This window comes from Triticum aestivum, chromosome 6D (assembly GCF_018294505.1).
Source record: "Triticum aestivum cultivar Chinese Spring chromosome 6D, IWGSC CS RefSeq v2.1, whole genome shotgun sequence".
In the NCBI taxonomy this organism is placed as follows: Eukaryota; Viridiplantae; Streptophyta; class Magnoliopsida; order Poales; family Poaceae; genus Triticum; species Triticum aestivum.
In genome coordinates, this window is record NC_057811.1 from 460225164 (window position 1) to 460295226 (window position 70063).

At 45.1% G+C, this 70063-nt stretch overlaps 4 protein-coding genes and 1 pseudogene across 9 annotated transcripts; 3 read left to right on the forward strand and 2 right to left on the reverse strand.

The window, feature by feature from the left end:
• Positions 1-3916: 3916 nt before the first annotated feature.
• On the forward strand, positions 3917-6346 carry LOC123141998 (purple acid phosphatase 2). Its single transcript, XM_044561036.1, has 3 exons — positions 3917-4337; positions 5209-5544; positions 5660-6346. The coding sequence occupies exons 1-3, from the start codon at positions 3954-3956 to the stop codon at positions 6329-6331; spliced, it is 1392 nt and encodes a 463-aa protein (XP_044416971.1). The 5' UTR covers positions 3917-3953; the 3' UTR covers positions 6332-6346.
• A 5628-nt stretch (positions 6347-11974) lies between these two features.
• LOC123145898 (formin-like protein 7) lies at positions 11975-29079 on the reverse strand (annotated as a pseudogene). The gene is made up of 28 exons (XR_006472526.1): positions 28619-29079; positions 27506-28206; positions 26716-26934; positions 25325-26638; positions 25156-25194; positions 24379-25069; positions 24166-24286; positions 24004-24075; positions 23625-23723; positions 23464-23505; positions 20610-20690; positions 20460-20510; positions 20288-20369; positions 19588-19682; positions 18693-18764; positions 18503-18619; positions 18248-18316; positions 18089-18162; positions 16559-16681; positions 14821-15238; positions 14522-14716; positions 14174-14399; positions 13899-14025; positions 13727-13822; positions 13521-13598; positions 13064-13124; positions 12780-12967; positions 11975-12349 (listed from the first exon to the last, which is right to left on the reverse strand). The product of XR_006472526.1 is annotated as a formin-like protein 7 (transcript).
• Positions 29080-33394: 4315 nt separating this feature from the next.
• On the forward strand, positions 33395-44072 carry LOC123145901 (BAG-associated GRAM protein 1). Of its 5 annotated transcripts, none has more exons than XM_044565411.1 (18): positions 33395-33695; positions 33845-33880; positions 33985-34082; positions 34441-34516; positions 34722-34850; positions 34932-34978; positions 35162-35285; positions 35476-35592; positions 36017-36046; positions 36126-36225; positions 41581-41687; positions 41929-42069; positions 42146-42250; positions 42322-42468; positions 42628-42681; positions 43067-43130; positions 43269-43330; positions 43707-44072. In XM_044565411.1, the coding sequence occupies exons 1-18, from the start codon at positions 33510-33512 to the stop codon at positions 43845-43847; spliced, it is 1764 nt and encodes a 587-aa protein (XP_044421346.1). In that variant the 5' UTR covers positions 33395-33509; the 3' UTR covers positions 43848-44072. The 5 variants fall into 5 exon arrangements, with proteins under 5 accessions (XP_044421346.1, XP_044421347.1, XP_044421351.1 ...); XM_044565412.1 differs by having other exon boundaries at positions 33991-34082; XM_044565413.1 differs by having other exon boundaries at positions 33443-33695; positions 33985-34140.
• A 5059-nt stretch (positions 44073-49131) lies between these two features.
• Positions 49132-55332, forward strand: LOC123145900 (ubiquitin carboxyl-terminal hydrolase 23). Its single transcript, XM_044565410.1, has 12 exons — positions 49132-49458; positions 50214-50331; positions 51220-51330; positions 51458-51630; positions 51732-52058; positions 52164-52289; positions 52441-53154; positions 53246-53410; positions 53520-53615; positions 53745-54621; positions 54744-54837; positions 54921-55332. The coding sequence occupies exons 1-12, from the start codon at positions 49234-49236 to the stop codon at positions 55081-55083; spliced, it is 3189 nt and encodes a 1062-aa protein (XP_044421345.1). The 5' UTR covers positions 49132-49233; the 3' UTR covers positions 55084-55332.
• Positions 55333-62413: 7081 nt separating this feature from the next.
• Positions 62414-66617, reverse strand: LOC123145902 (heat shock 70 kDa protein 18). Its single transcript, XM_044565417.1, has 7 exons — positions 66387-66617; positions 65628-65770; positions 65282-65546; positions 64977-65211; positions 64740-64881; positions 64264-64642; positions 62414-64129 (listed from the first exon to the last, which is right to left on the reverse strand). The coding sequence occupies exons 2-7, from the start codon at positions 65766-65768 to the stop codon at positions 62505-62507; spliced, it is 2787 nt and encodes a 928-aa protein (XP_044421352.1). The 5' UTR covers positions 65769-65770; positions 66387-66617; the 3' UTR covers positions 62414-62504.
• Positions 66618-70063: the final 3446 nt, after the last annotated feature.

Below are 70063 nucleotides of genomic sequence, written 5' to 3' on the forward strand. Positions count from 1 at the left end.
TCCGGCGGAGCACCGGAAAAGGCCCCAAGATGGGATCTCACGGGTACAGAAGGTTGCGGCGGTGGAAATAGGGTTTTGGCTCCGCATATGATGTTTCCAGGGTACATGGGTATATATAGGAGGAAGAAGTACGTCGGTGGAGCAACGAGGGGCCCACGAGGGTGGAGGGCGCGCCTGGGGGGTAGGCGCGCCCCCTGCCTCGTGCCTTCCTTGTTGATTACTTTACGTAGTCCTCTGGATCACGTTTGTTCCGAAAATCACGTTCCCGAAGGTTTCATTACGTTTGGACTCCGTTTGATATCCTTTTCCTTCGAAACACTGAAATAGGCAAAAAACAGCAATTTGGGCTGGGCCTCCGGTTAATAGGTTAGTCCCAAAAATAATATAAAAGTGTATAATAAATCCCAATAAACATCTAAAACAGAATATAATATAGCATGGAACAATCAAAAATTATAGATACGTTGGAGACGTATCACCGAGGTGTGTAACCGTGGAGGGGGGCACCGCACACGGCTAAGAGAAACTTTGATGTGCCTTTAGGGTGCCCCCCTCCCACGTATATAAAGGGGGGAGGGAGGAGGCCGGCCGGCCCTAGGGGGCGCGCCCAAGGAGGGGAGTCCTACTAGGACTCCAAGTCCTAGTAGGATTCCACCAAGAGGGAGAGAGGGGGAAGGAAGGAGAGGGAGAGGGAGTAGGAAAGGGGAGCGCCGCCCCCTTTCCTTGTCCTATTCGGACTCCAAGGGGGGGAGCGTGCGGCCTGCCCTGGCTACCCTCCTCTCTCTCCAATAGGGCCCATGGTGGCCCATTAGTTCCTCCGGGGGGTTCCGGTAACCCCTCCGGCACTCCGGTTTTACCCGAAACTATCCGGAAAACTTCCGGTGTCCGAATAACATGGTCCAATATATCAATCTTTATGTCTCGACCATTTCGAGACTCCTTGCCATGTCTGTGATCTCATCCGGGACTCCGAACAACCTTCGGTATATCAAATCACATAACTCATAATACAAATCGTCATTAAACGTTAAGCGTGCGGACCCTACGGGTTCGAGAACTATGTAGACATGACCGAGACACATCTCCGGCCAATAACCAATAGCGGAAGCTGGATGCTCATATTGGCTCCTACATATTCTACAAAGATCTTTATCGGTCAAACCGCATAACAACATACATTGTTCCCTTTGTCATTGGTATGTTACTTGCCCAAGATTCGATTGTCGGTATCATCATACCTAGTTCAATCTCGTTTACTGGCAAGTCTCTTTACAAGTTCCGTAATGCATCATCTCGTGACTAACTCATTAGTCACATTGCTTGCAAGGCTTATAGTGATGAGCATTACCGAGAGGGCCCAGAGATACCTCTCCGAAACACGGAGTGACAAATCCTAATATTGATCTATGCCAACTCAACAAACACCATCGGAGACACCTGTAGACCATCTTTACAATCACCCAGTTACGTTGTGACGTTTGATAGCACACTAAGTGTTCCTCCGGTATTCGGGAGTTGCATAATCTCATAGTCATAGGAACATGTATAAGTCATGAAGAAAGCAATAGCAATAAACTAAATGATCATAGTGCTAAGCTAACGAATGGGTCTTGTCCATCACATCATTCTCTAATGATGTGATCCCGTTCATCAAATGACAACTCATGTCTATGGCTAGGAAACTTAACCATCTTTGATTAACGAGCTAGTCAAGTAGAGGCATACTAGGGACACTTTGTTTTGTCTATGTATTCACACATGTATCAAGTTTCCGGTTAATACAATTCTAGCATGAATAATAAATATATATCATGATATAAGGAAATAAAATAATAACTTTATTTTTGCCTCTAGGGCATATTTCCTTCACTTAGCACGGACCACATCTTGCCAAAGACCTTGTTGCTTTTCAAGTTTCCACTCCCACTTGGTGAGTAAGCTAATATTCTGTTTATGGAGATTTTTCACTCCTAGGCCTCCTTTATTTTTGGATCTACATATCCTGGTCCATTTCACCAGGTGGTATCTCTTACGACCATTGTTCTCTTGCCAAAAGAACCTTTTTTATGCTTATCCAGTTGTTCAATGACCATTTTAGGAAGCAGAAACATAGACATGTAGTAGTATATAATGCTAGTAAGGGATGAGTTGAGAAGGGTCGGCCTCTCCCCTGAGGATGCCACATTACCAATCCAGGATTCGCAACATTTGAGAAATTTATCATCTACAAAGATCCGGTCAAGGGCACGAAGAGTGGAGTAGCTCACAGGCACCCCGAGGTATTTCATAGGGAAATGTCCAATCTGGCAATTGAATAGGTCCGAGTAGAAGGTTAGCAGATCACCCCCCCCCCCACACACACACACACACACATAACACTTCACTCTTAAGGAAGTTTATTTTTAGCCCAGAGATGAGCTCGAAGACATATATGACAAGTTTTAGATTGATCGCCGCATCCTTATCATGCTCAAAGCAGATCGCCGTGTCATCGGCATATTGAAGTATGGCTACCCCTCCATCAATCAGATCTGGGCAAGGCCAGTTAGCAATCCTTCTTTTTGTGAATTAAGGACCATTTTAGATAGAGCTTCTACTGCCAAGTTAAAAAGGAAAGGAGAGTGTGGGTCGCTTTGACGGGCCCCTTTGTGGCTTTGAAAATAGGGACCAGTTTCATTATTAGGTTTGATGCTAACTGTCCCATTATTTAGGACCTTTTGAGCCCAACCACACCACTTAGAACAGAATCCCCTGTTTTTGTGGCATTCAAGAAGGAAATCCGAATTGATTTTATCATAAGCTTTTTCAAAATCTAGCTTAAGCACCACTCCAACTTTTTCCTTGCGATGGGTGTGGTGAAGAACCTCATGTAAGGTGAGGATGCCATCCATGATGTTTCTAGGCTTAATAAATGCATTTTGATGCTTGCTAATGAGCTTATCCAAGAAAACAACCACTCTATTATCCAAAACTTTGGTGAGTAGTTTGTAGGGACATCGCAGGAGGCAGATGGGTCTGTATTGCTAAATATTTTTAGCTCCACTCATTTTAGGAATAAGAGTGATTACCCCGTAGTTGAGATGGACAACGTCCAAGGTGTTGTTTTGAAAGGCATAAAAAATATAAGAGGTCCACTTTAACAAAATCCCAGCTGTGTTTATAGAATTCATCTGTTAAAATAAGTGTCGTGGTTTTAGTTCAAAATAGATAGATAGATAGATAGATAGCTTTAGAGCTGCTGTTAGGCTATCTAGGATTCATCTGTATGTGTTTCATATTCAATTTCCCCACGTGACAAAATATAGGGGGGGAAATCAGCTGGTTAAAATCACTCACTCTCTCCATCCACGTCGACCTCCTAGTGTTGTTATCCGATAAGTGCTACAACATGGATAGATTTTCTACATATACGATATCTGTTGTTATCCACTCGCCAGTATAAATGCAATAATGCTACATATACAATATTTTTTTTACAGATTAAAATCTACGGAGGTGACGTGGGGCACCCCATGGCCGGTTTTCAATCAAGGACCAATAAAAATAGGACATATCAGCCTGTAGATTAACTCTGTAAGAAAATCTAGCATTTTTGGGATAAATGAGCCTCAGACTTCTGGGCACGGTACGATGGTGTGACGGGTATTCCAACATGCTCCATTCGCTCTCAAAGTTGGCCTCCATCTATCTTTCTTACCGTTTCTCGGCGTGACAAATTTAAATTTGCACGAGAAATGGGTACCCATCAAAGAGAGATGCCGGGCGTGAGATTGACATTTGAGGCTGGAATCGCAAGCTCGATCCATCCCCGTCGTCGTCATGCCATCATTGCAAATCGTTAACCCAGCACGTGCTGCATTGTTCACCATGATATAATGGGCCCGGGAGGAGGCGATTTCTGTGCAGCAGACAACACAGTGCCACAACGTGCGTGCTCTCGTCGACCTCTGGCCATGGGTGCTCTTCGGCGTCACCAGTGCCTCATTGCCGCATTCGTGCTCGCCGGGCTACTCCTCGTCCAGGCCGAGGCGCGCGGGGTGACGAGCGCGTACCGGCGGAGGCTGGAGGCGGCGGAGGACATGCCGCTGGACGCCGATGTCTTCGCCGTGCCGCCCGGGCACAACGCGCCCCAGCAGGTGCACGTCACGCTGGGCGACCAGGCCGGCACGGCCATGACGGTGTCGTGGGTGACGGTCGACGAGGTCGGCAACAGCACCGTCATGTACGGCCGCGCCATGGGCAGGCTCGACATGGCGGCCGAGGGCACGCACACGCGCTACAAGTACCACAACTATACCTCCGGGTTCATCCACCACTGCACGCTCACCAGCCTCGAGGTGAATTCACTCACAGACATACACACTGCAACTCACTAGTCACAGCTGAATTGCGCTTAAATAAAATAACCTTTTTTACACATGATAGAGAATACCTCGAGCGTAGGATTGGTTGATGAAATTTTGGGTTGATAACATGAAAACCAGAATAAAAATATGTATAACTTATTATGTTTAATTATTTATAATTGCGATAATGTTAATTACTGAATATAAGTAGAATAATTGAATGAAAATATTTTTTCGTGCGTGGTTCAATGTTTTTTTTTGTGGGGAGCATGGTTGAATGTTGTGGTGGGTATTTTTTTCATATATAATTGCTTGTTAAGGTGTGCTTTATCTCTTTCATAGTTGTATGAAGAGGTTACATGTTAAGTGTGGCATTTCTGCTCCCGAGCTCATCTGCACCCCCTCTGACGAAAAAAATCAAAATAGATACTAAAAAATAAAAAAATCCATTTTTTTGTGTGTGGTAGATAAGTTTATGCGTGAGGTGCGCTCCAGGTTTCAACTCATTTGGACATCTGAGCAACTCTCAGCAAAAAAGACAAATTCAGGGTCTGTAAAAAAATTTACTGTTCACATACTGTTCTGACCCAATTTGTTTTTTTTTCTGAGAGCTGCTCAGCTGTCCAAATAAGTTGAAATTTGGAGCGAACCTCACGCACAAAATTTTCTATCACACAAAAAAATTAGATTTTTTTTGAATTTTTCTGACCGGGTGCAGAGAAGCCTGAGCATCGAATTGGGTTTTCGTTACATGTTTGCATATTGAGATAAGTAAGTCAGTGGGGTGACTCTATTAGATATATAGAATTCAAGTGGCCTTTACGAGTTTTTTTTATAGAAACTTGCGTTAATTAATTTGCAGCATGGCACCAAGTACTACTACGCCATGGGCTTCGGCCACACAGTGCGGACCTTCTGGTTCACCACCCCTCCCAAGCCCGGCCCGGACGTACCCTTCCGGCTGGGCCTCATCGGCGACCTGGGCCAGACGTCCGATTCCAACAGCACACTGACGCACTACGAGGCTACCGGCGGCGACGCCGTGCTCTTCATGGGCGACCTCTCCTACGCCGACAAGCACCCCCTCCACGACAACAATCGTTGGGACACGTGGGGCCGCTTCTCTGAGCGCAGTGTCGCCTACCAGCCATGGATCTGGGTCACCGGCAACCACGAGGTCGACTACGCCCCGGAGCTCGTAAGTTAATCCATTGATTCAATTACATCGACCATCTGTATGTTCTTGTTGATTGATATGTGGATTATAATTCACACAGTCTTGACATGGTCGTTGTATGCGTGCATGGTTGAAGGGCGAGACGACGCCGTTCAAGCCATTCACCCATCGGTACCCGACGCCGCACCGGTCGAGCGGCTCGCCGGAGCCCTATTGGTACTCGGTGAAGCTCGCGTCCGCGCACATCATCATACTGTCCTCCTACTCCGCGTTCGGCAAGTACACGCCGCAGTACAAGTGGCTGGAGGCGGAGCTGAAGCGCGTGAACCGGAGCGAGACGCCATGGCTGATCCTGGCGTCGCACTCGCCGTGGTACAACAGCTACAACTTCCACTACATGGAGGGCGAGCCGATGCGTGTGCAGTTCGAGCAGTGGGCCGTCGACGCCAGGGTCGACCTCGTCTTCGCCGGGCACGTGCACGCGTATGAGCGCAGCCACCGGGTGTCCAACATCAAGTACAACATCACAGACGGGAGGTGCAAGCCGGTGCGGGACCGCCGCGCGCCTGTGTACATGACCATCGGCGACGGCGGCAACATCGAGGGGCTTGCCGACAGCATGACGGAGCCACAACCGAGCTACTCGGCGTTCCGGGAGGCCAGCTTTGGGCATGCCGTGCTGGACATCAAGAACCGCACGCACGCCTACTACGCCTGGTACCGCAACGCCGATGGTGCCAAGGTCCCCGCCGACACCGTGTGGTTCACCAACCGTTACTACATGCCCAACCACGACGACTCTCGTTGATTCGTTCTCAAGTAATCAAGCATATTATTACTTACTGATAATAAGGCTGATGAATTGTTGCCATATATGTATGTGTGTATTTACTTTCAAAAAAATGATGTATAAACAACTCCTAATTCATATGGTTGAATAAAGCTATGAGTTTCTTGTGAAAGAAGTTTTAAGGTGCTACTCCCAAATAATGTGACCTACTTGTTTTCGGCAATCTAATTGCTAGTATCCGCTATTATGTCTTAGAAGGTAAGAGGATGTCAACAACTTTATGAGGTTAATACGGGCTTTTCTCTCATTGCAAATGGTGTGTGCATTTTGCATCGCTATTTTGTAAGATAATTTGCTCTTTAATCATACATATTCAATCGCCGGCCTGCATCATGTCTTCATTGCAAACCCTAATAACTGGCGTCAATTTGCACCCACATTCAGCCGCATCAAATCCTTCATTGGAAACCCTAATTCCGCATGACCCCTAAAATTCCAAAGTGGAATCAAAAACAAGAAATACAGCAAGAAAATCGAGGAAAGAACATACCTTCATCGCTTTTTTGGAGCCAAAACTAAGCTCTGATGTGACTCTCCACTCGCCATCCATGTCGCATTTGGTGCCAGAGCCGCCGCCGCCTTGGTTGACAGAGCCGCCGTCAGTTTGGTCGAAGCCGCCGTTGACAGAGCCGCCGGCTTGGTTGAAGCCGCTGTTCCCAACGCCTCTCCATGGCGCACGACCGCGTCGTCTCTCCATGGTGCACGACGGCCGGCCGGCCGCGTCGCCTTCGCAGCTAGGGATTTGAAGAAGGGGATTGGGATACAGAGAGAACGGCCACGGGTTAAATCTCGGTAAACTGAGGGGGGTAACTGTAAAGATACAAATGCATACACGGCCGACCCCATTGCGTGCGTGGCAGCCCATCTGTCCACTTTGCATGCGTTTTGTAGCTAAACGAATCCGCATCAAAGTTAATGTATGACTTTTATGATTTTTTTTTGTTTGTGTATGGATCTGTTACCGCCGCGAAAGTTTATGTACCCTAGGTGTAATTAACTCTTCCCTATACTTATAGATTACCAGAGGGGAAGCTAAAAACCTGCTAGAATTAGGAGAAGATTCAATGAAAAGGACATTTTCAAATAGACTGAAAAAATCAAAAAAAAATACTACAAAGAAATGCAAGTAAAAATGAGCTATTAACAAGAAGGCCGCATCTATGGGAGGCCGAGGGAGCCAGACGACCAGGCTAGGCACCCCATGGGCACTTGAAGTAACTGCCTAGGGCCCACCAGGGTGCCTTGGGACGCCATATTTTTCCATGATTTTACTATGCGGTGGTGGCCTCTAGAGCACCCTAGATTCTCTCCCAAAGGGTATGACCCCGCTGGATCTGGCGCCTCTGACCAGGGAAATTCAAAGGCATCGCCACTCATTGTGATCATCTGCATCCGCTCCATCATCACCATCCCCATCTACAACACCAACTCGATATTCATCTCCATCACCTCATATGCATGGGGAATTGTTATAGATCGGTTGCCGTGATCACTTCTTGATGTTAATTGATATCTAGTTGTTGATGTTTTGTGTTTTATTGGTGAAAGATTTATATGTTCATATTTTTTTCATCATATTTATATCCACTCGTTATGTTCATTATGATTTCTTAGAAGTAGTCTATAACATCATTTAGGATATGTAGAAAAACCTTTGTTGGTGGTCATATTAATTTACAGTAAAGATTTGATATTTGATTATATGTTGTGGTCTAATTCCCTAGTGGTGATTGCTACTCATATCCCCAACTAGTTTTTTATGCCTAGTAAACATCACACGTTGAGCCCTACAGAGCAAGGGTTTGCAGTATGTAACAAGTTTTTCCTCAGTTGAGAACCAAGATATCAATCCATAGGGATCTCATACAGCCAATGATCAATACCTGCACACAATTGAGAACTTATTATTCATCCCCAACACTTCTAGAGGTTGTCAATCTCACTAAATTTACTACTTACAAAGATTAACGAACCGTGTTGTTTGAATTGGTGATTGTAGGCAAGTGAATGTAATGGTTCAGATTGTAGGACGGAAAACAAGTTGAACAAGGTTGTGATTATGAGGAATATAAAGGACCGGGATCCATAATTTCATTAGTGACGAAATCGATTTTGACAGATCTTGGGTAGGGTGTCCTAAGCTAGTAGCCTAGATGCGGTGGTAAAAGAGACAAGGGATTTTACACGGGTTCGGGCTCTCCGAGGAGATAAAACCCTACGTCATGTTTGTGTTGTATTGATTTGGCATGGAGTACAAAGTACATGTTGATCTACCGTGAGATCGTTGTTGTCTATGAGCCCTACCCTCTAGTCTTAAGAGTTACAATTAGGTCGGCTACGATAGAAGGTAGTCGTATTGTAGGCAACCTCTAAGCTTTAGAGTATGCGCAAGTCTTCAGGAGTATTCCTTCCACGTGCCCATGGGCCGCCTTGACGTGGCCGGCGGGTGAACCGACATGCGGGTCCTCCATACGGCCTACCTGGCCAGGAGATGATGTGGTGAGTGACCCCTAATCCGGGACACCATCAACTGGTGGCATCTCTCCAAAAAACGTAGCATAGCTATGGTGAACAAATTATAATTACGCATCAATTAAATTGCAATGTTTGTGATGTGATCATATATGTCATGATTGCATATATGCACAACGTCCTTGTATGTATAAACCATTATCCAACTGCTTCTATAGCTAATACTCCACTCGAGACCGCTATGAGCATGTATCTCTAAGTATTAAGTAAAAAAACAAAGCAGTGCATTAAGCAAAGTGACATAATGTCATTAGTATATTATGCTTACATCAAATCCATAACCAAGACAACCAATCGACTACCTTTTTATCCTTAGTGGCAATAACACAATACGAACATTTTTCCTTATCTATCACTTGGATAGATTTCTTGCAATATTGAACCCAACTAACACACACAACTCCCGTTTGTAGATCATCACTCTAAATATGGTCAGTGAAATACGAAAGATTGGAGAACATATATGCATTTAAATCATACAGCAAAGAAACTCAAGAATCCAAAAGAAATTCATAGATAATCTGATCATGAACTGACAATTCATCATGCCATAACAATCAAACTGACAATTACATCAGATGGATCATGATCATGTAGGGCGGCTGATGTGATATTTGTATTGAGAAGTAAGGGATAGAGGCCGTCATCTTGCTATTGTTATGGACCCATAGTCCAGAGAGGACTACTCACACATGAATATGGTAATATGGTGACATAAATGTTAATGTATATAGCTCCGTCAGTGAAACCAAAAGAACACCAAAATAAGGCCTTCAAATTGGATCGCCATTGAGCGCATGGTGGCGGCAGGGAAAAATTCCTCGATAAAAATGGGTTTTGGGCAAATATAAAGGTGTCGGGACCAAGAGGCATTGCTGAGGCGTCCTCGTGATGCCACCCATGTGGTATAGGCTTGGGCTACATGGGGCCCTCAGGACGCCCTCCACTGACCAATGTGCCCTCTAGCTCCGTCCTGACTTGAAACCTTACGACGTATTTTTTTTTTCTGATTTTGTTGTCTCTAGAAAATATATTTTTTGTTAATTGCAAAACATACGGAAAATAGCAACTAACATTGAGCACTCTATTAATGGGGTAGTCTAATAAATCAATACAAAATTGGGCCAAAATGATGCAATAATTGTATAAAAGTGGCATGAGTATAACGAAGTTTGAGGTTTATCATTGATGTGGGCACGTCAACTACATGTTCCTTTGTACGAGAGTTATACTACCTCCTTTCCGGTTTACACGACTTGCGCGTATCCCTAAATCCATAATTTAACCAACATTAGATGAGTTGTATAGTCTAAAAATTATATCATAAGAAAGGAGACGATTTGAAGTTTCTAATGATATATTTATTTGTGATATATAACTTGTATTATGTTGGTTTATTTGTCAACCTAGGGATACACTTAGCCTAATAAACCGAAAAGGAGGTATTAGTAAGCATTGTGTTATAATAAGTTTAGTACGGGAAGCCGGAGTGACATAATACGGAACCTCAAATTTATGAGTTATAGCATGAGAGTTGAATAGGGATCTCCGCTCCGCCGGCAGTGGCCGGCCTAAATATGGATACAAAGATCATTTTCCCTTGTTCCTGCAGGCCGACGTAAGTGGTAGGCGGTGGCGTTGGTAGTCGCCGCCGGCGGTGGTGGTGCTCCGCGGCATGCTTCTGAAACAGCGGGAGCGGCGACGCTATTGCTCTATTGAGGCCAGCAGCGACGCGCTCGGCGCAGGCAACGGCACCGGTGTTTCTGCACATTTTTCAGTTTTATTTTTTCTGCAACATTACCTATGTTGCAAAAGTTCTCCCACCACATCACCGTTGTTGCAAAAAAAAAGTGATGACCGAAAAAAATCTGCAACATGCCCTATGTTGCAAAAAAAAGTCCCGCAACACAATCTATGTTGCAAAATAAATTCCGACATAACCTTAGTTGTAAATGTTTCCACAACAAGATATCTGTTGCAAAGTAAAGTAAGATGTTCGGCCACTTGATTGTGTCTGATCCCACGGCTTGCGAGGCGGCGGATCTTTTAGAAGATCCGCCGACCGACCCCCATACCCGACATAAGTGTCCCTATTTTTTCTTTTACTTTGGGCCGGATTAATATTTATTAGTCAATTTCATGTTTCTTCTTTTCCAGGGAATTACATGTTTCATCTCATCTCAATCATATAAAAGTCTTGGTTGTATATTCCTGTAAAGGCTAAAGTACTGCAAAATTCCATTCACGTTTAAACCATTAGATCAAGATCAAAGTAAATACTCACCTAATGTGCAAAGAATTTGTGGTATATTTTTCTTAAAAAATAGGCCCAAAGAGTTTTTTCCTTACAAAATTCTAGATTTTTTGGTATATTCTTCGAGGTGTAAATACCAGAATTATTCGGCCACTTCTAGACATCAGCCGTAGATGGATCGAAAGTGAAGTCTTGCAGCAACCCATTTAAAGTCAACCATCAATTGTGAGCTTTTTTGTGCTAACCTTTGACAAATGTTTTCTACGCTTCAAGATTTTCATCACGAAATGACATTTGTATAAGTCATGGCGAAAAAAAAAATCAATACTACAAAATGCTTTCAAAAATAGCATTTTTGGAGTATCGATTTTGTTTTTTCTACCAGGACTCAGGAATGTTCGTTCATGATAAATAAATGCAAGCACATAGAACATTTGTCAAAGGTTACCACAAAAACAATTTTGATTTTTTTTTACTGTTTTCCCCGATTTTACCGTTCACCAAGAGCGTTTGAGCTCGGATGCAAATACTCCACATCCATATTGATCCATCCGTCTTTCCAAAACAGGGTTTTAACTCCATCTCCAATTTTCCACATGTGGATCCCTAACCATTCGGAACAGAATCTAAACGCTTGTGCAGACGATACTACCAACTACCAACTGAACCGAGCATCAAAACTACTGGTCCAACAAATCTAAATCTACTCGGGTTCTTCTCAGTGGTGCTTAAAAGCACCAATCGCATAGCATATTCAACACGAGCCAAAACGACACGACATAATTCGACAACACGAGCCAGTCACAGGCACAACATGAAAACGATGAAACACCATTTAATCTGACAAGGGAAGTGTTCAACGACATTCTGATTCTGTTTTATTTTCCTCCATGAAACCCTTCCTTATTCTATCGCTCCCCTCCATAGTCCATACGCCAGCCAAAAGCAAATAAAATCCATTCATTTTCCCTGGTACAATCATGAATGAACAGCACTCTGTTTTTCTTCCTTCTCTGGCGTTGTTATCAGAACCAATGGAAATCAGGGGGGATGTCCATTCAGGATGATGAGTTCTTGAGCACCCACTCCACCAGGGTGGACACGCCGAATCCGGTGGCGGCACGCTTCTTGTCGTTCCACACCGGCCCCGCCATGTCGATGTGCATCCACTGAACCTTCTCGTCGACAAACTGCAAGGCAAGCATATTAGAGTTCTGTCAGATCTGCCAGAGGAAGACTGGACCTAGTAGAAGTACCATGCAACTCTCTTTTTCAATGCACAAATGTGGATGCTTTTGTTTATTAGTACTTGTGAGCTCGACAGTTTTTAAGGGACTGAGAATGCCAAAGAGATGCTATATATTCCCTCTGTTTTTATTTACTCCGCATATTAGAGTTGACTGAAGTCAAACTTCCTAAAGTTTGACCAAGTTTATAGAACAGAATATAAATATTTACCATAACAAATCTATATGATGTGGAAGTACATTCAACAATGAATCTAATGGTATTGATTTGTTATTGTATTTGCCAATATTTTTGTCTATAAATTTGGTCAAAATTTGTAAAGCTTGACTTTGACCAAAGCTAATACGCGATAAATAAAAACGGAGGGCGTACCTGTTTAAGGAACAGGGCAGCGGTGATGGAGCCTCCCTGTCGACCACCGGTGTTGACCATGTCGGCCACACCAGACTTCATCTGCTCCCAGTAGCTTTCCTCCATGGGCAATCTCCAGAACTTCTCCCCCGATAACTCAGATGCAGCGGCGACTTCCTGGGCTAGTTCATCACTTGGTGTGAAGATTCCTGAAGAGACATGTCCATTAGTATGCAAGACTACAGAATACTCCACTATTTCCATCTTGGAAGTTGGCTGAGAAGAGAATATTTGTTTGAGCTTACCAGCAATGCTAGGCCCAAGTGCAACAACGCAGGCACCAGTTAGTGTTGCCAGATCAATAATCTGCAAGTCATAATTATAGCAAGTCATAAGGCCAAGGAGTAAAAAGTTCAAAGCAAACTAATGAACATCACTTCTCTATTCTAAATTATCTTTCAACAGATATGATAAGCATAATTGATTTTGTTTATGTCATGTAGTGCAATGCATGAATCTTTATATATGGCAAGCTAAAATGGAATAAGATAAATCATGCTTCTCTAAGTAGACCGAGCAAATAAAGTAATATCCATGATGCTAAACAAGGATGTGAATTTTACCAGCACTACAGCATCATATCAGCACTACAACTACAATAACAAGATCTGATTGATATTCCGCTTAAAGTTTTCTACAGCAATTGTCAATGCAGCAAAATTCTATGAACAGAATATGATGTCTAAAGAAGCAATTCATTACCTTGTCAACACCTTGATTACAAGCATAGACCAAAGCATCAGCAAGTGTAAGCCTCCCTTCAGCGTCAGTGTTATTTACCTACAGGAACATAATAATGTGCAAATGAATAATGTGTTGTATGCAAACCAGTGGGCAAACTGGACCATGAAAACAAGGATAGGCATCATGCATATTCTTGTATTTTAGGATGATTACAAGAAACATACCTCAATTGTCATCCCGTTAGAAGCAGTCAAAATGTCACCAGGTCTCATTCCTGTGCCACTAATCATATTCTCACAGGCGGCAACAATAAAGTGAACCTGTGAGAAAGAAAATCATTAGCAAATACACTAAAACAGAGAGGTTGCTCGTGTAAGTAACTGAAAACTGAAGTACCTCTACTCCAGGAGGTTTGATTTGGGCCAAAGCTTTTGCTGCACCAAATACTGCTGCGGAGCCTCCCATGTCAAACTTCATCAGTTCAATACTGCAACCTGGTCCAGTCTTAATGTTGTAGCCTCCACTGCAGAGAAATTGGTGAATCGAGCGTTAAGTTTAGCAGTCATCAATTATTAATATCACTGCATTCTACCAGCATGACAAGGCATATTGAAGATGAAATATCTACGCAGTACTGTAATAACTCACAAAATATGCACAGCTGTACAAACCTGTCAAAAGTTAGACCCTTCCCAACAATAGCCAGCTTTCTCTTGACATTGCCACCAACGGGTTTGTAGCACAAGTGGATGAAGTGAGGAGGATTTGCAGAAGCTGCGGCAACTCCCAAGTAGGAGCCCATCTTTAGCTCCTGGCATTTCTCTACATCTAATATTGTGGCAGTGAATACATCACTGTGTTCAGAAGCAATCTTTGATGCCTCCTCCGCAAGCACAGCTGAAAGGACAGCATGTCAGGATTGCAATGATAAATTAAACATCTTAACGGTATCTATGTCAGGATTGCAATGATAAATTATGGTATCTATGAACTCTGTGATTGACTAAAGAGCTACTGACCAGGGGTAAGGACATTTGCAGGTGCGTTGACAAGCTCTTTCCCGAAAATCACGCCCGAGGAAAGATCATTCACATACTTAAGCTTCTGGTCCAGCTCTGAACCAGAACCCAGTCCAATAAGATCTACTTGTTTAAGATGCACCTTCTTTGACTCAGCCTTGAATCTGCTGTCCTCATGCAAGCCAAGCACGGTTCCTGCAATTCAAATAAACAGAAGACAATCCAGCATCAAGTCAATGCCTTCCATAACTATGGTATCGAAAGAAAATAATATAAGCCCAATGAGTATAGTGTAGTACCAGAAGCGATTGCCGCTGCAGCGTTGAGCTTGAACCCTTCCTGGACCCCAGTAGGGGAGGCAAGGACAACAGCAACGCTGCTAGCCTGAGCAGACTTGGCAACCGATGCAACAGATTCACCAATACCCCGGCAAGCCGCGGCGGTGGATGGGGTGCTCTGGCCGAGGCCAACCAGGGCCACCCTCTTGAAGCCCTGCCCGGAGAGGCGGAGAACCACCGACTGCCCGGCCTTCCCGGTGAAATCCTCCTCGGCTGAGGCCTCAGAGAGCAGACCGCTGAGCTGAGCGTCGAGCTTCTTTAGCACAGCATTCTCGAATTTGGAGTCTGATCCTTTGGACAGATCCTTCTCCGTGACCGCGACGGCGAGGATGTCGCCCTTCCAGTCGGAGAATTCGATGTCCTTACCAGTGAAAGCAATCTACAGGACATGGAAGATACACAGTTGAGCTCACTGGCAGTGAAAACAGTAACTCTGCATCGCCAGAGCAGATACTCAAATCTGAACGGGGACGTTATTTTCCATGGGAGAACACTAAGCTGATCCCGATCTAGCAGTTCATCAGCGTTTATTCGACTAAAAAAAGAAGTTAAGATCAACGGATTCGCGACAACTGTAAGGACTACTCCTACTACTACTGATGTTAGCGTATAACAGCGTCCAAGTGATTTTCCATGGGGGCACACTAACTCGATCTCGATCTAGCAGCTCGTCAGCGTTCGTACTAGCCAAAGTCTAGACCAGATCAATCGACTCGCGGCAACTGAAAGGACTACCTCTACAGTCCTACTACTGTCCACTGAAGCAAGCGTCCTGATCAAACTCGCTCGCACGAAAACAGGGACGCAGCACGCACGCACGGACCTGGGGGAGCTCGACGGCGTTGGCCTTGGTGAGCCCGAGCGCGGGGACGGCGGACGCCGCGGCGGAGGTGTGGCCCATCCTGGCGCGGTGCCCGAGCGGGCGGCGGAGAGCGGCGGCGGCGCCGAACGACGACGACGACGACGGATGAGACGACGAGGCCGCGGGGCGCGCGCGGGGGAGGCGGCGCAGCAGGTGCGGCGCGCGGCGCAGGAGCAGGCGGGAGGCGACGGCGACGGCGGCGGAGGCGGAGGTGGATGCGGCGGACGCCATTGGAGTGGGGCGCGGGGCGAGGTATATATCGGGCGCGGTCGCGTTGCCAGCCGTCCGATCGGGTCGGGTCGGTCTCCAGTCTCCGCCCCCCTCCCTTGTAGCGTGCGTCATCCTCCCCCGGGACGGCTCCTGCAGCCCGCTACGCGCACGCGAAGGTCTACCCGTGCAGCCGTCTAACTGAGGCTGGCAGGTGGGGTCATGGTGGTGCGGGGCCACTGGTCGGTGAGACGTGTTGCTTGCGTGCGGGCTGGGTTGAGAGGGCGGGCAGCGTTGTTTGTCGCCGGACTAGCGCTAAGGATGGATAGCGTGGAGGTCGAGGAGTCTGGAATGGATGGAGCGTCTTTTCATTGGCTCCGTTCTTTTTTGTTTTACGGGAAAGAGCGAGCGATCCGTGGACCACGATATCGAAATCGTTTGTTTTCGCCCACGTAGCAGATTATTTTTAGACCTGGCGTAAGTGAGAGTACCGTGTGACTCTCGCTCTCTCCATTTCTATAAAAAAAAACTATGAGCGCATTTTAAAAACAGCCTGCATAAATATTTATGGAAGTCAATCTTTGCAAATTTGACCAAGTTTAGAGAGGAAATTATATGCATCCACAGTACCAGACATACGCAATATGAAAATATGCTTCATGATGTATCTGGACGTAGATATTTTTCTCTATGATCATCTTGGTCAAAGTTTGCAAAGATTGACATATACCACGAAAGAGCTGAGAGGTGTTGTTTAAACTTCACCGCGTAATACGAGAGTCAACTCAATAGAGCCGCTGGTCCTAGATGCTCCTACGAAAGAAAATGTGCATGACCAAGGAACGGAATTACTAGGCTGATTCGACGGATCAGGAGATTTGATCCAAGTTGCACATGGAATGTAATATAATAATCGTGTAAATATGGACTGTTTCTGACTGCTTAGTTTAGTAGCACTAACAATGTTACATCACATCGTACAACAGCGACACATGGAAAATGTACATAGTTGTAAACGTACGGAAGGAACCATTTACAAAATTTGTTTGTCGCCAGGGGGGGAAAAACCCCAAAATATACAACATATGTATGTACGAACTTCTTTCCCTATGGACAGTGAGCAGCGGTACAAAACTTTATCTATGGACAGTGAGCAGCAGTGCGCTATACGTCTATGTGCTAAATGCGTCGCTATATCAAGTCTACCTATCAATCACATTTGCCACATTGGTATGCACTACTGCCTGTGACTTTTCTTTTTACACGGAGCTTTGTCTTCCTGGCCTCCACTTTCACACGGTAAGAAATTAGTGGAAATATGTCGTGTCTAGCTTCGACGACGGGTCAGTCATCGGTCGGAAACTCCTGGCTCCGGCGACCCCGCCTTCTTGTGAGCGGCGGCTGCCTTCGCCTTCTCTCGTTCAGCTTCCATCTGGGCTTTCTTCTTCTCCGCCTCCGCCTGCCTGAGGTTCTCGGCATGGGCCCGCTCGAAGGTTTTCACGAAGCTTAGCAGAGTAGAGACAACTGTCCACAAAAAAAGGGGGAAACCATGCTGCTGTGAATAATTCAACCAGTATTGTATTGGTCTGAAGATTGGTGGACACGATAATTCTACTACAGTATTTATCTTTTTTTTCCATAAAAGGGGGAAACAGCATAAGCTGTTAGGGACATTTAATGTCGACCAGTGTTGGTCCAATGATTTGGTTGATGCAATTATTACAGTCTCAGCCAAAAGTGGTTCTCAAGGCTGGACCAGACTGAGGACTGCAGGAACTCATGATGATTTTCTGTCAAACCAGACTTCTACAAGTGTAAATGAGTTTGGTGAGATTCACACAACCAGGGACGGGTGATTAATACTCCCTCCGGTCCATAATTATTGTCGTGGTTTTAGTTCAAATTTGAAATTAAAACCACGACAATAATTATGGAACGGAGGGATTCAAACTGCGACAAGTAATAAATTGTTTGGGAATAAAGTGCGTCTTAGTTGAAACATGATGAGTGCAATGGGAATAACTTTTGAAGCCCATGCCACATGGAACTTTTTCTCACATGTCTTGCATATAAATGAACAGTTCTTATCTTCCTTTTGTTCGGACCCATTAAGATATGCTTTGTACATTTTCATGATAAACAAGCCGTTCAGCTTGAAAGGAAATACCTTGCTCAAACGGGCACCGCACAGGATCTTCACCAAAATAATGTGCTAGAGAGTCCGCGCTTTTCCCCTAAAAGCAAAATAAATAAAAATTAGCACGAAACACAGCATGATGCATGCAGCAGGATATTGACAGCTTGCCAGCCCAGGCATACCGCTGTACTGTAAAGCGAAGCTAATGACCTCCCTTCAGCTTGGGCATCAGCCAGAAATTCCTTCAGTTTCTGAAACAAAAACTCTTGTTGAGTAGTGCAATTGATATGCTAATGGTAGTTAACTGAATGGATAGTTGGTGCCGTAGTTAGTAAGGGTGTCTCCATGCTTTTCCTATACGCATTATTATACGATTAGCGAACAATGAACAAATATATCTAAACTCCGGCCTATGTAGGGATGAATGGCGCACTGACCTTGTAAAACGTCTCAGACACTGGACCATCTTTTTCAGATGTTGCCAGTTCCTGCTCGACCTTTTCCAGTCCCTTAGTTATCGCTTGCATTTCCTCCGCCAAGTCTTTCAATTGGATCTGTTTGTCCACGATGTGGTAAGAAAGAAGACATAAATTACTAGAATGGATCTAGCATTAAGATATGAGCTACCTTTGTGGCGGGTTCTAAATGCGCAAGATCCTTAACAAAATCAAGAACTTCAGGAAGCTTGCCTGCAAGAACCTGTGGAAGCAACAAATCTCGATGAAAGTTCATTGATAAAGTGCCCATTCTCAGAGGCTAGCACAACGGTATCAGTTTCATGGTAAGAACTTCACATGGACATACTGAAAGCAAGGCAATCTGTCCACACTTTCTTTTGAAGAAACAGATGTACTTTTTTTTATCGAATAAGCAAAAGCCCAAGAAAGACCATGGTTACAACCGAAAGAAAAGAAAAACACCACCCCACGCCATCGAGCATGGATTGATGTCTGTCTTTTATTGGAAGGGGCCCACAATAGGTGGAACACCTTATAGGGGCAGAACTGTCCAGCCCACTAATCAGTGCAGTTGATCAACAGATTGTCATTGCTGTAGGAGAAACAGCAGTCTTTTTCTTTTGAGAAACTACAAACAGCAGTCTTTGTCACTGCTGTAGGAGAAGCAGCAAAAAGTCCCTGAACACTGATCAACTAGAGCACACAGTCGTTGCAAATAAAGAACTGATCATCCCACTAATGAATGCAGTTGACCAAAATACTGCTTCTGAGGAAGAGGACTTTAATATTAGCTACCCTTTCTCTTCCTTAAAAAATGATCAATAACTCATAATGTGATTGGAATGACATCACTAAGCAGTAAGCACAACATTGGTAGACCGGATCTATAAGGGCTCAAATCTTGGGAATACAGACATGCACGTGTGCGAAATTTGTAGTACTATGCACCAATTCGCCTCCCAAACAGAAAGAGCAAATAAAAAGAAGAGACGGTATCCAAAACTTTGAATCTTATGATAAGAGAACATGATAAAGGAGAAAATAGCTGAAATTAAGTACCATACCTTGCACAAATAATGCATGAGAGTCATCTTATTGTTTCGTGCCCGTATATCAATGAGCTTAAGAAGACTATCTAATCTAAATCCAACGGCTGAACCTGAAAAGGCACACTTGTTAGAAGAAAAATACTGAAAAACAGGATCATGGATCAACAGTTCACTACTGATTTTACGAGCTTCCTTTTTTTTTGACCTGTTTTACAAGCTTCCTCATAAACAAATTCTCAAGATTGTGCCTTTTCGGCTTTACACTACTGTTGACTATCCAGTTAACGCCTGAATACAACTTAAAGTCTTGTCCCAAATGGTAACAAAAATTTCAGTTGGACTGATTTCTGTCGCATGATATTCCGGATTTTCTGGCTTTTTTTCTCCAAATGAGTTGAGTTTAGATAAGATGGCAGAGCAACATATAGTAGCTATAGTAAAGTTGGCTATCTTATTTGGAAATCAGTATGTCATAGTTGCAGTTGTGTAGTGCAATATTGTTCCAGTTCTTAACCCCTAGCTATATTTCCACCAGTAAATGATCCAAAATTATTTTAAATGACATTTTCTTCTGGCATGCTATGTAGATAAAATTCAAATAAGACATCGATTGACATAAAAAAAAACATGTGCACTAGATGTATCCATCTTAGGTCATTCATTTGGAAAATCATATGGTAAATATAACAATCTTACACTGGGTTTGCTGACTCACCCCTTGCAGTTCCTTGGTTTAATGCATTCCCCAAGGAAAGAATTGTTTGCATCACTCGCTTAAGCTTGTCAGAGTTCCTAACCTGGCCAAGTAACAACATGCATGAACAATGTATACATAACATGTCAAAGAAGAAGAGTCAAAGACTCCAGATAAACTGACTGCTATGTACCTCTTCAGCAACATCATTAATGGTATTCAGGTTATTTTTCACGTCTGCAACCTGAAACAACATATATATGGATTCAGCAATGGCTTAAATAGAACAGTCAGGATAGTCCATAGAGATAAGGACTTTACAAGGATGTGATGTTATTCTGACCTGTGTAAGAAACTTTATCTTAAAGGATAAGATTCTCAGTTTTGACTCCACCCTTGGCACTTTCATCATTTCCAAGAAGAACTAGAAACACAGAAGAAAGTCAACAATGAAGTTATTGCTTTAGTGTTTTCAAAACGAACAATGTCTCATTCCACGATTAATTGATGATGGACCTGTTAAGCTTCATGCACTAGCCAACGCAACCAAAAGTCCGAACTGATGGAAAGGGCTAGTGCAATCCACATATACTGTAACACCCCCCCCCCCCCCCTCTCACGTGTGACGGGGAAGACAAGTCAACACGTGCAACCGGAAGAGAGCGACGGCGCGCGAAACTCACGTATGACTCAAGAGGCCTATACGTGGACACAAAGGAGGGCTACGAGCAATTTTTGAATAAATTGCGAAAGCCAGGACTTGAACTCAAGACCTTGGACCCTGATACCATGTTGAGCTTCATGCACTAGCCAACACAACCAAAAGTCCGAACTGATGGAAAGGGCTAGTGCAATCCACATATACTGTAACAGGACCATCTATTTTGGAAGTATGGTGACGACATGATCCCTTATATGGACCACGATTTGGACAAAGCTGTCAATATGAAGCTAATTTTGAGTGTGTTTGAACAATTATCGGGTTTGAAGATAAATTTCCATAAGAGCGAACCTTTTACTGTTTCGGGAAGGCTAAGGAGAACGAGCTTACGCGCAGCTTTTTGGCTGTGGTTTGGGCTCATTGCCCTTTAAGTGCCTTGGCATTCCCATCCATTCATCACAAACTTCGTAACCAAGATTGGAAAGTTACCGCAGACCATCCTGAAAAGTGCCTTAGTGGTTGGCAGTCTAAAAACTTATCCTATGGAGGCCACCTGGTCCTTATTAATTCCATGCTGTGTAGTCTACCGGTCTTTATGATGTCCTTATTAGAGATCCCTAAAGGGGTCCAAAAGAGACTTGACTTTTACCAGTCTCACTTTTTCTGGCAACTGGATCAGCACAGGAGAAAATACCGATTAGTGAGTTGAGGAATTTTATGTACCCAGAAGGACCAAAGTGGTCTCGGTATTCAAGATTTAGATACTAAAAATAACAGATGACGGGGTTTGGCATCCGCTTTTGGAGTTCATAATATTTGGGGAAAAATACTTTCGTTGGTGAAAGCTAGACCAATGGACTCCCACTTCTAGAAGGGCCTCAGGAGGGTTAAAGAAGCCTTTCTTTAATTTGGCTCATGATCAGTGAGATTTGAGGAAGATAAATGGCCAGGGCATACTTCTTTTTCTACTATGTACCCCCTGGCTATTCAACATCGTGTGTCATAAGGATGCCACAGTTGCCTCTGTTCTTGGGGTAGGAAACACACTTGTGGACTTCCGTCGGGCGCTCATTGGTCAGCATTTTGGCTGAGCAGAATGCCCTTGTCCAGTGGCAGAGCTACAATTTAAGAGCTGGACGGGCCACTCTAAAGAAGTCCCAAGAATGTTGTTTCCAGGTCAATTTTACTTCCACTCCTCGCTGGTTTTCACTGGGCTTGGGCGGGCCATAGCATTGGTTTGCTACCACGTAGCTCCCCTTGTGCCCTTGTCCTGAAGGTGGCAGAGGTGCAACTATCTCAAGAACAGGACTCATTTAGGTGGGATTTGCATACCACCGGAGTTTTTTCTGTGCAGTCCATGTATTCAGCTTCAAGAGAAATGTGTGTACGTTTCAGGTCGAAGAACGGTTATGGCGACTCAGCTTACTATTAAAATCAAGGTGTTCCTCTGGTTTCTATGCCAGGGAATTATCCTTGCAAAAGACAAATTTCTTTTTCGAGAAAACGCAGAGGACCCTTGCATTTCATTTCTTGAAAAGAGAGAGTTTAAAGTTACATTCCTCCTAACAGGTGGTTTACAATCATCGTACAGATGCTAGTGTACATCCCAGGTGACAGGGAGCACAACTTAATTAAACAGAATGGCAGGGGACACACGATGCAGTTTTTGCTTTCAGCAGGAAACCAACCAACCTCTATGTTTTGATTGTGGGTTAGCACGCATAGCATGATGTGCTGTCAATTTAGCATTCAATATTAAACCAGCCCTCAGTATTTCACATGTTTTGGGGTCGGGGCTGCAGTGGTTTTTTGCTCCATTTGGCTATGTAGAAATGATGCTGTGTTTGACAAAAAAAAAAGGTCAATCTAGTATGCAGTCGGCTGCGGTCCTGGGGGTGGTTACAGAAGGTGCGGCACAAATACCTGATGGAACTTGGCACAAAGAAGCTTGAGTGATTTACCAGGGAGTTTATGTCACGGTTTGGATAACCTGTCAGTGATAGGCTTCTTAGTCTCTACTGAGGATATGGTCAAGTGTGACATGTCACACTTTTTTGTTAGGCCTGTGATGGTGTTATCTGTGGTCTATCTCACAATTTGATTAGGCTACCTGTTGGTGAGTTGTAATAAGTGGTGCAGTAACAGAGGCTTTATGCATCTATGATGCAGAGGCCGGGGGTAATAAAGCTTTCATTTTCCAAAAAAAAATGTTGAAACTAGGCCTGTTAGTACATTAGCTATATTTGACAATGGCAAAGAGATTGCAGAAATGACTGTTTCAGCATGCAATTTCCCAAGAAACGGCCAGCAGAGATATGCATCTTAATGGTGCGTGCATCTTAATTTTTGACAATGCATGGTGCAACCTGGCATATCACCTAAATGTGAAACAGCTAGCTCTATGACCTACCTCCCACTAAGATCATGCAGATCTCCCCTGAAGTGAAGTATGCAGTTCAGTTTTTAAATGCTTACCAAACAGAATTCGTCACCAAAGGAAATAAAATAAAATAAAATAGCACAGCAAAACACTGACCTGCTCACATTTTCCTAGATTCTCTTTGCTGCCTGTATAACTCTGAAAAGGTGGGAGAAAAACTCAGTCACTATAGAGAACCGATGGAAAGAAATTCTGACAACATGAATAATGAGTGCCTAATGACATTTCCAACAGAAATACAGTTAGTAGAGCTGTACTTTGAGCAGTTCCATTTCTTCCTTAGTTGGGCAGAACTTTATCAGATAATCTACTTGATCACCATCAACGATGGAATCATCAAGGGTAAGCACTGAAGCCTGGAAAAAAAATTATGATCAGCATAACCATTACGTACTTAAATTGTCAAACACCATTAAAGACAGTAAGACTTTATCTCCAGTAAAATTTATGGCTATACGTTTTAAGATGTGACAATACACCCCTAACCAGATTTGTCAAATGACTTGTAAGTTATTCTGTTCTTTCAGCGAGACCATCAACAATGCCAACATTCTTCCACTTGTCAAGAACTCCTGATAACTCTCACAAAGTTTCTATGTTGAGACAACATCTTCAATTAAACATGAAGTTAGTTACCATCAAATCAGGCAATGGCATCTTAATGTTCCGCAGCATAATTTCACAATTCTTTGAACGCTGGAGGTCAATCTGCAGAAGAAAAGTGCAACATTATTTATTCAACATTCGAGTTTTCATCTCATTGTTTAATAGTGAAGAGTTGCTTGGGGATATAAGTACCAAGTGAACTTTTTCTTGTTTTGATGCAACAGGAGGACGTTGGCGTGTCCGTTTTGCATCCGTACTTGGCATGGATACTGAGAAAAGACTTTCAAGCTCAGACAGATCAATCTCCGGAGTCCTGTTAAACATATGTGTGGACTAACATATCAAAGTGCCCGGCCCATTGCTATTTTAACTAACAAAGAATGTCGCAACAAAATATTTTGATACCTAGATGCTTCATCAGACTTCTGTGTATCTGCCCATAAGCTTCCCTGTGTTGCTCTTGACACTTTTACCCAGTGTAATGGCTTCAGAGGTGTCCTCTTGGATGGCTGGTTGGCACGCAAACCTCTAGGGCTTTTTGACCGGACTGCGCTGCGGCCCTTTGCACCAAATGATAATGTAGGAGGCGGGGGAGGGGCAGCACTGGCAACGGTTCCTTTGCTTGGCAAAGAGTTTGAGGAATTCTTAGGAGGTGGGCCTGGTGGAGGTGGCGGTGGTCGGGTTACTGATGGTTTTTGTGAAGCATTGCTGGCCCCAGCTAGCTTCGGAGGAGGCAATGGGGGTACAGGTGGTGCTGACCCACGAGATGACATGGTATGCAATGGCGGGGGAGGTGGGGGAGGATGAGGGGCAGCAACGAGTAACGGGGGTGCAGGTGGCGCCGATACATGAGATGCCATGGTATGCAATCGTGGGGGAGGTGGGGGAGGATGAGGGGCAGCCATGAAATGTCTACCACTTGTGGATGGAGATGAACAAACCAACGAGCTACTTCGAGGTGGAGGAGGAGGTGGTGGTGGAATGGTTGGTGCTTGCAGCCTTGGAACTGTTTGTGAAAAGTTGGGGCTCAAAGGTGATGGAACCGCATATTTTGATGCTGAACTGACCTTTTTGTCAGCAAACTGCAGATGAGATGATGAAACTAAATGGTTATTAGGTAGTGGAGGAGGTGGGGGTGGTGGCGGCGGTGCACGTGGAGGAGAAAATGATGATTTTACCAATGAGGGGGTGGTGGCGGTGGTGGTGGTGGTGAAGATCGAACTTTCTTTGGCGGGGAAGAAATTTCATATGCAGTAAACGACTGTGTAGAATTTGCAAAAGGTGCTCGTGGCAGTGCTGGTGGAGGTGGCGGAGGAGGCTGAGGTGGTGTAACCGTTTCTTTTCTGCTTACCACTGAGGGAGGTGGTGGCGGGGGCGGGGGTGGTGGTGAAGATCGAACTGGTGGGGAAGAAATTTCATACGTAGTAAACGACTGTGTAGCATTTTCAAAAGGTGCTCGTGGCAGTGCTGGTGGAGGTGGCGGGGGTGGAGGCTGAGGTGGTGCAACCTTTTCTTTCCTGCTTGTCTCCTGTTCATACACAGTGGCTGCTTTTATAGGAGGAGGGGGAGGTGGTGGTGGTGGGAGCGGCGATGCTGGGTTAGGATCTGATCTTGTGACTGGAGTTACTAAGGGCCCTGAGTCTGAAGTCAGAGGAATTGCAGGCAACGTCACCGGTGAAGATGCTTTAGGGGTACTAGATTCCTTTACTATACAAACTGAAGAAGCTGAAGCTGTAGAACTATCAGACAGTGACTTGAGAATCTCGTAAGAAGATTCTTGTGATTTAACCAGTTGTTCAGTTGCAAAAGCTTGTGCAAAGGCTGATGGCTCTGGAGGAGGTGAAGGGGAGGGCATGGTTGATTTAAGGGAAACACTGATCAGACTTGTACTAGTATTTATGGGTAAGGTAGGGGAAACAGGGGCTAATGAAACAGTGGCCGGTCGGGGAGGAAGCGGAGGAGGTGCACATGATGGTATCCAAGATGTTGATGATCCTGATTTAGTTACCATAAGAGGCGAAGGTTCATGCTGTATTGGAGTTTGTGAACCAGGCTTCCCTGCAGATTTTGTCGCTGATGCCTCTGATGAAATTTGCACAGCAGAATCAGATGGCAGTGGCTGCGGTTGAACTGGTGAAAATACAGGCTGGGGTGTAACTGTAACTGAAGATGGTGCTACTGATGAAGCACTAGCCTTTGGCTTTGTAACCTCTGATGGTGAAAACAACACCGAAGGAGGCTCTGTTCGTGAAGGATCCAAATCTATTCTATGTGGTTTGGATGGAACTTCCGTTGGACTTGAATGTGGGGGGCCTTGTTTAAGTTCAGTGCTGCCAAGCATACCAAAGTGATTTTGAAGCTTCAGCACATGAGCAGAAGAGTTGATTTCACCAGAGAAATTATCAAAGCCAAGTTCTTCTTGAGTATCAAAAAAGGTTTCAGGCTCATCAGGAGGAGACGCATTAATATTTCCTTGGGAAGTAACCTGGAACCTTTTCTGGGGTCTGTCCAGTGCAGTATCCGTATCCCCATCCAACCAGTCCAAATGGTTGAAGATATCTAGCACTTTAGCAAACTCTTCAACACCAAGTCCTTGTTTATCTTGATGACTCAAAGGCTCTGTCGTAACAAGCGAAGTAGTTGCATCCATGTCAGAAAAGATAACCTAGCATCAACACAAGTTGCAAGTAAAAAATCATGTATAAAAAGTAGGCTAGTTCTCAAGTTAATTTAAACACTTGCCTCAGCACGAAAATCTTTAGGGAATTGATCTTTTGCATTCCATAACATGTCTATTTCATCGCGGCTGAGCATCAAGATGTTTGACCTGATGAAAGCGGTGTTGAACATGATCCGGAACACCATCTCCTCGCGATCTAGATCATCATACAAGTTGCTACACTCTATGACAACGTCACCTTGGACATGACATTGAAGGTTTATGTTCACCCGTTCATCTGCCTACGTACATTAATGGTCAGTTTAAGAGTATTAAAAACTATATATACTTCAGAAGGTCATCAACATGATAGCCTATTAATGTGACAGAGCAGTAACAAGGTTTTACGCAACTTTCACAGCTTAGCTGCAAGGTCCCTAAAAAGCTATTGAAAGCTATCAACAATAGAATTTTAATACACAGTATAAATAATAAAATGCATTAATAGATGTCGAATTGAATAACCATAACAAAAAATGCATCACATCAAGTACTTTTTGACTAAGAAATATATGGATGTTGGAGTATTGAAAAAGGCATAGTTGAAGTTGATATTTTTCTTTCAGCTTAACCTTATAAGTGATGTTTTTGCCTTTTAGTGAAGTCGTATTAAAAATTACCGTAATAGATTATGATAAATGTATCTATATGGAGTAGCGGAGCTATCGAGCGGAGGTAATTGAAGCTATCCCGCTAGACGCTAGTAAATGCAGTTATAGGTAGCTATTTAAATTCTTAGTCCAGCACTAAGCCATTAACAATTAAGGACATGCAGATTCACTTCAAATAGATTATCAGAAAATGAACAATTACCTGTGAATTAAAACGGACAAGATTACTAGTTTTGGGGGTTGAAAAAAGAACTTTGGGAGTCTGATCATGGGGCATGAGTGGATCTGGACCATATATCCTGAATATTGGACAAAAACCACCTTGACTTTGGAAATCAGGAAGCATCCTCAAAGTCAGACAATCCAGTGTGAGGGCTCTATCAGCGGGCGGCCACTCAGGCATGACATTCCTCATCGAAATATACCGCAAGTACCTAATTTGAGATGGCATGGGATTTAGAGGTGAGAACATCTCCAAGAACTCCGAAGATGATTGTTTGTAGAGCATATCGAGTGTTTTCTGCTCATCTGAATACTGCCCCAGGTACAACAAGAGAGCAGCTAGCATGAAAGCCAGGATAGGCCAGCAACCTTGCTCGCAGTGCATTATGAGTAAGTTATGCTGGCCCAGAGAGAGCCAGCTTTCGCTGGACTTCAAGATGCAGTGCACCATTTCGATGGTGAGAAGTGGACACCCCTCGTAGTGGCCCGGGTAGTCCAAAACAGTCATGCCATACTCGGATAAAATGTGGTATAAGCGGCTTTCCTCTGCCCGAGTCCCGAAGTTTGCCACCATGAATGAGTGATCATGAAAATCCTCTAGAAGATGCGCTGCGATGCCTCTGGTGTGTGCCTCGAACTGGTCCTCTTCCGGTGCATTCAAGGAGAAGCAATGATCGAAAACTGAAACAAATACAAGTGACATGTGTCAGGTATGCTAATGCTCAAACTCAGTTCTGCATTGAAATGGCTATTTAGCCACTGAAAACAAAGCTAGGCATGTTCTGAAAGGCGACAGAAATCTGACTGGATTTTCTCATTTGGAACGTGGTAACTAATAAGCTAAACTGGAGGAAATTTTCCGGTTAATTTCCTTCTGTAAACCAGCTAGTGCTTGCTCACCGCAGCTCCAATCAGCATTTGAACTAGGCTCAGTTGCGTATACTACTTGGGAGTTGGGATCAGCAACAGATCAACCAAACTGAAACCTATTTCTTGTGCTAAAACGGCTAGGGTGTAAAAATGCAGTCGTAAGCTGCACGCAACCAGAGGAGGCGAACGGCAACGCGGAGGAAACAGCTCCATCCCCATTTACCGTAGATGTTGTCCGTGATGAGGAGCACCCCGTCGGGCGGCTTCTTGAAGAAGAACTTGCGGAACAGCGCCATGGCCGGGCCCTACCCAGCGAGCCCCACCAATCCCCGGACCGATCTTATCCGGAAGCGTGAGCTCCAGCAGCCGCCGGGCTCCCTCCAGCAGCGGATTCGGTCCAGCGACTAGCGGAGCGGTAGAGGGGGGCGCTGTCGACGCCGCGGGCTGGTCGGCCTCGAGATTCGGGCCGCGGCGATACGGCGGGAGAACCGCAGACGTGGGAGGAGACAGCGGCCTGCTCGGCGGAATCTTCGTGCGGAGAGCTCCGGATTGCTCGAGGAGCGAGGGGGAGAGGGGTTTGCTGAGGTGGATTTGGGCGGCGGTGATTCGGGGAGGAAATGGCGAGAGGAGAAGGTCGGCGAGGAGGAGGAGGAGAGGGAGAGGGAGGCAGGAAGACGACCAGAAGCGATGGGCGTTTGACTAAATTGATTGATGATTAATTGTTTTCCGGCGCAGCTGTTAATCTCTCCTCAGTTTTATATGTTTCTTTCGTACCACCCCCTCGCTTTTGAGAGTTTTCCACTTTTTTGCATTTCTCTCTTGAAATCTGTTTATTTTAATAAAACTGATTATTTTTAACAGAAAAAAAATTGTGTAATAGGTCAACTTCATGTAATCATTTGCAATTAAGCCCCGTGTGCATGCGCAAGAGCTGTCTTTTAATGAATGGATCAGTTAGTCAAAATGGTCCAGAAATGCTAGGCAACAAAGAAAATCGGAACTAGTAGTAAAAGGGTAGTTTTTTTTTAAATAAAAAGGGTAGTATTTGCAGCTGTTTTCGTTTTTTTTTTCCGTTGATGTTGCGTTAAGAACACAATGTGTCGGTTTACTTACCATGGAGGAGGAGGAGCCGTCAGTGGTAGCTTTCACACACAATAGTTAAAGTTAACTTGCTACTATTTTTTCTGTTTCCGGCTAATCTTTTTTGAGTGCTCTAATTTGTACGCCAGATCAAAGCGGTGACAGGAGGATTTAAAAATCATCAGGAGTAAAACAGAGGGAATGATGAGGAGCGAGTGGTGGGCGATTCGGCGCGCGGTTGGTAGTTGGCGTTTGCCGCCAACTGAGAGCTGCGTGCGTGCGTGCGTGCGTGCGTGTACGCTTGCGCGCGCTTCAGCGGTCCGGGCCGTCAGGAGGTGGGGTGGCGCGAGACGTTATTAACGACGACGTTAAAACGAAGCAGTCAGAGTAGTAATAGTAGTATAAGCTGGGAAAGGAAACGCTTACAGATTCCTTTTTGGAAGCATGTGGGCGGTAGCTTGGCATTGTAGCAGTAGTTGGTTGGTTGATTATGATGGTGGTTAACCGGTTATCCAAAGCTGGCTCATGCGCTCTGTCTTGTTTAAAAAGGTGCCCGACTCCACAAGCTTGTGCTGCGCCCGAAGGGGTCGGGAGCACGTCAAGTGTCTGCAAGGGAGTTCAGGCCTCTCCTTTTCTTTCTGGAAAGGCCAAATGCTGCATACTCCCAAGTATTGTACTCAATCCGTTTTTTTAGTCTGCATATAAGATTTTGTCAAAGTCAAACTTTGTCAAGTTTGACCAACTTTGTAAAAAAAATATCAACATCTACAATACTAAAACTATATGGTATGAAAACTAATTTCATGACGCATCTACCAATATTGATTTCATATTGTGAATTTTGATTTTTTTTTCTACAAACTTAGTCAAAGTTAATAAAGTTTGACTTTGACCAAATCTTATATGCAAACTTAAAAAAAACGGAGGAAGTATCATGGATCATTAGCAAAAGAGCCTTGCAGAAACTGCAAAATACACCCAAGTTTGTGGGGGTGTCGCGTTGAAGATTTCTTACCCCTGCATCCATCGGCATCGCGCGTGAGCAAAGCTCGTTGCCGCCTTTGAGCCTTAGTCCTAGTGATGTAAACTTGTTGAAACCCAATTTTAGCTTATGAAAGCAGCGGTCGGAAAGTCGTCGATGTAAACCAGAAGACGACGACGGCCACGGTCTGAGATCACCGCCCTGAAGAGGAAAATACGAGGAGGGAGGGAGCTTGTAGAACACCAAGATCGTGCATGGGGTGTGCGGCCGCACAGGGGCCTCAATTCGAGAGCGCTTCAGTTCTGGGCCTACTTCAGGCCAGCAGGCTCCAGCCTCCTCTAGCCAACGCGTGGTCCATTTGTCATCCTTTTTGACTTCTAGCACTTCGATCGATCGTTGCTAGCCACCGCTCCAGACGCTAGGGCAATGGTTGCATGGTGGGCATTGTGGGATGTAGCCTTCGCTTGAGAATTTCCCCACCACCGAGGCTACGAACGGTTGCGGCATACCCAGTAAGGCTGCTAGAGAACCCCGCGTCTTAAGTATCAAGGTATGTTGGTAGTTTAACTCTATAATTATACAGTCTCAACTCAAAAGTTTAATTTATACCGCACCTTTGGAGCTAGCACCCCAACACATGATGTTCAAGTCGTCGATACCTTACAGGCATTGCACATGCGGCGGATGAATCGTTCATGGGATCCGTGGGGAGTTGTATGTGGGATCAAGAGGAGTGGTGTGACTACATCAGCATCAGTGCACGATATCGACAGTCTTTCGTGTAGAGAGGTAATTTATGGCTTCACCATCGGTGACTTGTAGGAGTTCCTGGGACGAACACAGTATTTTTATTTATTTATACTAGCATAGCCTATCCTATCCGTTCCCCAACACCATACAACAACTAACACACGCAAAAGCATAGTCCCTGGTGACGCAAAAAATGGCCCGACAAAAAGAGGAAACTAACTTTTCCTTTTCTGCATGCTCTTTGAAAGAAAATATATACCGTGGCATACCACACCGCAATATCGGCACTCCTCCACACGTAGTTGCAACCATGTTGCGCATGCTCCCCTCCCCCGCACGACAATGTCGCTCCCCCCCCCCCCCCCCCCCCCCCCGTTGCAATCGTGTTGAAAGTGTGCAGTTGCAGTCGCAGCCAACACTTACAGTTGAGTATCTAGTGATAGATATACAACTGCCCATCCAAATGCCACATTCATAACCCCCACATATTTGGTGGCAAACATGCAACTAATACCCCCCCCTCCCTCCCATCAACCTCACTTCTCCAAGACCTCCACTCGACCACCCCTTATTTGCAGGCATGTTGAGGGCGTGTAGTTGCACTTGAGGGCAGTATTGCGCTTGCATATCTATTGACGGACATGCAACTAATTCATATTTTTTTAATTTATCAAATTAAAAAAGCATAAATTGTTTAAAAAAATATTAAGTAAATAAATATAATGACAAAAAATAAACAAAAAAAGGAAAAAAAGTAAATCAGTAAAAACGCTAGAGAAAACTCAGTAAAAGGGAAATAAAACAAAGAACCTTTACAAATCCTGTCCAAACCCGGAAAAAACATGTACATGACTCGGTCCGTTTGCGCGCCTCCGCTTGACCCAATATATCTCCTCCTTCTCCAAATTTTCTTCAATTTCAATAAGCGAAGCACACTGCCGGTCCGCTGACTCGTCAGTGAGAGGGCCCAACCGCAAACTTTCCAACTCGTCATTAAGCTCCTTTAGGCGTTTATGGAGTGCCTTAAGGATCTCACGATCCCAAACGTGCATCTTGGCATGCATAGCCGCTGTCCGATCCACCAAAGAAGCTCGGGGATCGGTCCTCTCCTTTCCCATGCTTCTGGCACTATCTGTGTTACCTCCTCTTTTTTTAACCAGCGTGCTTCAAACTGTTTAATCCTTGTACGAAACTGGTCGCCCACCACATCACCCTCTGTATCAAGAAAGGGAAACAAACCATGGAATTGCCCATTACAAACCACTCTATCTAATCGTTCTCGCAACCTTCGCCTATGCCAAGTGGATTGATCGCCGATGTATCCCATGTCCTCCAACTCGCATGCCACCAGAGCATCCCTAAAATTTTGCATCATACTTATTGGTCGTGGTGCACCACCTTCCTTTTCATATGAGTAGAAATTCTCGTTGAAGTCACCTCCTATCACGCACGGGAGGCACTCCTCTTGGTACAACCCTCGTATATATCCTCATGATAGATGTTTGCCCTCCCATCTCGGCTCACCATAGAACTCCGAGAACCTCCATGTTTCATCACCCGGGCCTCCAATAACAACATCAATAAAGCTTTTAGATTTATTCTTCATTAGGATTTGCACCGGGTCTCTCTAGAAAAGGACTAGTCCACCACTCGCTCCAACCCTATCAACTACCTCCATATGTTCCATGCTTATTTTCTTTCAAACCCTTTCTACTTTCACTTTGTTCAGATGTGTCTCAGACAGGAAGAACACATATGGCCCCCACTGCTTCTGGACATCCATAAGTAATATCACTGCCGCAGTGCTAGCCAAACCACGTCAATTCCAACACAGAATTTTCATGACGCCCGGCCAATCAGAGCCGCACCGGTTCAGAGAAAACTGACAACTTGCAACATCAACACATCATATCACGCAAAACCATCGAGACCCGTGCATGCAGGTTCCTCATGCACAAATAGATAGATGCATGTTATTTTCGGGTGGGACAACGAAAATAATGGACGCGTGGCCCCCGAAGGAAACGCACCCTCAATGGGCGCTTCACGTCGACGCAAGAAGACAAAACCAGGGCCGACCAGCGTCACCGAGCAGCACCAGCCGACTGGTGGGCCACGCGACCCCGACAGCTCCGGCCTTCCCCGCCCCGTCGGCCGTCGCCTCCACTGTCCACTCCCAGTCTCCCTCCCAGTCATAACCACCATCCTCCGCTTTCCTTCCCGTCCCTCTCAACTCTCAATCTCTCATGGGCATCGCGTGCTCGCCCCTCCCCATCTCCGAGAAAGAGAGCCCAACCCCCACATGACGCCGCAGGCTGCGCCGGCGGCGCTCGGGCTCCATGTCCCGACACGCTGGGCCTGGAAGATCGAGTTCACCTGCGCCGCCGCGACGGCCCTCGCCCTCGTCCTCGTCCCCGTCGCGCTCTACGCGCTCCTCCGCCCGCGCCGCGCGCCCGCGGCCGCCGACGGCCTCCAGCTCGTCGACAAGGTAAGCAAAGCAACTGCTGCCTCTTGAGTGCCTCCAGAACAGAAATTTGGGCGCGGCGACGAGCGGGCCGCATGTTCTAACGTCGCGACCGTTTTTGTTTTGGCATTCGCCTGCTCTGCTCTGCTTTGCGCGCCGGAATTGCCGCTCAGTGCCACGAGGGAGCGCCGTCGGCGTACGCGGTCAACGTGAGTGTGGCTCGCCGTTGTTGTTCATCAGCCACTCTGACGGCTCTCTGGTTCGTCGTGTGGCTTGCTGACTTGGGTGGCCGCGTGTCTTTCTGACTGTCCAGCTGCAGCTGCTCGCCGCCAAGGATCTGATCGCGGCCAACTTGAACGGGACTTCCGACCCCTATGCACTCATCACCTGCGGCCAAGACAAGCGTTTCAGGTGGGTGCATTTCTCCTCTGAATATGAGCATCACCTGCGGCCAAGACAAGCGTTTCAGGTGGGTGCATTTCTCCTCTGAATATGAGCACCACACGGTCATATACTACATGATTGGGGGCTTGAGAAGGTCTGATGTAACTGATCCACATTACAACCTGGAAATATTTCTGTGGGGAAAACGACTATGGCAGGGGTCGATAGAAACAGTTATACAAATGTAAAAATCCTTCCGATGCAAAATAATATTATTCTGCTTGATAGAATTAGGGAGGAAAGCAGCCGGTTTTGTAGTACCAGTAGTCTACTTTCCCCCTTTATTCTAGTATCTCTGACTGTCTTATACGTACCTTAATTACAGCTCCATGGTTCCTGGCTCAAGAAACCCAATGTGGGGAGAGGAATTCAATTTTGCTGTTGACTGCCTTCCTGTAAAGGTTATTATTACCACCACTTCCTCTTCTACTCCGTACCTAATTTTGAATTTCTCCTAAAACACGCAGCGTCAGTTCATAGCTGTTAGCCTGTTAATACAAGTCAGCATGACCCTCCTTAAGAACAGTCATATCAATCATAACAAGTCTTTTCCATCAGTACTTCATCAAAGGTGCACTCATGCATTTATTCTGTGCACTATTGTAGATAAAGGTGGAAATATATGATTGGGACATAGTATGGAGGAGCACAACACTTGGTTCTGTTACTGTTTCAGTCGAGTCCGAGGAGCAGAGTGGACCAGTTTGGCATACACTTGACGGCTCATCAGGCCGGGTAATTGGTTTCTACAAAACAACTTGGTTTCTCAGAATCATTTGTTTTTCAGTTATCTTATCAGTTTTCCTGTATTGTTAGGTTTGTCTCCATATCAAGGCAATCAGGGTTAATGAGAGTTCCTCCAGGTAAATATCTCATCTACTATTAATTTGCTCTGATTTTTGTAATTATGTTAGATGTGAATTCTTTTGCATTTTTTAACAGCTTGGCATGTTGCAGTCACTTGCTCCACTTTTTATTTACTGTCAAAATGTCACTTGCTGAGGCTGATAAGAATTTTCTGACATATCATTTTTTGTGTTTTATAGGGATCTAAACAACTCTGCTGAGGCTGATGCTCGTAAAAGGATGTCCTTAGACAAAGAAGGCCCTACTGTCGTTCACCAAAAGCCAGGTCATTTACAGACAATTTTTGGGCTACCTCCAGATGAGGCAAGTACCTACTGGCTACTGCTACTACTACTACATCTGTACCATAAGATAAGAAGTTTTTGCAGTTCAAATTGAACTGCAAAAACCTCTTATATTATGGTACGGAGGGAATTCTAATTAAATAAATTCATGGATAGGTCTATTACCAACTTGCAATAGTTATTGTTTCATTGCTTTGTTTATCATCCAGGTTGTTGAACACAGCTATTCATGTGCACTTGAGAGGTCATTTCTATATCACGGCCGCATTTATGTGTCTTTATGGCACATTTGCTTCTATTCCAACATCTTCTCTAAGCAGATTAAGGTTGGCTCACATACAATATTTTTCAATTGCACACTTTGATTGGTGGATTTACTTGGTTCGTTATGTTCGCCTAATTTTTTTTCGTGTTTGTCAGAAAATATTCATTTTTAGTGCTCTATTGATTTCATTGTGCGTCTAAACTTCAAAGAGGCACTTTGATGATCACACGATATTAACACATTTAGTGTTATTTTGAAGATCACATGAATCACTAAAGCTACCAATCCTGGTCAACAAGAGCATTTTTTCTCTATGTATTTCGATGCCATGTTGATTGGGTTGGATAACTTTTGTATCCTATGTGCTGTGGAAAATTTTACATTGTTAAAGCTAGCTAGAAAGCTTGTCTTAGAAATATATCCAATTTCTTACATTGGTTTTGATACATTGTGAGACTGAAAACATGTTTTTCTTATATATGAAGGTTGTGCTCCCTTTGAGAGATATTGATGAGGTGAACCTTGCCTTACTCTCCTACATCATTTCCTTGCTAAAAGTGTTACTGATCACTTCTGTCCTTTTTTTACATGTAGATAACAAAAAGCCAACTTGCAGTTATTAATCCTGCAATTACGATATTTCTTCGAACGGGTGCTGGAGGACATGGAGTTCCGTCCTTAGCATGCCCAGATGGTATGATATAAAACTCGCAATCTTGCGTAGGCATAACAACCTTTTTTGGATACTGCAAACTTAAATCCCTTTCATTGATTTTATAATACTTAGTTGTCAAGTCTTAGCATGGCCGGTCCCAAGCCTGGATAAAGGAGGAGGGTTGTGATAGGCTTGGCGACCCAACATCAAAACTCAGCCACTTTTATGGAGATAAAACCAAGAAGAACCTCGTTGGGGAATTACCCACTTACCGACATGCCATATCGGACCCCGGGTGCGGTGTTAAATGGGCAAGTGCCGGGCCTTCGCCCCCACGGTGGTGCGCCGTATCTTGATATGGATACGGTAATAAGTGAGCAAGGATCGGGTCGCCGCATCCTAAATGGTGCGCTACCTCAACGCCCGGGTGTAGTGAAAAATGAGCAAAGGTCTTTGCATTTGACTCGACGAGTTCGAAGGGTAAGGAAGCTAGCCAAGCCAAGTAGGATTCGCTTAGGTAGCTGGAAGGTAGGGTCCCTAACGGGTAAGTTACGGGAGTTAGTTGATGCAGCAGTGAGGAGACGTGTTGATACCCTATGCGTCCAAGAGACCAAATGGAAGGGACATAGGCTGACGAGGTGGAGGACATTGGCTTCAAGCTGTGGTACACGGGGACAACTACAAACATAAATGGAGGAGGCATCTTGATCAACAAGAGCCTCATGTATGGAGTTGTAGACGTCAAGAGGTAAGGGGACCGGATTATCCTAGTCAAGTTGGTCGTTGGGGACTTAGTTCTCAATGTTATCATCATGTCTACCCACAAGTAGGCCACAATGAGAGCACCAAAAGGGAGTTATGGGAAGGCTCGGAGGACTTGGTTATGAGTGTACCTATTGGCGAGAAGCTCTTCGTAGGAGGAGACCTCAAGGGCCACGTGGGTACATCTAACACAAATTTTGAAGGGGTGCATGCGGGCTTTGGCTATGTCATCATGAATCAAGAAGGAGAGAGGATGTCTTAGGCTTTGCTTTAGCAAGCCCACGACATGATCGTAGCTAACACCCTCTTGAGAAAGAATCCCATCTAGCGACTTTCTGTAGTGGTCAACACTATAGCCAGATTGATTGTGTCCTCTCTATAAGAGAAGACATGCGTGTTTGCTTAGATTGTAAGGTGATACCTAAGAGAGTGTTGTCCCTCAACGTAAGCTTGTGGTGGCTGACTTTCGCTTCCGGATTCGTGTCCAGCGGGATAAGCGCGCCAAAGTCACTAGAACGAAGTGGTGGAAGCTCAAGGGGGAGGCAGCCCAGGTTTTCAAGGAGATGGTTATTAAGGAGGGCTCTTGGGAGGACGGAGGCAATGCAAACAATATGTGGATGAAGATGGTGACCTACATTCGGAAGGTGGCTTCAAAGGAGTTTGGGGTGACCAAGGGAAGTAGAGGTGAGGCTAAAGATACTTGGTGGTGAAATGATGATGTCCTGAAGGCTATTAAGGAGAAGAAGGACGGTTTCAGACGCCTGCATCTTGATAGGAGTGCATCTTGATAGGAGTGCAGACAACATACAAAACTACAAGGTGGCAAAGAAGATCGCAAAGCGAGCTGTGAGTGAACCAAGGGGTCGGGCATATGAGGACCTCCACCAACGTTTAAACTCAAAGGATGGCGAAAGGGACATTTATAAGATGGCTAAGATCCAGGAGAGGAAGACGAGGGATGTCAACCATGTCAAATGCATCAAGGACGGAGCAGATTGGCTTCTGGTGAAGGACGAGGAGATCAAGCATAGATGGCGAGAGTACTTTTTACAAAGTGTTCAATGGAGAGAATGAGAGCTCTACCATTGGGTTGGACGACTCCTTTGATGATACCAACAGACATTTTTGTGCGGCGGATCCAGAGTCTGAGGTTAGTAGGCTTTAAGAAGGATGAAAAGAGGCAAGGCAATGGCCCCTTATTGTATCACCATTGAGGTGTGGAGAGGCCTTGGAGACATAGTGATAGTATGGCTAATTTAGCTTTTCAACCACATTTTTCGGTCAAACAAGATGCCCGAAGAATGGAAGCGATGTATATTAGTACCAATCTTCAAGAACAAGGGGGATGTTCAAAGTTACTAATTACCGTTGAATTAAGTTGATAGAGCTATGGGAGAGAGTCATTGAGCACCGCTTAAGAAGAATGACAAGCGTGGTAAAAAATCAGTTTGGCTTCATGACTGGTAGGTCATGTTGGGGAACGTAGCAATAATTCAAAATTTTCCTACGTGTCACCAAGATCAATCTAGGAGATGCTAGCAACGAGAGAGAGGGAGTGCATCTTCATACCCTTGAAGATCGCTAAGCGGAAGCGTTCAAGAGAACGGGGTTGATGGAGTCGTACTCGTCGTGATCCAAATCACCGATGATCCTAGCGCCGAACGGACGGCACCTCCGCGTTCAACACACGTACGGTTGGGAGAGACGTCTCCTCCTTCTTGATCCAGCAAGGGGGAAGGAGAGGTTGATGGAGATCCAGCAGCACGACGGCGTGGTGGTGGAAGCAGCGGGGATCTCGGCAGGGCTTCGCCAAGCTCAGCGAGAGGGAGAGGTGTTACGGGGGAAGAGGGAGGCGCCGGGGGCTTGGGTGCGGCTGCCCTCCCTCCCCCCTCTTTATATAGGGACCCTGGGGGGCGGCGGCCCTAGGAGATCCAATCTCCAAGGGGGGGGGGGGGGCGGCGGCCATGGGGGGAAACTTGCCCCCCAAGTCAGGTGGGGCGCCCCCCACCCCCAGGGTTTCCAACCCTAGGCGCAGGGGGAGGCCCATGGGGGGCGCACCAGCCCACTAGGGGCTGGTTCCCTTCCCACTTCAGCACATGGGGCCCTCCGGGACAGGTGGCCCCACCCGGTGGACCCCCGGGACCCTTCCGGTGGTCCCGGTACAATACCGGTGACCCCCGAAACTTTCCCAGTGGCCGAAACTAGACTTCCTATATACAAATCTTTACCTCTGGACCATTCCGGAACTCCTCGTGATGTCCGGGATCTCATCCGGGACTCCGAACAACTTTTGGGTTACCGCATACTAATATCTCTACAACCCTAGCGTCACCGAACCTTAAGTGTGTAGACCCTACAGGTTCGGGAGACATGCAGACATGACCGAGACGACTCTCCGGTCAATAACCAACAGCGGGATCTGGATACCCATGTTGGCTCCCACATGTTCCACGATGATCTCATCGGATGAACCACGATGTCGAGGATTCAATCAATCCCGTATACAATTCCCTTTGTCTATCGGTATGTTACTTGCCCGAGATTCGATCATCGGTATCCCAATACCTCGTTCAATCTCGTTACCGGCAAGTCTATTTACTCGTTCCGTAACGCATGATCCCGTGGCTAACTCCTTAGTCACATTGAGCTCATTATGATGATGCATTACCGAGTGGGCCCAGAGATACCTCTCCGTCATACGGAGTGACAAATCCCAGTCTCGATTCGTGCCAACCCAACAGACACTTTCGGAGATACCTGTAGTGCACCTTTATAGCCACCCAGTTACGTTGTGACGTTTGGTACACCCAAAGCATTCCTACGGTATCCGGGAGTTGCACAATCTCATGGTCTAAGGAAATGATACTTGACATTAGAAAAGCTCTTAGCAAATGAACTACATGATCTTGTGCTATGCTTAGGATTGGGTCTTGTCCATCACATCATTCTCCTAATGATGTGATCTCGTTATCAATGACATCCAATGTCCATGGTCAGGAAACCATAACCATCTATTGATCAACGAGCTAGTCAATTAGAGGCTTACTAGGGACATGTTGTGGTCTATGTATTCACACATGTATTACGGTTTCCAGTTAATACAATTATAGCATGAACAATAGACAATTATCATGAACAAGGAAATATAATAATAACTATTTTATTATTGCCTCTAGGGCATATTTCCAACAGGTCAACCATGGAAGCGATTTTGTTGGCATGACAACTCATGGAGAGATACAGAGAACAAAAGAAGGAAGTGCATACGGTGTTCATTGAGAAGGCCTACGATAAGATACCGTGGAATATCATGTGGTGGACCTTGGAGAAACACAAAGTCCCAACAAAATACATTACCCTCATCAAAGACATGTAAGATAATGTTGTGACAAGTTCTGAACAAGTGATGGCGACACCGATGACTTTCCAATTAAAATAGGACTGTATCAAGGGTCAACTTTGAGCCCTTATCTCTTTGCTTTGGTGATGGATGAGGTCACAAGGGATATCTAAGAAGATATACCATGGTGTATGCTCTTTGCGTATGATGTGGTGCTAGTCAATGGTAGCCCCGTGGGGGTTAATACAAAGTTAGAGCTGTGCAGATAGACTCTGGAATCGAAAGGGTTTTAGGTTTAGTAGAACTAAAACTGAGTACATCAGATGCGATTTTAGTACTACTAGGCACAAGGAGGAGGAGGTTAGCCTTAATGCACATGAAGTACCTCAGAAGGGCACCTTCCGATATTTGGGGTCAATGCTGCAAAAGGATAGTGATATAAATGAAGATACGAGTCATGAAATCAAAGCCGGATGGATGAAGTGGCGCCAATTCTGGCGTCCTATGACAAGAGAGCGCAACAAAAGCTAAAAGACATGTTCTATAGGACGGCGATCCGACTTGCGATGTTGTATGGCGCGGGATATTGGCCAACTAAGAGGTGACATGTCCAACCCTTAGGTGGAATAGAGATGCGCATGTTGAGATGGATATGTGGCCACACAAGAAAGGATCGGATCCGGAATGATGATATATGTGAGAGAGTTGGGTAGCACCGATCGACGAGAAGCTTGTCCAAGATTGTCTAAGATGGTTAGGGCATATAGAACTAAGGTCTCCAGATGCGTCAATGCATGGCGGATGGATAAAGCGTGCTGATAATATCAAGAGAGGTCGGGGTAGACCAAACTTGACACGGGAGGAGTCCGTTAAGAGAGATCTGAAGGACTGCAATATCCGATAAAGGGTTTCCCCCGCTTTATAGATAAAGCAAACACCCGATACATCCAGCTCGCTGGGGTCACAGCACAGAAAAGCCCAAAAGGAACCATGTTGAGATGTTTGGTTTTACTGCTTATTAGTCGATGACTTGGTGTAGATTTCCGTTCCGTGAGTGTAGGTTGCATTCCACCATTACTTGAGATACAGGTTTATTTGATGTGAAATTGGTTGCAAGCTTAAGAAGTGCGGAGGAAGCTAGTGATCATGCATTCATGCTAGAAAACAGACTAAAAGGGCATTGTTGACCAAATTTTATACTACAATATTCACACATTTTCTAGAGGCTGGCAAAAGGACTGCTTAGATATATGTCAATTGCTTTATGTCACCTTTTTATATTATTTTTGCAGGAAGAGTTAGATATATATTTGCATCGTTTTGGAACAGAAACCGCACAGTTAGAGCATTGGAACAAGCTGTGAAGAACTTCCATACCATGATAGAGGCTGAGAAACAGGTAGTGACATCTCGAGCAGCCTTTTCTCCACATATATTTTAATTAAGAATTTTAATATAGGATGCACGTTGCTGTTGCATATCTGCAGTCTTACTGTTAGTGCACTACTAGTAGTTTTGAAGCAAAGCTTTCTGCATGCTTTGCTGTTTGTGATTGGCACTGATTTACATGATTGCGTTCTCCATAATTTGCTTATCAAAATCGATAATGGCTTTTAATACGTTTGGACTTTGGATTATAGGAACATGCTCGATCTGCATTACGTGCACTCAGTGGCTCAAGAAACAATAGCATGGAGGTAGATGTTCCAGAAGAATGTGCTGATTTAACAGGGCTACTACAACCGTTTGTCAAAGAAGATGTTCTAGTCTCTGTATTTGATGTAATGATAACTAACCGTATCTTCCATGATTCTGCAATCGATAGTAAAACTGATCTTCAATCTCGTCTCATCTCAGGGAGCATTTCCGTGTACCGCAGACCAGTTTTTCAATAATCTTATAAATGATGACTCAACTTACACAACAGAATATCGGACAGCTCGTCAGGATAAAGATATCAACGTAAGTATCCAGCACGGTGCCAGGTCTCTGAGTCATGAATTATTGCTGACTAGAAATATTTCTGTATGCAGCTGGGCCAGTGGCATCTTGCTGACGAGTATGATGGTCAGGTGAGAGAACTTAAGTGTAGATCCATGTGCCACAGCCCGATGTGCCCTCCATATTCAGCAATAACAGAGTGGCAGCATGCGGTTCTTTCAGCTAACAAAACCGATCTGGTATGTTTTTAATGCAGAACTGAACATCCCATTACGACGGCTAACATTTCTTGAGTCATAGTATTACAGATATGTTACATTATGTTATATACAGTATTACAGTATATACTACTACTACAGATCATAAATAAATCTGATTTATCATTTTCTATCTTTTAGGTATTCGAGACTGTACAACAAGTACATGATGTTCCGTTTGGTTCCTATTTTGAGGTACTTCTAGCCGAGTTGGTTTCCGTGAAAGATACATTTACATATCCATTTTATTGCAATCTACTCCCTGCGTTCCTAAATATTTGTCTTTTTAGAGATTTCAAATGGACTACCACAAACGAATGCATGTAGACATATTTTAGAGCGTAGATTCACTCGTTTTGCTCCGTATGTAGTCACTTGTTAAAATCTCTAGAAAGACAAATATTTAGGAACGGAGGTAGTACAATGCTGTTCCAATTTTGAGCAAGCTACTTCCATTCTGATTCCAAAATTCTTTTATTTTATAGTGTTACAAATGCTTATTTTTAGGTTGCCCTGTTAGAAATACAACTGTGTTCAACTATGATTTGGTAATATAGTTAACTGATGTTCCACTTTTCAGATACACTGTAGATGGTCTGTGAAAACCATCGATTCTAGTTCGTGCAGTGTTGACATTAGTGCTGGTTGGTGTTTTTCTTCTGATCTCCATGTGTAGCTTGTGTTCTCTTATTTCCTTTTATCTTATGATGTCTGTTCTCAGTGCAAAACTGCAAATGGAAATTTGTAATTTGATGGACGCGGTGGGCACTCTGTCCTTTCAGGTGCACATTTCAAGAAATGGTGCATAATGCAGTCTAAGATAAAGAGCGGTGCTGTGGACGAGGTATGAATTTATCTACTGTTGGCCTCTGTTTGATGATGATCTGTGAATGTGAATTTAATCCAACTTGTCCACAAACTTAGTAATATGCTAGTGAGATTTTACGATCGATAGTGAAATTACGTGCAATCAATTTCACACATTTAAGCGATCAAAATAATCAAGGCACTAACTCCCGGTTCCAGATAAGCTGCAATCTGGATATGATCAGATTAATTTGGACATTAGAAATACAGATATCTCTGGTTGTTTGGATGCTATAGACTTGCATATCAAGATGCAAATATTACCTGAGTATTCTTTGTCTTTAGTCTCTGCATGTGGTAATTAATCCATTTAACTTTTAAGGTTGTGGTAATTATGTTTTGAAATCTTGCAGTTAAAGAAGGAAGTTGGAGAAATGTTAGGGTTTGCGGAGTCATATATGCTAAAAGTTAGCTCCCCTAACCAAGAAGACGATGGTACTGCCCAACAAGGCAGCACGGCGCCAGACGCAGATGACATACCTGGTGATCAGTAACTAGCTGAGTATGCTCTCTTCTGATGACAGGCACCGTCGCACGATGGTGTTTTATGATGATACCCGGTGGACCTGTAACTGTAACTAGTCCAAATTTGATATGATTGGCTGCCTTAAAGGTAAAAATTCTTTAGGAAATCCTATATAGTCTTATGTATGGCCTCTTGCATTGTGACACATACAAGATAGTTATTAAACGGTGAATATCAAGGTTTAGTACACAAACATCTGTATAAAAAGAAAGAAGCCACAACCAGCGAAAATAGGAATATATGCCTACACACATGCCTACTATTGAACCATCATTCAAACCGGTTGTAAGTAACCCGTGCGATCATCTCTCACCGGTTGCACCCAGTAGCTATAAGCTCATGTCCCGCCGAATGTAGTAAGGGCCATGTATGGATCCATGTTGTAGCCTTGAAATGACTTGCAAAACAGTTTGTATTTTCACTCTGGCAAAACACAGTCATTCCAGCAATTTCGTAAAGCTCAAAGCGAAGCACAAACTCCGTCATGGATATGTGGCTTAACTTCCAACCAGTTTCCAAATAAATTTGCTTATACTAGTAGGTGGAAGCAGGTTAAAAGTCACATGAATCGTACATCATAGCAAAGTGTGAAACAGACGAGAAATAAACACGTGTGAAACAAACAGGAAATAAACAAATGATGAATTGTTTCATTCTGATCACAAAAACAACATCGTCTACCGCCTTGCCATCTTCTTCTTCTTTTTCTCGAATACGCACAAGCATGCGTATCATATATTCATAGAAGAAGAGCCAAGACGGCTGATACAACGCCTTTCGGCAATGTGCCACCCCGAGAGGTTAACACCCACAATTACCGTGACAACATCGGCAACTAACACCCTTGCCCAAACTCAAGCCAAACAATGGCGAAAAGTACGGACACAGAGCACACAAGCCGCTTCCCCCGGCATCAAACACCTCACAGCACGACAAACCACCTAACCAAACTAGATCAACGCACTCTCCACCGATGGTGCCTGGAAGATCGGCCAGTGGACAGCGGGAGCTAGCCTGACTCGAAGAAGACGTCGCCGATGAGGCGTCGATGATGGAGTACATAGCGCCCCGGATGCTCATGTCCACAGCAACATCCCGCACATGACAGCCCTGCACCCCAAGCCACACCGCCGAGGCGAGCGAGGCAACCCACCAGCCGCGTCCCGGACGGCACCCCAAGCACCTAGGCAACGCCTCCAAGAAGGGGACGGCGCCGATACGCCGCCGCTGCCTGGCCCGGTGAACCGAGCCTAGAGTTTCCTCCGGTGTCAGTAGAGCGGATGGTCATGGCCATGACAACGCCTCCAGGGAGGAGACGGCGCCCACGAGCGTCGCCGTTGCCCGCAGCCGTTGCCGCGCTGGATTTCTCCTTGGCCACGCCCATCATCTCCGGAGCACAGCAAAACTGGAAGTGGGGGGGCAAAGCTGCCACCTTGGGCCATCACCGTGGAAAGGGGAACTGAATGTCGCCGCGCCATCGTCCGCAGACCACCACGCCGCCTAGCTAGTAGGTGCGTCCACCGCAGCCCCTGGTCGAGGGAGACCAGCACCTGCCTCCACCCGCCACATCCCCGCCGCCCTCACGGCCAGGGACATCAGCGCCTCTGCCGGGACGCCGCAGCACCTCCGCCGCAAGTCCCGACCAGCCACCTCGACGCGCCTCCGCTCCGGGGAGAAGAGAGCGAATCCGCCTCATCCTGGGGCCGCCGCCCCAGTGTACCAGCACCGGATCACCCGCCGACGGCAGCCCCGACGGTGCCCGCGTAGCCCAGGCGGCCAGATTTGGCCGAGCCAGACCGAGCCAGCCCGGCGGCCCCACGCAGCCTCCACGCCTTGGCCAGGCGCCAGCGGGAGCAGCAGGCCGTGCCGCTCACCCCCGCACCGCCCGCCACCGCGCCAACACGCTCCGCCCCAGCGCGCTGCCATCGCCCGATGCAGACGCCCGCGCCTGCCAACACTGCGCATGGGGAGGAGATGACCCGCCGCCGCCGACGCCGACCGGGCTTTGCCCGGCGGCGGCGAGGAGAGGGCAGGGGAAGGGGGAGCTGGCCTAGCGGCGCTAGGGTTTGCCCTCCCGGTCGCCGCGCGGGAGGGGAGGGGCGTATATACAAACTTGATGGATAGTTTAATTAATTATTATCCTCATCATCTTCGCTTTCCCAAATTATCCTTTGTGAGAGTAACCCTCTGTCCCCGCAGAAAAAAAAAGAGAGTAACCCTCTGTGAACAAACCACATAGAAAGTTTAATCTTAAGTGACTCTTGTTTTCCATATATGTTCGAACGAAATACAGGCCTTGTGTTAATATGGTCTGAGTACATATATGTAAGTGAGAAACTCCGGACGATGTCAAACGCCAATAGAAAGAATATGGCCCATCAGTTAAGTTGACCACCATCAACCTAGATACAAGATGTAGCCAAGCTCGTAATTTATCTCCAATCAGAGCTCGCCTCAACTAGATATTCAATGGAACAATCCTTAATATTGTGTCGACGAACACCTCTTTTTGTTGCATCGTATTATAGAGAAACATGTATTGTAGGCCATGGGCGCATCTTCTATCCAAGTATCCTCCAAAAAACGCGTGGTACAATCATCTTCCACCTTAAAGGCACCTTTATTAAAGAGTGCCATATTAGTCCGCATCAAGCCCTTCCAAGGGTGAGTCATACATTTGCGACGTGACTTGGGACAAAGTCTTGGAATGAATATACTTGCTAAGGAGGCATATGTTTTTAACTCGGGGTTTTCAATGCCGAGTCCCCGTTGGCCTTTAGGCCGACATAATATATCCCACCTCGCCAGCCGATATTTAGTCTTATGTTCATCCTCTTCTAGAAAAATTCAGAGCAGTAAAAATAAAGTCTTTTTCACACACCTATCAGAACCACACAAAAAGATAACATGAACATAGGAAGTCTCGTGAGCAACAAATTCACAAGGATCAACTGGCCGCCATATGACATTAGTTTACGTTTCCAACAACTAAGCTTCTTTTGTTCTCAATGCATTTCCACTCTTTATTAGTGAGTTTTCGACGGTGTGTTAGTATCCCAAGACAACTAAACGATAGCTTCATTGAATTATCCTCTTTATTCGCTCATGTATGTCATCTAGCTACGCAATGTATTCTCATAATCCGGTGTCCACTCTGTTGTGTTTCTCTGTTCATACACGCAACATATACCTGCCAGGCTGCTCACCAGAAAATTGCACAAAAACACAATAGACTATTGGTAGTAGACATGAGCAACAACATATTAAGTTACACATCGAGCAACGAGGGGCTTAAGTGCGGGCACGACATGGTGTCACGCTTCTCCTTGCTAGTATTTTAGTAAATGGAATAGGTTTTCCAAGAACACATGACCACTACATAAACCTGCAATTCAATAAATTGCACAAGTGCTAACAACGAATAATCCTCAATAAACAATTTACACAAAAAATGGGACCTTCGACAACACAGAGGAGCTGGTTGGGTGTGTCTTCAGACTCCTGGGCGAGTGGCTCGATGTCCATGCACCAAAGGGGACTGCCGAGGCTGTGCAAGAGGATGCCCGATGGGTGCCACTTGAGAAGAGTTGGACTAAATAAATGTCGATGGATCGCTGAAGAAAGATGGGTCGGGAGGCGGGGCTGGAGTGGTTCCGCGAGACCATAGAAACACATGCAAGGCTGCTGCATGTCATGCTTTTAACAACATCTATTGTGCCGAGCATGTGAAGCTACTAGCTTGCCGAAGGGGAGTGCAAATGGCGGCTGAACTTGGCATCACAAGGGATGTGCTTGAAACAGATAACCAAGGAGTCGCTCGTGCTCGCTTCTTGGAACAACTTGACCGGTCCAGGTTTGGACCTGTCATCCATGAGATAAAGAAAATGATGGTTGGCGTCGGCGAGTTTCGAGTGATCTGGACACGACGAGAAGCCAACAAAGTTGCTCATATACTAGCTAGGAAGTGTTGCCTTTTAAGTTTAATTTATGCAAGACCTGGTTTAATATTTTTCCTTCTTGTATCTGTGATGCTATTTGTGGCTGATGGAGCCATAGACAAAGTAATAATAAGGCAGCTATTTACCTAAAAATGCATTAGTGCATTATAAATGCGTTTTAAATCACATTGCATTTAACTGTGACATGCACAATTTTCATGCCAAGATTTTGCTTCGCTTACACAGAAATTCCTCACATAGCTAACAAATCGTAAGAGCTAGAACAATATTCTACGCAATATTTAGAAACTATATACGTCCAATTTCATGGTAACATGCGGGGCATCGTCTGGTTCTCTTTTTTCTTTGAACAAAGTACAGACGCAAGCGCTCATACATACGCGCATACACTTATCCCTATGAACATACACACGCACACCCTGTCTCTATGAGCACCTCTGAAAGACTGAGCCGGCATTCAATCTTAAGATTTAGGAAGTCACCGTAGGCGCCTCGTTGTCGACGGAAACATCTCTCGCTGAAAGCGCATCGCCGGAAATTCTGAAATAAATCCAAAAATAATGCGAGCAACAGGACTTAAACCCTAGTGGGCTAGAATACTACTGTCTCTCTGACCATCCAATCACAGGTTGCAACTTCTCGCGTAAAACCCTACCTCTCTGGCTTCTCCCGTAAGCTGGCTTCCACCTTCCTTTTGCTAATATATAAAAACCAGGCATTAAACTCTCATTCCTCTGTTACTGCTACTGCCAAGCACGAGGCAAACCATTTCCCCTCCGATAAAACACATCCAGACCTTGGTTGGGGGTGCAGCACATGGGTTCACCACGGGCGATCCAACTCACCGGCTCCGATCGCCAAGGAGCTCGCGCACCGCGTCGTCGGATAACCTCGCCGGCGGCTCCACGACGACGGCCACCAGGCCCCGCCCGTCCTCCCGCGGAGTGCACCCACCGGAATAAAATACCGGACGGCACGCAACCACCACGCGTCCACGCCAGCCTCTGCCTCCACCGAACGGACACGCACCCGAACCCCAGCCAGCAGCGCCAGCTCGTTCCGAACTTTCGGCTCAATCATCATCAGCTCGGCCTCGTCGCTTCCGCCGACCGGACCCGACCGCCCGCCCGCCGCGCCGTCTCCTCTGCAACCATGGGCCCGGCTAACCGACGCTCCGGATGCGCGCGCCACCCCCAGCGGACCAATCCCAGCCGTCCACCAGCCAAGGGCTACGTCGGTTACAAACCCCACCCCCGTGGCTCGCACCAGACCCGCCCCCAAGCCGATCGATCGGGGCCGCACGTTTTAAACCCCGAGCGAATTGACCCGCAATCAAGCAGGCTAATCGGCCCCTCCGATCCGCCCAGCTGGCCCGCTGCGCGGAACCCTAGACGAATGGGCGAGGCGGCGGCGGCGGCGGCCGCGCACCGGAGGATCCAGTTCCACGCGTCGGCGGGGCCGGGGGCGGCCGGAGGGGCCCCGATGCAGAGGCCGTACCCGAACCCCGACAGGCGCTTGGCCGTGGCGGCGGCGGCAAGGGAGAAGAAGGGGGAGGCGGGCGCGGGCGCGGGCGGGCTCGATCGGGAGCTCGCCGCCGCCAGGGTCTACCTGCGCAGAATCGTGAGTGCGCGCATGCCCGCAGATTTTTTTCGGGATTTTTTTTTGTTTGGATTTGGGAGTTTTCAAATTGGTCAAGTGCGGTGCGGCACTGGAACCGCAGTCTGTTGGGTTTTTAGTACTCGCACGAATTCCTGATGTTCGCTCGTGGTGGGCTGAATTTCGCAGTTCTGCACTTTGGCGAGTGTTTTTCTGGGGGTTCACTGACGGGATTTTGGGGTTGGAAATGATGGCTCTGTTTTTGGGGTCGGTTCTGATGAAAAATTGTTGAACCCACTCTGTTTTCTTCGGAATTTGGCTAGTTGTGTTATCATCACCATTTGATTTTTATCTCGGGAACTTGCGGATGCACCTAAAAAACATGAGGCTGCACGATGATACCAACGAAGTGAATTCACTGAGGTGCCTGGCGTGATTTTACCTGAGGGTTATGCCGGTGCGCCTGAAACATGAGGCTGCAAAATAATACCAGCGAAGTGAATTCGCTGAGGTGCCCTGGTGTCTGACCGATGCGACTGAAACATGATGTTATACGGTAATACCAGTGAAGTGAATCCACTGAGGTGCCTTGGTATCTGACTTTTACCTAGGGAATTTGCCGATGCGCCTGAAAGTCTGAAACATGATGCTATACTTGTCATACAAGTTAACTGAATTCACTGAGGCGCCCTCTTGTTTGTTAACTGAATTCACCGAGGCGCCCTCTTGTGTGTTAACTGAATTCAATTCACTGAGGCGCCCTCTTGTGTGTAACGCAGGGGGCTGGCTTGCGGAATCTCGGCAATACGTGCTACCTCAACTCGGTCCTGCAATGCCTGACGTACACGGAGCCCTTCGTGGCTTACTTGCAGAGCGGCAAGCACACGTCGTCGTCATGTAAGTTGCCACTTGACAACCAAACATATCAATTCCCCGCATGGGGTAGTATGATGGTGTTGACCGTGTAAGTCCCAGCCAGTGAAACAGCCTTTATTGCTGTATTTGAACACTCACACATTTTCTAGTAAAATGTTTAGTCTACGACCAAAAAAGCGCATTGGTTGATGTACACAACTGCTTGTCAGCGCCTTGCAGTTGCATCCCAATTATTGCTTTTTGAGACAGTGTTCTAAGCAGCGAAGCAGCATTTTGTTGCTGGTTGCGGATGATGCATTTTCCAGTAAAATGGTTTGTCTGCAACATGATTGGGGCAGCAGTTTTCAGCCCCCTGGTGCGATCTTTAGGTGTACATTGCTTCATATACCACTGCCTGTTAGTATGTTGCGGTTGCACGGCAATTATTGCTTCTTGAGACATTTCATTTGATCGAAAAGAATATTAGTTTAATCTCTTTGGCAGAATATTCCAATTTCATTTACTCCCTCCTGCCCCAAATAGATGAAGTATAAACTGAGTCAAAAAGTCAATGCTTTCAAGTTTGACCAGTTATATGTGTAAAAATATGAAGATGAACAATACCAACTCAATATCAATATCCACCATGAGCTATATTTTCATAATGTAGTTATTCAATATTGCAGTTTGTTGATATTTTCTTCTATATATTTGGTCAAACTTATAAATAGTTGACATTTTGACTGATTTATACACCATCTATTTGGTGACGGAGGGAGTAATTATATGTGGTACTATATCTCATCACCAGTTCTGTAGTAGCAGAGCATCTGTTATCATTTATCAAAGAAGTATGGAAAAAATATTCTTTCATTGGCAGTTGCTGCTTTTCTGACAGTACCAATACTGATTTAATTATTATTTGTTAAGGCCGAGCAGCTGGATTCTGTGCACTGTGTGCTCTCCAGAACCATGTTAGATGTGCCCTACAGTCAACTGGGAAGATATTGACACCGGTGCAGTTTGTGAAGAACTTAAAATGTATCCTTTCATGTGCTATAGCTTAACTTGACAGTATATTTTTCTTTTGAATTTAAATATTGAAACACGATAACTATCTATTTTCCAAATTCATCATTGAATTATGCTATCTTTAACTGCTAGACAGGCATTTCTCGTAGTTTTCGTTACTATAGGCAGGAAGATGCACATGAGCTAATGGTTAACTTACTTGAGTCCATGCACAAATGCTGTTTACCTTCGGGTATACCAAGTCAGTCTCAGAGTGCTTATGAGAACAGTCTAGTTCACAGAATATTTGGTGGCCGCTTAAGAAGTCAGGTAAGTTCTGTTAATTGGTCAATTACCATTATATGAGTAATATCGATGGCAAATGTATTCCTGATTTCATCACTGCGTGGCTATATTTATGGCCATTACAGGTGAGATGTGCAAGTTGCTCCCACTGTTCCAGCAAATTCGATCCTTTCCTGGATCTCAGTCTGGAAATTGCTAATGCTGCTACGTTGGTGAAAGCACTTCAAAATTTTACTGAAGAACAGGCTTTAGATGGCGGGGAGAAGCAGTACAACTGCCAGAGCTGCAAGAAAAAAGTTGTGGCCAAGAAAAGATTTACAATTGATAAGGCTCCTGATGTATTGACAATTCATCTGAAGCGTTTTAGTCCTTTTAACCCTGGTCAAAAGATCAACAAAAAAGTGGATTTTCAGTCAACTTTGAACTTGAAGCCATTTGTTAGTAATTCAGAAGTGAGTAACTAGTTGACGAAAGTATTAATCTTCCGATTCTAGTTTTGTATTTGTCTCTAGTGAACCTCTCCTTACAACTTACTGTGGTTATGTTCGTATCTGAAGGGCATGGATTTCAGATACAGTCTTTATGGTGTGTTGGTTCATGCTGGCTGGAATACACAATCAGGTCACTATTATTGCTTTGTTCGGACTTCTAGTGGGATTTGGCACAATCTTGATGATAACGAGGTAGAATTTTAGTTTTGCAATGAATTTGCACTCATGTAAACTTCTGCCAAACTTTGGTGCAAGCTTTTCGTACTGTCTTTGTATACCTGCATTTACCATGTCTTGTACTGTCTTTATTCTTCTGATGTTCATTATTTGTGGATACTTCCAGGTTTGCCAAGTTCGTGAGGCAGATGTATTGAGGCAGAAAGCCTATATGTTATTCTATGTGCGTGACAGGGTGAGGAGCTCAGTGATGTTAAAAAATAATGGTGCTGCTGGTTCGTTAGTTAAGAATGCTATTTCTGAGAAGACCGCTAATATGAATGGCACAATTCGAAACGGTTTAATGGAAGCAAAATTGAATGTTCCCTCATTTACCAATGGAGATGTTAAGTCGCAGAAGCAGAACCCAGATGATGGTCGTCCTAGCATTTTTGGCAGCAGCTCACACGGCCAGTGTTCAAAATATTCTAGCAGTACTGGAGTTATTGAAGCCGCAGCTGTCCAAAACAATGGTGTCCAAAACAATGGTATGGTTTCAGTACAGACAGCTGCTGCTACCTTGTCCATCAACACAACCAAGACAACTTCAGATAGTGAAAGGGAGATAGTTTCATCGGCACAGCCTGATGTTATTGTTCCTCATAATTCAAGCTGTGACCCGAAGGCGTATGAGAAGCCATTGCAAGAGCAGCAACCTGAGTCCGATGGTGCATTTACTGATTCAGGTAAAGGCAGTATTGCTGCCTTGCCCATATGCAATGGCGGTGATGGGATGTTGGAAGAAAATCACCAGGCTTCTGAACCTCGAACAGATCCATGTGGTGAACAAACTCTCAATACAAGTAAGCCAGCGGAAAGTGCAGAAATAAAGAAAACCAAGGTAATCATATGATGCTTGCCATTGGTCTTTGCATTACTATAATTTTATACTCAAGTGTTAACACTATTGCTTTCTGTTCCCAACATGGCAGCATATGATGCTTTCTGTTTCTAATGGAACAATGTCCAGTAGAGAAGATTTAACCTGCTGTAATGAAGCTAAAGAGTCAGCAGAGTCTGGGAAGCAACCTGATGAAATAGCTATGGAGGAGCTTTCTGCGGAGAGCACAGGTGCTATAACAAATGCAGTGGAGCAGGTATCCAATCAATCACATGTCCATTCCCTCACCCCCCCTGCATGCATGAAAAGAAGTAACAATCATACTTATGCATGTAGATTTAATTTGTGAAACATTGTTTCTGCAGACTTCAGTCCAGACTAACACAGCAGAGGTTGGCCAGGCTACGGTGGAGGAGCTTTCTGTGAAGGACGCCGACTGTATTGCAAATGCACAGGAGCAGGTACCCCCCCCCCCCCCCCCCTCTCCGTTTGGATTACATAATAGTGATGCAGATCATGGCCCGTTAATATAACACTGGCCATAGCGTGCCTTGGCTCTATTTGGATGTAACTTGATTTTCCAAATGCAGGCTTCTATGCAGAACAATGATCTGGTAGCTGGGCAGGCTCACTCTGAGACACACGTCTATTCTGAAGTTTCCGCACAGGCGATCTGCCCTGAAGTTTCTGCACAGGCGATCTGCCCTGAAGTTTGTGCACGGTCGGTCTGCCCTGAAGTTTGTGGACAGTCGGTCTGCCCTGAAGTTTCTGCACAGGCGATGTGCCCTGAAGTTTCTGCACAGGCGATCTGCCCTGAAGACCCTGCACAGGCGATCTGCCCTGAAGTGTCTGCGCAGGCGATCTGCCCTGAAGTTCCTGCACAGGTGATCTGCCCTGAAGCTTCTGCCCAGGCGATCTGTCCTGAAGACCCTGCACAAGTGTTGGACAAGGATCCATGCCATGGTAATTTCCGTACAATGAAGGATTTGAAGTCCAAGAAGCATACGGATTATTCAACTGTGCACTTGCTTTTTGTGTCCAAGCAACCTTTACTTGCTGCACTAAAACTGCACAAGAAAAGGAAACACAAAAGAGCTAAAAGGCAGTCCATTGACAATGGAATCACTGCCGATGATCAGCAGACATCAACATCAGAAACTGTTTTTACCAAGGACATATCATGTAAATCCCATAGAAGGCGCAAACGTTCCCGCGCCTCTGCAAGTTCTGATAATGGTATTGAGATATCCACGAAGAAACCACATCTCATTGAGCGCTCCAGCAGTGCTGCTGACCTTCCGGTGGACAAGAAAGACGACAAGGATGCAACACTTGCTAGTGCCGAGCTACCAGGTGCATGCGTAAGCTCTGTTCCGGACCAGACTGATTCAAGAAACAGCGCAGATGCAAACGAGAGAGTCCCCTCGCATTTTGATCTGCTCACGAGGGGTTTGAGTGAAATTACCGGTAAGCACATATAACTCTCCTCCGTTGCTAGCATATGCGCAACCTCGCAGAAATGTGTTTCTCATTTTTGTTCGCTGCCATCAGCATTAAATATTTACAGCCTCGTTGATTTCGTTTCGCAGTTCCACTGTGGGATGACATTGACATGTCACGCAGAAAGTCAGAGTTTCAATATCCGAGAAGGACCGAGAGTATTGGTTATGTGCTAGATGAATGGTAAGTTTGCAAACAACGGTTAATTTCTTTGTGATGCCAGGTTCTTTACTTTAGGGTATCACTCATCTCATGTTTGTTCCCAGGGACGAGGAATATGACCGTGGGAAAAGGAAGAAGGTGAGGAAGCCACGGGAGGAGTCAAATGGACCGAACCCGTTCCAAGAGGCGGCCGATGTCAGAGCACGACCAAGGAAGAGACTGAGATCCGACCAGGCCAGATGGGGAAACCAGCCTCGCAGGATATGACAAATCGAAGCAGCAGACGATGTTGTTGTATCTATCACCCAGTTTTGCAGTGATCGTTTTTCATTTATTCTTGTTTTGCTTCCCTCCTCGGTGTACGTTACAGTAGTTGCTCTCTGTTTTCCTCTAGTGTTCTTCCCCATCCTTGGTGTGTTATGTAAGAGCCTTAACAGATATTCGAAGCATAATTGTCCGTTTTCGAGTGATCAGTGATCAGACCGAGCAACAAATAGTGGAATGTTACATATTGTACGTCCTGTTTTCCGTATCCATTGTTTCGTCTTAAGCAAAACGTCATGTATTGCATGGTTTGTTTTGGCACGTCACGTGAAAACACAAGGACTATTTTTTGACAATTTTGAAGGTACTGCCGCTGAATAATTGATATACCAGCAATAATCTTTGCTAATGATGCGATAATACTACACACATGACTTTCATAGTGAACATTGTGTGCCCTTCTCTAATTGCACCCCCTCCCCCCAAAGAATTTCACTGTTGGGTCCACCTCACTTAATGAAATCTCAGCCAATCAAATCCTAATCACCCGTTAGTCCCTTGTAAACACACAGCTACCTCAACATTTTGCTCTTAATAACAACAGAAATGGAACAACCTTTTATATTAGAGCTCCCTCTCCGCCTTACATTAACAGAAACCAATGCCTATTACAGCTATTAGAACCAAACCTTACAGCCACTTAAAAGCAAAGATAAAACAATGCATGATCGGGATGACACAGAGCGGGCTAGCCCCGCCCACATAGGAATCCCACAAGCCGGGTCTCCAGGTAGGATTTTATTAACCAGACTGACCGTAGAGCAGAGAGGAGCGCCTAGAGATAACAACTTCTCTAGGTTGATCAACCAGCAGCAAGCCTGGGAACCATCCGACATTACAAGTCACCCTATTATCATTAGGTACAGAACAGAATCATGAACCTGGTACAGATTAGTAAGTAGTTGTGCTAACCGGCTATAGATTTCGCAGAACAACTTGATTTTCATGTAACCTTTCTCCTCAAGCCTACTTGCTTAATGCATCCGAATCTCTCTTCTCCTATATGAAACTTAAAATATGAAATATTGTAAGAGTAAGACTACCGACAGTGGGAGTAACATAGGTAGTAACATCACACATATCTAGATAAAATAGATGATGTGGCAAGCAATAAATGAAGAAAGAGAGGCATGTAGTAACATAGCTAGTTACTACTAGTATGAATAACATCACACATATCAAGGCAAGATGAGTCTATAGCATAATAAATGAAGTGTTGCATGTTACCACACATATGTTACTCCCCACTATAGAGGTAGTAACATGGGCATGTTACTACTCTATGTTACTACCCATTGTGGCTAGTCTAACGGTAGGCCAGGCCAGAACCAATTCGAAATATTGTACCACCGAAAAAGGAATAAAAATATTGTAACAGTAGGCTTACGCTCAAGTTGTTGCAAACTATAGGAGACATCTCCTAGTGATGCTATAAATGCTAACTAGGTGCAATTGCATCGGACAAGTTGGAGAGTTTTTCTATTGATGCTATAAATGCTAGCGTTGGTCAAATTGCATTGGACAACTCAAGTCAACCTATTATCATTCAGTACAGAACATAATCATGAACCTGTTATAGATTACTCAAGTAGTCATGCTATCCTGCTATAGATTTGCCGGAACAAGCTGATTTTCATGTAGCGTTTCTACTCAAGCCCGCTTGACTATTGTATTAGAAACTGTCTTCTCCTAAGTGAAACTAAAAATATTAAATATTGTAAGAGTAGCGTAGGCCAGGCCCGAAAAATTCGAAATATTGTACCACACTCAAGAAGGAATCGGAAATATTGTAAGAGTAGGGTCACGTATGCATTGTTGCATACTGTAGGAGACTTCTCCTAGTGATGCTATAAATGCTAACTAGGTCAAATTCCATTGGACAACTCAAAGACTTTTCTATTGATGCTATAAATGCTAGCTTAGGTCAAATTGCATTGGACAACTCAAGTCACCCTATTATCATTAAGTACAGAAAATAATCATGAACCTGGTATAGATTAGTCAAGTAGTCACTCTAACTTGATATAGATGTGGCAGAACAAGTTGAATTTTCATGTAGCATTTCTCCTCAAGCCTGGTTGACTATTGTATTCAAATCTCTCTTCTCCTATGTGTAACTTAAAATATGTAATATAGTAAGTTTAACAGTTGGGCAGGCCTGAACAAATTCGAAATATAGTACAACTAAAAAGGAAACATAATTATTCACACTAGGCTTACACTCAACTTGTTGTAAACTGTAGGAGACTTGTCCTACTGATGCTATTAATGCTAGCTAGGTCAAATTGCATTGGGCAACTCAGAGACTTTTCTATTAGTGCTATAAATGATAGCTTTGGTCAAATTGCATTGGACAACGACTCAAGTCACCATATTATCATTGATTAGAGAACATAATCATAAACCTGGTATAGATTAGTCAAGTATTCATGCTATCTTGCTATAGATTTGGCAAAACAAGCTGATTGTCATGAAACATTTCTACTCAGGCCTGCTTGACTATTGCATTTGAATCTCTCTTCTCCTAAGTGAAACTTAAAATATGAAATATTATAAAAGTAGCAGTAGGCCAGGCTAGAACAAATTCGAAATATTGTACCACTCAAAAAGGAATCAGAAATATTGTAACAGTAGGCTTACGTTGGCGTTGTTGCAAACTGTAGGAGACTTCTCCTAGTGATGCTATAAATGCTAGCTAGGTCAAATTGCATTGGACAACTCAGAGACTTTTCTATTGATGCCATAAATTCTAGCTTAGGTCAAATTGCATTGGACAACTCAAGACACCCTATTATTATTGAGTACAGAACATAATCATGAATCTAGTATAGATTAGTCAAGTAGTCACGCTAACCTGGTTTTGATGTGACAGAACAATTTGATTTTCATGTAACATTTCTCCTCAAGCCTGGTTGACTATTGCATTCGAATCTCTCTTCTCCTATGTGAAACTTAAAATATGAAATATAGTAAGAGTAACAGTTGGCCAGACCAGAACATATTCGAAATGTTGTACCACTAAAAAGGAAACAAAATTATTGTAACGGTAGGCTTATGCTCAAGTTGTTGCAAACTGTAGGTGACTTCTCCTAGTGATGCTATTAATGCTAGCTAGGTCAAATGCATTGGACAATTTAGAGACTTTTCAATTGATTCTATAAATGCCAACTTAGGTCAAATTGCATTGGACAAGTCAAGTCACCCTATTATCATTCAGTACAGAACATAATCATGATCTTGTTATTGATAAGTCAAGTAGTCACGCTAACCTGCTATAGATTTAGCAGGACAAGCTGATTTTAATGTGACGTTTCTCCTCAAGCCTGTTTGACTATTGCGTTCAAACCTCTCTTCTCCTAAGTGAAACTTAAAATATGAAATCTTGTAAGAGTATCAATTAGCCAGGACAGAACAAATTTGAAATATTGTACCAATCAAAAGGAATCAAAAATATTGTAAAAATAGGCTTACGTTCAAGTTGTTGCAAATTGTAGGAGACTTCTCCTAGTGATGCTATAAATGCTAGCTTGGTCAAATTGCATTGGACAACTAGGAGACATTTTCTATTGATGTTATAAATGCTGGCTTAGGTCAAATTGCATTGGACAACTCAAATCACCCTATTATTATTTAGTATAGAGCATAATCATGAATCTGATATAGATTTGTCAAGTAGTCATGCTAAGTTGGTATAGACTTAGCCGAACAAGTTGATTTGCATGTAACATTTCTCCGGATGCCTGCTTGACTATCTTATTTGAATCTCTCTTCTCCTATGTGAAACTTCAAATATGAAATATTGTAAGAGTAACAACAGACCATGGCAGAACAAATTTGAAATATTGTACGACTAAAAATGTAATCAGAAATATTGTAACAGTAGGCTTACGTTCAAGTTGTTGCAAATTGCAAGAGACTTTCCTAGTGATGCTATAAATGCTAGCTAGGTTAAATTTCATGGGACAACTCGAAGAATGTTCTATTAATGCTATAAATGCTAGCTTAGGTCAAATTTCGTTGGACAACTCGAGTCACAATATTAACATGTAGACAAAATAATCATGAATCTGGTATATATTTGGCGGAACAAGTTGGTTTTCATGTAACGTTTCTCCTCAAGCTTGCTTGGCTATTGCATTCGAATCTCCCTTCTCTATGTGAAACTTAAAGTGAAATATTGTAAGAGTAACAGTATGCAAGCCCAGAACAAATTTGATATATTGTACCACTGAATAAGGTATTGGAAATATTGTAAGAGTAGGCTTATGCTATTTTTTCTGCATATCATAGGAGACTTTTTCTAGCGATGATATAAATGCTTTGGACAACTCAGAGACTTCACCTATTGTTGCTATAAATGCTTGATTAGATCAAATTTCATTGGACACCTCAAGTCACCCTACTATCATTCAGTACGGAACATAATCATGAACCTGATATAGATTTGTCAAGTAGTCACACTAACCTGGTATAGATTTGGCAGAGCAAGTTGATTTTCATGTAACATTTCTGCTCAAGTATGCTTGACTAGTTCATTCGAATATCTCTTCTCCTAAGTGAAACTTAAAATATGAAATATTGTAAGAGTAGCAGTAAGCTAGGCCAAAACAAATTCGAACAGTAGGCTTACGCTCAAGTAGTTGCAAACTGTAGGAGACATCTCCTAGTGGTGCTACAAATGCTAGCTAGGTCAAATTGCATTGGACAACTCAGAGACTTTTCTACTAATGCTATAAATGCTAGCTTAGGTCAAATTACATTGGACAACTCAAGTCACCTATTTATCATCGAGTATAGAACATAATCAGAACCTGGTATAGCTTAGTCAAGTAGTCACGCTAACCCAGTATAGATGTGGCAGAACTAGTTGATTTTCATGTAACATTTCTCCTCAAACCTGGTTGACTATTGCATTCGAATCTCTCTTCTCCTATGTGAAACTTAAAATATGAAATATAGTAAGAGTAACAGTTGGCCAGACCAGAACATATTCGAAATGTTGTACCACTAAAAAGGAAACAAAATTATTGTAACTGTAGGCTTATGCTCAAGTTGTTGCAAACTGTAGGTGACTTCTCCTAGTGATGCTATTAATGCTAGCTAGGTCAAATGCATTGGACAATTTAGAGACTTTTCAATTGATTCTATAAATGCCAACTTAGGTCAAATTGCATTGGACAAGTCAAGTCACCCTATTATCATTCAGTACAGAACATAATCATGGTCTTGTTATTGATAAGTCAAGTAGTCACGCTAACCTGCTATAGATTTAGCAGGACAAGCTGATTTTAATGCGACGTTTCTCCTCAAGCCTGTTTGACTATTGCATTCAAATCTCTCTTCTCCTAAGTGAAACTTAAAATATGAAATCTTATAAGAGTATCAATTGGCCAGGACAGAACAAATTTGAAATATTGTACCACTCAAAAGGAATCAAAAATATTGTAAAAATAGGCTTACGTTCAAGTTGTTGCAAATTGTAGGAGACTTCTCCTAGTGATGCTATAAATGCTAGCTTGGTCAAATTGCATTGGACAACTAGGAGACATTTTCTGTTGATGTTATAAATGCTGGCTTAGGTCAAATTGCATTGGACAACTCAAATCACCCTATTATTATTTAGTATAGAGCATAATCATGAATCTGGTATAGATTAGTCAAGTAGTCATGCTAAGCTGGTATAGACTTAGCCGAACAAGTTGATTTGCATGTAACGTTTCTCCGGATGCCTGCTTGACTATCTTATTTGAATCTCTCTTCTCCTATGTGAAACTTCAAATATGAAATATTGTAAGAGTAACAACAGACCATGGCAGAACAAATTTGAAATATTGTACGACTAAAAATGTAATCAGAAATATTGTAACAGTAGGCTTACGTTCAAGTTGTTGCAAATTGCAAGAGACTTTTCCTAGTGATGCTATAAATGCTAGCTAGATTAAATTTCATTGGACAACTCGAAGAATGTTCTATTAATGCTATAAATGCTAGCTTAGGTCAAATTTCGTTGGACAACTCGAGTCACAATATTAACATGTAGAGAAAATAATCATGAATCTGGTATATATTTGGCGGAACAAGTTGGTTTTCATGTAACGTTTCTCCTCAAGCTTGCTTGGCTATTGCATTCGAATCTCCCTTCTCTATGTGAAATTTAAAGTGAAATATTGTAAGAGTAACAATATGCGAGGCCAGAACAAATTTGATATATTGTACCACTGAATAAGGTATTGGAAATATTGTAAGAGTAGGCTTATGCTAATTGTTTTTGCATATCATAGGAGACTTTTTCTAGTGATGATATAAATGCTTTGGACAACTCGGAGACTTCTCCTAGTGATGCTATAAATGCTTGATTAGATCAAATTTCATTGGACACCTCAAGTCACCCTACTATCATTCAGTACGGAACATAATCATGAACCTGATATAGATTTGTCAAGTAGTCACGCTAACCTGGTATCGATTTGGCAGAGCAAGTTGATTTTCATGTAACATTTCTGCTCAAGTATGCTTGACTAGTTCATTTGAATATCTCTTCTCCAATGTGAAACTTAAAATATGAAATATTGTAACAGTAACAGTATGCAAGGCCAGAACAAATTCTATATATTGTACCATCGAATAAGGTATTGGAAATATTGTAAGAGTAGGCTTACGCTCAAGTTTTTGCAAACCGTACGAGACTTTTTTAGTGATGATATAAATGCTTTGGATAATTCGGAGGCTTTTTCTACTGATGCTATAAATGCTAGATTAGGTCAAATTACATTACTGCTTTTATTATTAGGTATAGACTAAGTTGTCCTTGGCCTAATTGTGGCCCAAACCATGTTAACCATCGGATTTTCTTAATACTATAATCCAAAATCCGTAGCATGATGTACCGTAAAAACTGTGTAAAAGAAACACGTAACCGTTGAATAAAGAGCTTGTTTACAGAACCCGAAATAAATATGCGTCGTCCTTGATCTTAACGATTAACATGAACGGGTAGTCCACAAACCATAAAGGAGTACTACGAACAACTGAATCCTTTCGTGATTAGGGAGAACTAGCATTACGGCAGGACATGCATGATCATACGAACAAACATGGGTGTGCATTCAGATTGGAAACACGATGAGGATTGCAAAGTATTAGATGGAAATTCTAATATGCCATTTTAATGAACAGTTAGATTGGTACTCCAAACACTTTTTATGGAGGAACTGGGTACCTTAAATCTCTACAATATGGCATACAAATAAAAAATTAGAAGTTCCATAGAATCTGACATACATGAAAAAAATACACTTTTATTCAACATTTTGGGCAATAAGTTCATTGAACATATTTCTTGGGCGGGAAGACTTATTGAACAATTAGGGAGAAGCACTCTCAATCTGGCTGCTGATGCTGTTGTATTGACCCTCAATCTGCTTCTTCTTGTCATTAATCTGGCTGGTGGTGAGCTTGTTGTCTTGGAGCCAGCTTGTAACCTCATCAACTGCGTCCTGGAGCTTGAGAGTGTTGCACATCTTGTATAGCAAATCCTCAATGTCGTTCCGTGCTTGTACCTTGTTCTTGTGTTCCTCATCCACGGCCTTGTACTCCTGGGCCTCCTCCACCATTCTCTGAATCTCCTCCATGCTAAAACGCCCCACGTCATTCATGATGGTTATCTTCTCCTTCTGAGCAGACTTCTTGTCTTCTGCCGAGACGTGCAGGATCCCGTCTTCATCAACCTCAAACCGCACGTTGACTTTAGTGACTCCCTTAGGAGCCAACGTGAGGCCTGAAAGCATGAACTTGCCGCGCAGGCTGTTGTCGTCTACCATGGCCCTCTCGCCCTCGTACACGCCGATACTCATGCTGGACTGGTTGTCCATAGTTGTGACAAAGTTCTCCTCCTTGGTTGTGGGGATGGTGGTGTTCCTCGGGATCACCACCCTCATGAGTCCTCCCTTGACGTCGGTGCCCTGTGAGAGCGGAATGACGTCGATGAGATGCAGGTGGATGTCATGCTCTATGTGGCCCATGAGGATGGCGGCCTGGACGGTGGCTCCATATGCAACGGCCTCGTCGGCGTTGATACTCTGGCAGGGCTCCTTCCCATTGAAGAAGTCCTTGACGAGCCGGTGCACGCGGGGGATCCGTGCGGAGCCCCCGATGAGCACGACATCGTCCACTTTCTTCTTGTCCATCTTGGCGTCCAACAGGCACCTCTCAACCGGCTCCATGCATTTGCTGAACAGGTCCTTGTTCAGCTGATCAAACAGGCCGCAGGTGATTTCGGAGTAGAAGTCGATGCCCTCAAAAAGAGCTTCGACATCCACAACGGTCTGGGCGTGGGAGGAGAGCATCCTCTTGGCCTTCTCGCACGAGTTCTTCAGGCGCCGGACCGCCTTCTTGTCGCCGCTGATATCCTTGCCCTTTTTCTTCTGGAATTCCTTGACGAAATGATCCACCATGTTGTTGGTAAAATCCTCACCTCCGAGGTGAGTGTCGCCGGCGGTAGCCTTGACCTCCAGCATGCCTTTCTCAGACCCTTGACCTTTCTTGACAACGACGAGGGATACATCAAGCGTCCCACCGCCCAAGTCATACACTAGCACAATGCTCTCTTCAGCGTTGCCCCACTTCCGGTCAAGGCTGTAGGCAATGGCCGCTGCGGTAGGTTCGTTGATGATGCGCAAGACATTAAGGCCGGCGATGGTGGCAGCATCCTTGGTCGCCTTGCGCTGGGAGTTGTTGAAGTAGGCTGGGACAGTCACCACAGCATTCTCGATGGTCGTTCCAGGTCCAAGGTAGACCTCAGCTGTCTCCTTCATCTTCACGAGCACCATGGCAGAGATCTCCTCCGGCGAGAACAACTTCTCCCTGCCAAGGTAACTCACCTTGATCCTGGGCCTTTCGTCGGGGCCCTGGATCACCTGAAATGGCCAATACTTGGCATCGCTCTTCACGGACGGGTCAGAGAAACTCCGGCCGATGAGCCGCTTCATATCTACATGGACGAGTATGAATGCTCATATCTTATTACTAGGAAAAATCGGCACCATGTGCTTGAATACTTAGAATATCAACAACAGAAAAAAATGTCCTATGTTTTAATTGTACAAGAGAACAACACATACTTACCGAAGATGGTGTTCGATGCATTAATTGATATCTGATTGTTAGCCCCCTCGCCAATAAACCTCTCGTAGTCGGTGAAGGCGACACATGACGGTGTTGTGCGGTTTCCTTCGTCATTGGCAACAATCTCCACACGACCATCCAGCCAGACTCCAACACAGGAGTAGGTCGTGCCGAGATCGATGCCAATCACTTGTCTGTCTTTCGAACACTTAATTTTTTCAAGAATCTCAACTATTTCTCTTATAGTTGGCCTTCTCTTTCGGTCTTTATCCATGCATTTTCGCGCTACTCGAATGCATTCATCTACTTGTCGGCACTCCGCTTCCAAGGATGTCTTCTTTGATGTTTTCTGTAACCTTGTCCTCCATTTTTCAGATACCTATGGAATTTAAACATTGCTAGAACAATTAGCACATGCATAAGGTAAGCTAGTTAGCGATCAGTCATATTGAACCCTCACTAATGAAGCCTCTAACCTCAATGAACTCCTCATTACTTGTTCCTTCAGGGTACTTCCTCTGTCCGATCACTATTTGTGCGAGTATAACGCCCAAACTGAATATATCCGACTCTTCTGAGAGAATTTTGCTTTCTATATATTCAGGTGCCATGTATCCTCTGCAAAACAGAACAAGTGCGCGTTAGAAGAAAATGGTAAAACAATTCACATATTCTGAAAATAGTAAATGGATCATCTAACAATTTTGCTTTACCGTGTTCCGACTACATGCTCGGTGCTAATATGAGTATTTCCTCCATCAAATAGCCTTGACAAGCCGAAGTCAGCGATTTTGGGTGTCATGTTCTTATCTAGCAATATGTTGCTAGGTTTTAGATCCAGATGAAGAACCGGTGCACCTTTTCTACCTTCATGAAGACAATATAAACCGGTGCAAATCCCTTCAATTATATTGTAACGTGCGTGCCACTCTAACCCAGAAGATTCATCTGAAGAAAAAAGCAATTACAACGATATTCTAGTAAGGAATACAATTACATTAGAAGAGTATCATCATACCATTGAGATGCTTGTCGAGGCTTCCATTAGGGAGATACTCGAAACATAGAAGTCTATACTCCTCATCCACGAATTTTGACTGTCCATCTTGGAAAGTTATTATTTCCTTTTCTGTTTGGTGACAATAGCCTTCTAGTCTTACAATATTAGGATGGCATATATCCATAACATGCTGAACCTCGTTCATAAATTGCTTATCATCCATTGGTGCCGTGCTTGAAATAAGCTTCTTCACTGCAACAACCTCACCATTTTCTTTCTCACCCTGTTTCACTCCCACAAAATATATGTTTGTATTTTTGGACATCTTTAGATAACAAACAACTGCGCAAAAAAGTATACGTACCTTGTAAACAACTCCAAACCCACCGCGTCCAATTATTTGATCTTCAGAGAAATTTTTTGTGATAGTTTTTAGATAGTTTATGTCCAGTTTTTCTAGTGTCAAATTTCGATGCCATGCCTTTTGCTCCAAGATTCTCCACATTTCTGCTTTGCAAATATACCGCTTAGAAATGCTTTGTTATTTCACTGAAGCTAATATAACATGAATTCCAGTACAATCATGTAGACTAATTAGAATGATCTATTTAGAGGCAACATTGGATGAAAAAAACGACTAGGACCAGGTGTCTGTCTAGGACATTTTGTCCCAACCTAGATAGGACGCAGCTGCTAAAATCTCATGAAGTTTCAGCCATGGGCGAAGCTAGAGCAGTATTTTATTTAGGTTAGCTATGCTACTTATAGTGTATTCTTCCACTAATAAGCAACTTAAAAACTAATTTAGTGAGGAATCGATGAATTTCGATGGGTTCAGCTGAACCCAACGCTGATATACCAGCTCCGCCACAGAACCTCTGTAACGAAATAATCCTAGAACTAGCGATCTTGTAGTGTGCATAAAAGCCAGAAAACAGCAGTTTCTCTTCCAAGTACTGCGTATGAGATCAAATAAAATGATTCTCTTCTATTTTTTGGTGTACCACAAACGAGCAAAGGCATCGAGGGATAAGGGTCAACGGAATTGGGTTTCTCGGAGAAAGCTATACACAGGAGATGGTTCATGAACTGGGAAAAGTAAAGGGATTGACAGTGCACAAACCTTGACGGATTCTTTAGCTGATCAACCGCGCGTGAGAAAGCAGTTTAGGAGATGGGATTCTTGGTTGGATCCCCAGACGTTGTTGAATTGGAAACCCGCTCGTCCCCGTTGGAGAAGATATCTATCTAGCTAGTAATATGAGGCTTTGGTGTGCTACCAGTTTGCCCGTTGGAGAAGATTTATATATCTAGTAATATGAGAGGAGACCCGCTCGTCCCTGTTGCCGTTGGAGTAGAAATCCTATTTTTTCCTTTTCTGATAATCTGGAGAAGATATCTATGACAGAAGGAGAAGATATTTTCACATCCGCGCATACACTCACCCTATTAACGCACACCCTGCCCATATGAGCACCTCCAAGAGACTGAGTTGGCTTATCATCTTGAAATTTTACGAAGTTATCGTCATCTCCCATTGAACGCGCATTACCAGAAATCCTGAAATAAATACAAGATAAATGCGAGCGCCAGGACTTGAACCCTGGTGGGCTGAGGATACCATTGTCCATCTAACTACCCAACCATAGGTTGATTCGCAGAAGGAGAAGATATCCTTGCAATACATGCTATGTATGATCACCTTTGCTTCGGCACACCCACCCTCACACAAGGACGGCTCAGATCGTCTGATACCCCTTCTTTAGTAAGGGCAAGATGGTCTTATTTTGAAAAGTCCCATGCCTGCCTGCCCGCCGCGGGACCCGGCATACGTATACTGATTCATATTACCGTGGCGTGTTTTATTTTTCAAATCCGCGGCGGGACGCGCTTTTTCATGGGACGTGCTCGGTGCGATGTGCCGTGGCACGCAGGCCAGTTGACAGCGCGTCAATCACGGGTGCGGCGCGCCGCCTGCCGCCATTGATGGCGTGCCCGTAGGCAACCGACAACCGTCTGGCAACCTTTCGTGCGCCGCCCTCATTTGCTGCCGCGCCCCCTCGGCTGCCGTGATGCCGCCCTCCTCTGTTGCCGCGCCTCCTCAGCTGTCGCACTGCCACCGCCTTCCCGCCTTCCCTGCGCGTCGCAGTCTCCTACCCCATTAACTCCGTCTCGACTGTCGTGTTGCCGCCGCCTTCCTGCCTTCCCCGCACCTCGCAGTCTGCCGTCGCTTTAATGCCGCGCCACCTAGTATTCTGTCTCCGCGACGCTGCCACCGGCTAGTAATAAAACCAGCCCCCTGGCTCGTCCAACCGCACCTACCGCCGCCCTGTCTCCCGCCGCCCTCTCCCTCGCCGCTCTTCTCTCCCTCAACCGTGCCGCCGACGCCATGGCCAGCAGCGACTTCGACGACGGAGCGGCACCGGCAGGCTCCTGGCCATCTAGCTTGACGCTGGCGCAGAACGAGGACCTCGCGTGGTTCGGCCTCTACGTTCCGCTTGTGGCGATGGTACCGCAGCCGTGGAGGATCTCCGCTGAGGGCCTCGCCACGCAAGGGCCGCCGGCGACCGAGGACAAGTTGCGCCGCCACCCCGACGGCCGGTGGAACATCAGGAACTGGTGGCGGTGCTGGGAGGCCAAGTACTTCGACAATGTCATCATTGTGTACCAGCAGGCGGAAAGAGGCTTGAACCCCTTCCTTGCCGACGACGCCGCCGGAGCGGGCTCCTCCCGCGGCCGCACCCGTGCCCCCGTTGCCGCCCCCGCGCCCGCCCCGCCCCTGCCCCGACGGATGTTCCAATCGCGCCAGAGCAGGCGGTGATGCAGAAGGACGGCGACCCAGACGATATGCAGGGGTTGCTCGCGGTGCTGGCCTAATCGGCGAATGAGGTTGCCGCGGCTGCGGCGCAAGAGGTCGCGGAGGCGGCGCTGGCTGCGACAAAGGCGGTTGTGGCGGAGGAGGACGCCGGTGTGGACTGGGGTAACCTAGAGAATGCCAGCGACGACGGCGGCGGCGATGACGACGGCGGCATGGTGCAGGTCCTCGACCTTGCCACCAGCGACGAGTAGTGGTAGTTTAGGTTTTTTTAATGTTTAATTTCCAATTTCGTTCAAATCGTTGTAAAAAAATCCTAAATATGATTGGAATTTGAAACCTTTTTTATTCTTCAAATGTTGTTTTGAATATTTGAAAACCCCGACGGCGACCGAGGACAAGTTGCGCCGCCACCCCGACGGCCGGTGGAACATCAGGAACTGGTGGCGGTGCTGGGAGGCCAAGTGCTTCGACAATGTCATCATTGTGTACCAGCAGGCGGAAAGAGGCTTGAACCCCTTCCTTGCCGACGACGCCGCCGGAGCGGGCTCCTCCCGCGGCCGCACCCGTGCCCCCGTTGCCGCCCCCGCGCCCGCCCCGCCCCTGCCCCGACGGATGTTCCAATCGCGCCAGAGCAGGCGGTGATGCAGCAGGACGGCTACCCAGACGATATGCAGGGGTTGCTCGCGGTGCTGGCCTAATCGGCGAATGAGGTTGCCGCGGCTGCGGCGCAAGAGGTCACGGAGGCGGCGCTGGCTGCGACAAAGGCGGTTGTGGCGGAGGAGGACGCCGGTGTAGACTGGGGTAACCTAGAGAATGCCAGCGACGACGGCGGCGACGATGACGACGGCGGCATGGTGCAGGTCCTCGACCTCGCCGCGAGTGACGAGTAGTGGTAGTTTAGGTTTTTTTAATGTTTAATTTCCAATTTTGTTCAAATCGTTGTAAAAAAATCCTAAATATGATTGGAATTTGAAACCTTTTTTCATTCTTGAAATGTTGTTTTGAATATTTGAAAACCCTCGTGAAGGCTTACAAAGTAACACTGTGCGATGAAGCTAAAAAGATTTAAAATAAAAAGGCTTGAACCCCTTCCTTGCCGACGACGCCGCCGGAGCGGGCTCCTCCCGTGGCCGCACCCGTGCCCCCGTTGCCGCCCCCGCGCCCGCCCCGCCCCTGCCCCGACGGATGTTCCAATCGCGCCAGAGCAGGCGGTGATGCAGCAGGACGGCGACCCAGACGATATGCAGGGGTTGCTCGCGGTGCTGGCCTAATCGGCGAATGAGGTTGCCGCGGCTGCGGCGCAACAGGTCACGGAGGCGGCGCTGGCTGCGACAAAGGCGGTTGTGGCGGAGGAGGACGCCGGTGTGGACTGGGGTAACCTATAGAATGCCAGCGACGACGGCCGCGGCGATGACGACGGCGGCATGGTGCAGGTCCTCGACCTCGCCGCGAGTGACGAGTAGTGGTAGTTTAGGTTTTTTTAATGTTTAATTTCCAATTTCGTTCAAATCGTTGTAAAAAAAATCTTAAATATGATTGGAATTTGAAACCTTTTTTCATTCTTGAAATGTTGTTTTGAATATTTGAAAACCCCGACGGCGACCGAGGACAAGCTGCGCCGCCACCCCGACGGCCGGTGGAACATCAGGAACTGGTGGCCGTGCTGGGAGGCCAAGTGCTTCGACAATGTCATCATTGTGTACCAGCAGGCGGAAAGAGGCTTGAACCCCTTCCTTGCGGACGACGCCGCCGGAGCGGGCTCCTCCCGCGGCCGCACTCGTGCCCCCGTTGCCGCCCCCGCGCCCGCCCCGCCCCTGCCCCGACGGTTGTTCCAATCCCGCTAGTGCAGGCGGTGATGCAGCAGGACGACGACCCAGACGATATGCAGGGGTTGCTCGCGGTGCTGGCCTAATCGGCGAATGAGGTTGCCGCGGTTGCGGCGCAAGAGGTCGCGGAGGCGGCGGTGGCTGCGACAAAGGCGG

What these genes read in the sequence shown, in the direction of transcription:
- LOC123145900 (XM_044565410.1), top strand. Translation starts at nt 49,234, where the DNA reads ATGGGCGAGGCGGCGGCGGCGGCGGCCGCGCACCGGAGGATCCAGTTC. An exon ending in GGGTCTACCTGCGCAGAATC is followed by an intron (nt 49,459 to 50,213) that starts GTGAGTGCGCGC and finishes TGTGTAACGCAG; the next exon opens with GGGGCTGGCTTGCGGAATCT. An exon ending in CAGAAATAAAGAAAACCAAG is followed by an intron (nt 53,155 to 53,245) that starts GTAATCATATGA and finishes CCAACATGGCAG; the next exon opens with CATATGATGCTTTCTGTTTC.
- LOC123145902 (XM_044565417.1), bottom strand. Translation starts at nt 65,768, where the DNA reads ATGTGGAGAATCTTGGAGCAAAAGGCATGGCATCGAAATTTGACACTA. An exon ending in GGTTTGGAGTTGTTTACAAG is followed by an intron (nt 65,547 to 65,627) that starts GTACGTATACTT and finishes GGAGTGAAACAG; the next exon opens with GGTGAGAAAGAAAATGGTGA. An exon ending in TGCATCGAACACCATCTTCG is followed by an intron (nt 64,130 to 64,263) that starts GTAAGTATGTGT and finishes TCGTCCATGTAG; the next exon opens with ATATGAAGCGGCTCATCGGC.
- LOC123145901 (XM_044565411.1), top strand. Translation starts at nt 33,510, where the DNA reads ATGACGCCGCAGGCTGCGCCGGCGGCGCTCGGGCTCCATGTCCCGACA. An exon ending in GTTAATGAGAGTTCCTCCAG is followed by an intron (nt 34,979 to 35,161) that starts GTAAATATCTCA and finishes TGTGTTTTATAG; the next exon opens with GGATCTAAACAACTCTGCTG. An exon ending in TTCTAGTCTCTGTATTTGAT is followed by an intron (nt 42,070 to 42,145) that starts GTAATGATAACT and finishes GTCTCATCTCAG; the next exon opens with GGAGCATTTCCGTGTACCGC.
- LOC123141998 (XM_044561036.1), top strand. Translation starts at nt 3,954, where the DNA reads ATGGGTGCTCTTCGGCGTCACCAGTGCCTCATTGCCGCATTCGTGCTC. An exon ending in GCACGCTCACCAGCCTCGAG is followed by an intron (nt 4,338 to 5,208) that starts GTGAATTCACTC and finishes ATTAATTTGCAG; the next exon opens with CATGGCACCAAGTACTACTA. An exon ending in TCGACTACGCCCCGGAGCTC is followed by an intron (nt 5,545 to 5,659) that starts GTAAGTTAATCC and finishes GCATGGTTGAAG; the next exon opens with GGCGAGACGACGCCGTTCAA.